We start from the raw sequence: 72,089 nt of genomic DNA, 5'->3' as shown, positions 1-72,089 counted from the left end.
AGTACAATTTTTCTGCTACTTGACATTGATTTAACAGGAACAGGGACCAAGAATCATTGTAGTATGTTAAGGTATACAAAAAGCAGTTGAAGGCAAGGGGAAAACAACTGTACCTGGGAATACAGCAGTTGAGAAGGCCGAGTTGATGCGGAGTGTTGCAACTGGAGGCTACAACATCGAGAAAACATATTGAGTTCAAAAAATTGAAATTATAAAATATGATGGCATATTAGTATTTGGTCCTACATGTTATCCAATACTGCTACTTATATTTTAGCTATAAATAACTTACCCTGCTATTTAAGAAACTATGATGTTACATAGAGACCAAGAATCAAACATCATATAAACAACTTTTGACAAAATCAGGTGACTCTTCTAGCAGTATATAATGGAATAGTGAAAAATACTGAAAAATAAAGAGTTAGTTAAACACAATTGACATATAATGGAATAGTGCCTGAAGGAGCTTCTTGAACACTAATATATAAATCAACAAACATTATATAGTTTTCTTGAAAATTATACTCAAAAACAGTGCAACTATAATCAATATAAACTATGTTTTGAGAGATATTTATCTCAAAAACCATACTCTTAAAAGAATAATCCTGTAATAAATTATAGGCATTCTTCTACATTTTGTTACCATGACAGGAAAAAAATAAATGAATATTATAACCAAAAGAAAACAAAAAAGATAGAAATTATTTCCAACAAAACATCCATGTAATAGTTCATCTCTATGTTTGAGTTTATACCTGTTTTTCATTAAGTATATTAAACACCAAAATAAAAAATTAGATTTAAAAATGTCAAAGAAAGCACCAATTTCATTTGCAACAGCTTGTGCAATAAAAGTCTTACCAGATCCAGGGGATCCATACAACAAAATCCCTTTTGGTGGCTTAACACCAAATGACTTGAATAATTGTGGATGCCTCAATGGCAGTTCCACCAGTTCAAGAATCTGAGCTATCTACTTTCTAACACCCCCAACATCACCATAACCCACCTCATGTAGTCTATTCTTGTCTTCCCTTTTAACAGGCACTCCTTCACAAAAAATATCAGTGTCAGGCACAACAACACAATGCTCTCATACTCATTCAATAGCTTTGAATTTAATAAAAATATTAGAACAAAAGTTATAATATATGCCATCACAATAGTGAAATGTTACAATATGTACACAATAATGGGCAGATTCTACTGCTTGCAGAATTGAAAAATGGGCAGGACCCCTGTTGCTATACGTTTTTCCCACATAGACTCAATTACATGAAATCACTCCACGAAATCAGGGACAGATTTAATTACAGCTTACACTCAAACCAAAAGGAAAGAATAACATTCAAGGTTTAAATCAGAAGCGAAAACAAATCGAATGAGAAAAGGAATAAGTGAGGCAGAGAAATCGTTCTCACCAATTCATTGCATTGCCACTGGGAATCCGATGTTAGAAGTCAGATCACCTCTCCGAATTCGACGGAATCAACCACTATGCACAAACTGCCATGTTTCTAGAGCAGACACCACAACCGTATTGCGAGAACTGATGGAAGCAACGACGTTTCTAGAGCATGCACTGTCAGTCGGAAAGCATTAATCTTCAACGTTATTAGCATAGTTAGGTTTTGATGGCACAAGACTTGGCCTCAGGCAGGGCAGTCCTCCTATTCCAGACTTGGGCCTGGAAAATTGTAGAAAGGGTGCTAGAAGCTTCTTGTTTTGCCTTTTCCTTAAAGATAATATAATACATTCCACCAGAAACACATGATAGGTTTGACTTAACAACTTGAACAAATTCAAAATATAGATCCTAAGTAAATAAGCAAAACAAAAAAAAAAGATACTTACAAAATCAAAGGCCTGATTTATCCAGAAAGAATCAAAGTTATAGAGAGATTATGTGAAAGACAAAATTAACCATCAACGTTAAAAGATACTTACAAAATTGAAACAAACAAACAAAACTTACAGGGTTGCTCCCATAAGTTGGATTTAAGCTGAGTAATAGCTTTACCCAACCTCTGAGTTTGTTTTTTTCCTTCAAATTCATCATCATCTTCTCCATCTGATAACCAATACTTGCTTTTATTAGTTAGCATCACATTCACAACAATTTCAGCAACCTTGAAACATTAATCAATTCATAAACAATTTCAAAACAAAAATAAAACCAAACAAAGTAAGAATAAACATCAATAGCAGGCATATAAGTACCTGACGTTTTCCAAAATCATCGATTGATTTTTCATTCTCACCGATAATAGCTCATATGCCAAGGGAAGAAACTGGATCTGAAAAAATGAAATGAAACTAAATCGTTTGAAACACAACAAATCATCGGAAAACCCATACCGCCGACGACACAATCCGGACCACCGTAAAATCTTCTACCAATAATCAGATCTACACACACCCGGCAAACCCGTAGCCACCGTAACTTATATCGACACGGGCTTGGACGCACATCACTTCTTCACCATTCTCTCTGTCGATTGTTGGATTTCCGGTTATCCATCATAACCCTAATTTCATTTCTTGTTCTTTTTTGTCTATTATTTCTTTGCTTGAATTTTGGTGAATTGGCAGAGTTGTAGGGTTTCAGCGAAAAAGATAGAGAAGAGAATAAGAGAGAGAAGAGAGTTTGATATGGAAGAAGAGAGTGAAATGATTTTGAAATAGGAAAGAGAAAGAGAAAGAGAAAGAGGTAGACGAGAAGAAAGAAAGAGAAGCTAGAGAATTTTTTTGAAATATTTTTAAAAAGGAAACATAGAGGGAAACCATTGTCTATTGGGGAAAAGAAATTGTCTATTGGATAAAGTCAAAACACTCTATAATTTGAAAAATATGTGCCACTTGGATGAATGGGTTAATATCATTGGTTGGTTAATTTCATTGAATTAGCAAATTACCTAAATGCCCTTTATTTAGTGCAATTTTATTTTTCATTAAGGGTATTTTTGGGTGTTTGGTGGTATGTTTTATTCTTAGTTAGGTAGTTGATTAATTAAATCGATGGCGAAAATAAATTCGATTAAATATATGGTCTTACTATAATTTTTTATTAATTAAAAGAAATTAATTAGGATTTATTAAATTATTTGAATAAGAGAAAATATTTAAATAACACAAATTAAAATATAAATTTTATTTATTTTTTTGAAAAAAAGGAAGTTTAGTAAAAAAACAATCTTATTAGGAAAATAATTAAGGGGAAGGAGAAAAAAACAATTAAACACACACACACATATATATATATATATATATATATATATATATATATATATATATATATATATATATATATATATATATATATATATATATGTGTGTGTGTGTGGATTATGTAATTGAAAATAAAAAAAAAATAAAAAAACTTAACTTTTAATCAGGTGTGGCGCGCGCGTGTGGTCCATGGTGTGGTCGCAGCTTCAGGAGCGTCGGATCTGTAGATTAATGAGATCGAACGGCTAGGAGGCGAAGGCACACAATATGAGTGTCATACCCCAATTTTTGACCCTAAGATCATACATCATTTGCATCTCAATCATTAATCAAGATCACAATCTTGAGATTTCATTTTTCGGTGTTATGTCTGCTTCGTCTTTGAGGGGAACTATCAAGCACCTAATTTTCTTTAATTTGTTTTATACTAACCCAAATACCAAAAACATTGCTTTGTTTCTTTGTAGGCTTTTGTTTTGTAGGTACCAAGCCAAGACATGCAATAAACAAGGCATTTTTCACATTTTTGACTGATGAAATCGATTTCCCTACTGGGTAAATCGATTACCCTACAGCAATCATCAACAAAATCACATTCTGGACAGCATGAAATCGATTTCCCTCCTGGGTAAATCGATTTCCCTAGTGTATTTTGCGCCAAATTCTCTTCTGGAATAGAGTGAAATCGATTTCACTCCTGGGGAAATCGATTTCCTTAAGGCGAAATTCAAAAAAATATAAGGAGGGAAGCTTGACATCATTTTGGCCCCTTTTTCTTTGATTATTTTTGATCATTTTACCAATTTTCCACCTCATCAAAATAAACCCCATTTTACCATTTAATTGCCACTTTAATCACCAATTAAACACAAGCTAATTACCAAATGCAAAAAGACCAAACTACCACTACTCTTGCTCTCATCCTATAAATAGAGGCCACTACTCTCTCATTTCTCAAGCTTGGAGAGCCAAAAAATTGCTTGCAAATTCATTTCTCACCCTTTCCAAAACCCTCACCCAAAGTTCATTTTCATAAGATTAGTGAGATTCACATTGAATCTTGCTAATTTTGAACTAAGCCTCCTACATTTCACTCTTTTCTTTGTTTGATCATCTCCAAATTTGAAGGATCTACACACCTTGTGCTTGCTCTTGAAGCTACTCCAAAATCTTTGTTCAAGAAGTGGTAATTTGCTAGATCCATGATGTAGATCTTTATTGCTTGTGTTCAATGCATCTTTGATGCTATATTGATTATATTTGCTGGTTTTGTGATGGAAAATTCGTGCTCAAGTTGATGTGTGATCATAAGGTGTTTGTATATTTGTTCAAATCAAGTTTCATGCCTTTAAATGTTGTTTTTGCTGAAATTTACACTGAGGAAATCGATTTCCTTAATGCTGAAATCGATTTCCTGCTGAACGTAACTTGTTTTTTTGAAAACTGCACTATGGAAATCGATTTCCCCCTGCATGAAATCGATTTCCAGCAGGCAGAATATGGTTTTTTGCCTTTTTTGTGATTGTTTTGGCTTCCTTCTTCCTACACTTCATTAATATCATTGGATCTAGGGTGTTGATAGGTTTGAAATGGCCTAATCCACCAAAATGGATGAATGATATTAATGATAGTGTGAGTTGATTATCTTTTGTGTTTTCATTCTTATTTTCATCTTATTTTTCTTTTGATCGATGAAAGTCTTAATATCTTGAGAATTCTATGGATTCTTGATGAAGACTAGATCAATTTGTTTTCATTCTTATCTTTTCATCTTATTTCCTTTTGATCGATGAAAGTCTTAATATCTTGAGAATTCTATGGATTCTTGATAAAGACTAGATCAATTTGTTTTCATTCTTATCTTTTTTCATCTTACTTTCTCTTGATCGATGAAAGTCTTGATATCTTGAGAATTCTATGGATTCTTGATAAAGGCTAGATCATTTCTTCTTCTCCTTCTTATTTCTTTTGATTGATAATCTTGATACATGGAGAGTACTCCTACATTTGTCCCGACTCGATAAAAGATCAAATATGGAAGAGAATTGTATGCGGTTGATTTATGACTTATGGAAATTTATCGTGTAGTCGCTATGATTTTATCAAGCTTCTGATAAGTTTCCATTGACCTTAAATCCGAGTACATCATTCACTCACCATCGATCTTCATTACTAACTTTGATAACATACTTGACAAGTTTCAAGATGGTTATCTTTAACATCTAACAACTAACTTTAATTTCCGCCATTTATTATACCGCTCTTTATATTTCTCGCTTTATCGCTTTATTTTATCATTTCATCATATTTACATTCCGCCATTTTCTCTTTGTCCATTTGGACGTTTATAATTCCGCTATTTTCTCTTTGTCCACTTGGACATATGTTTATGCTTCCGCTATTTTCCTTTTGTCCACTTGGACCATACTTTACTTTTATGCTAAAACACTAATAAACAACCAAAATCTAAAAAACACATAAGGCTCTCTTTGGACTATTGGTTACTATCCCTAGCATTTTGGAGATTCGTACTTATGGACCTAGTGCCTCTGGACTCTTATTCTGTTATTACTCTGCTGTTATTCTGTCTGTCTGGCATTGGATTGTTGTCTGTTTGTATGTGCAGGTATTTCCTTGAAAGCCCTTGATGGTTAATTCCAAGGCATTGAGATAAGGATTTTACCCGAAAACAGCCGTTACTCTGCCCGATTTTCGTCAGAATTTTAATGTGCTTAAAGCAAAGTGGTGCTAAGACAATAAGTTCATCTGGATCCCCCAAGTGTTAATGTGTTGGTATTGATAATTCCAAAGGATGGGAAATCTACCTTGACTCTTAATGTCAAGTGTTGGCTTCTTATTTCGGTTAGACCGTTCTTTTCCTTAGCTTTTATTTTACACAATAGGATAGCCTCTTCATCTCCTCCCACTTCTTAAATTTTCAAAATCTTCTCTCTTTTTACAAAACCTTCTTATGTTTGCAACCTTTTCAAAACCTTTTCTCAAAAATATCTTTCGCCCTTAGTGGCTTTTCTTCAAAAGTTTAGACACCGTTAATTGTCGAAACGAGTGGTTATACCCCACGATTTTGAAATTGATTGATATAATGAGATCTTTTCCGCGTGAGAGAGCTAGTGGCATACTCGTCGATTTTATCCGAGTTGGAGCCCTTCTTTCATTTGCGATGCAAAGAACTCGTTTGTTCTCATGCTCAAGATCAATGGCTGAGTATTTCTCTCCGACGACGATAAAGTGTTTATTCGTTTTTTTTAAAAAATGTTTTCCCAAAAAAAGCGGAACTACATTAGCTCTGACTTCTCCATTGCACCGAGGAGGTATGTAGGCCCAAAGCTAAACGCTTTGCCGAGCTTATTTTAAAAATAAAACAAACCTTTTTTAGCACACACACACACAGATTTTCAAAAAGGTTCCTGTGGAGTACCACAGATATGAGGGGTGCTTAAAACCTTCCCCTTGTATAAGCAACACCCGTACCTAAGATCTCTTCTTTTTGTTTTAAAAAACAAAGTTTGGGTTTTTTCGTTCTTTTACCTTTTCCTTTGGAAATAATAAAGCGCGGTGGCGACTTTCACTGAAATATTGAGTCGAGTCAATCCTATGGCTTCGATCTCTGATTTTCCCCGCTACAATGAGCATGAGTCATAACGCGCAGGATCACAAGATGTTCCAAGTTTGTTCGCGCGCTTTTGGGATTCGAATAGGCCAATCAGATGACGCCACGAGGTCATCTCCTTCCTCAGAACCGTCGCCTTAGGTCTTCCAGCTTTTACCTACGGACAGTTATCCGTTTCCATAGACCTGCATCTACGAATACAACAAAATGCAACAAGAAACGTTTCGCGACCCCATGGACGTGATCGTCCAGGCCTCACGGTTCTAATGGTACCAATGATTAGTTCCAATTTTACCTAAAACGAGAATCCCTAATTCGAGGTTTAAAACCCTAATAATGGCAGATCACAGTTTATGCGATCAAAAGTTAAATCGACCACCCAGAAACAATCCAAACATCACAGCAAGCAATTATATGCAACCAAATGTCATGTATGCATCGTAAATTAATGAGAACGAATGAAATTTTTTTATGAACAAACCGTGGATTGTTAGGAGTGATTCTGAGCGTGTAAGGGCTTGGAAGTGATCTGAATAGCTCCAGGGGAACTCAAGGAAGGTCTCTGAACCTATGGATCTCTCTGAATTACTCCCTAATTCCAAAACCGAGTTTCAGTTTCTTTGAGTTTTTGGAAGCTTGGCAAGGCACTTGAGACTGCAGAATTCGTAACCCTAGCATATGGTTCTCATCAGAATATATAGGAGATGGACTTTAGGTTATAATTTGAATCAAATATCTTCTAAATCATGAGATTGGATCTTGAAAAATTTGATTGAAAAGGTGTATTGAATCTTTCTATTTTTGCCTAATATTGACTCAATCTCTTCCAATTTCAATGTACACGAAATTATGTTGATATTGGGATATTATTGGTGATTGAATTGATCAAAAAATATAACTAAATCAAATCTCTTCAAATTTCTTTGATTTACTTGATTTAAATCATATTTTTAATGAATAGAAATTCAATAAAAATCAAATAATTGTCAAAAATTCGTGACATTGGCCTTGGACCTTCTATATGACTTGGGGAGCAAGATTGGGCCATAAAAACTTGGGCTCCTTTGCAAAAGAAATCAATTTGAGGCCTTTTATTTCACATTTTCCCTCTCAAATTTGTCCAACTTTGACAAGGCATATCTCCCTCAATTTTTTAGGTATGGAGGAGTTCTAGGACTTTTTAGAAACCATGAAGAGTCCTCTAACCAGTGTTTTTGGTCTCATGTCAAAATAGTTTTCCATGCTCCTTGTGTGTTCTTTTGAAAAGGATGACTTCTGGTTGACTTTTGAAAATGACCTATAATGTTTTGGTCCATATCTCCCAAATGAAGCATTTTTAGACTTGGCTTGTGAGAGACAAATTTGTAGAGAATAAAATTTCCTTCCAAATGAGCTTTGGATGGAAAATTTATGATGTTCCATGTAGGAGTTATGGCTGGTCAAAGTTCAGCTGACTTTCTCCTATGAAAACCCTAATTTAGAAACTTTTAAAATTGTTGATTTCTGATCTTTCCTTGATGAACCATGATCAATTCTTGATCAAATGGTGAATGATATTTCAATATGAGGATGTTGACAAAAAATCAGGAGTTTTGACTGTATTTTGACCACAGTTGACTTTTAGGTCAAACTAGTCGACTGTTGACTTTCTGAGCAATTGAGTGATCAACCCTTTGAATTGAGACTTGTATTTTGTCATGGAGGTAGTGTGGGATTTCATAGACCATATGAAATGTATTGGAGCTTTTGATCCATTGATTTTCCTTCAGAACAACAAAACCCTAAATCTTTGAGCCTTGTTTAGGACAGGGTGTCTTTGAGCTTTGTACCTTGATTTGAATTTGAACAAGAGAAATAGTATGGGAAAATTTTGGGGTATGACAACAACCACTACGCTGGACCAAACCCGGGGAAATTCATATTTGATCGCCTTCTACCAGGAGGAACTCCCCGGTGGCGCTCCCAATGTTACCATTCCCTTGATCGTCAGGGCCAGGATGGCAAACTTTGACGTTTTGCGCATCTTAATCGATCAGGGAAGCTCGGTAGATATTATGTACTCACAACTTTTCTCCACCCTACAGCTGAATGAGAGCAATCTTACTCCATATGTGGGCTCAGACTTACAGGGATTCAATGGTGTTGTGACCAAAACTTGGGGTTCGTAGAGTTGATCATATCATTTGGAGCTGCTGAGACGGCCAGGGCCATCAAATTCCAATTCTTTTTCATTGAATGTCCGTCCATCTACCAATGCATCTTCGTACGTCCCACTTTTGCAGAACTGATAGAAGTACCCTCGACTATCCACCTGTTTACGGTGATTTCCGGTAAACAACCGCTAGTCCTCCAAACTATAATAAATATGATTTGGTTACTCGCAGGATCGACTAGATTGATCCTAGGACACATAGTCGATTAGATTGTTATCAATATTCTTTAGAACCATGTTCATGATTCGTTGTCTTCGACAAATGTTATTCGATTAAAAACATACACTTTTTTAGTGATGACTTGATTATATGCGATTATGACTTTAAAATGTAGACAACGCATACAACATAACATGCAATTCTGTTAAAAAGAATCTTAAAACATAAAACTGTTAAAGATCTTGAACGTAAGTAACATGAAGATAAATAACATGAAAGTAAATAACATGAAAGTAAATAACATGAAAGTTAAAGATACAGTAATGTAAATGATAAGAAGTAAATAGAATGCAAGAATTTAAAGATATTCGAAGACGAAAAGCAATAAAAGATAATACTCATGTATTAAAATGGTGGTGTCATACGTACATTTTCTCAGCGAACTCGTTCTCGTTAACGCTTGATACTTGAGTAAATATGTGAGTGATTTGTACAAAATGAACACACGGAATCTTATCATGAAAACTCCTATTTATACTAGTTTCGACCATAACGGCCCTACGCTAATCTGCTGCCACGTTTCTCATAAGAACTTCCAGCGATGACATCTGTGAATAAGCAGTTACGTGACTATCTTCGAATTTCAAATCTTCCCGCCTGAGTCCATCTTCGACGCGTGGCAGTATGCTAATAAACACTTACTAACAAACACGCTAAATAATAATACTTAAGTAAATTTATAAATTTTGTCTAAGTCTTCGAGGATATATCCTTCCAATAGCTTTCAGTAGCCATCACCTTCATAAAAAACTTAGACATTTCCTGCTATCGAAACATGGCCATCAGTAGCCATTTTATACTTCTCAGAGATGGTCATCAGTAACCACCTTGCCTTCGATTATGCACTCCTTCGAAGCACATATATTTGTTCAACGAAATCTTCAGCTAACAAATTGCCCCCAATAAATGCCTGTTTCGAAGATCAACAGAAATAGGCGTTTTTTGCCATCATAAGATTTCGTCTCTTATTAAGTTTTGATAGTTCCAAGACTACTGACTAAACGTCATAATCATTGATAATCTCTGTTTCCGAAACGTCTTGTCATTCTCAAAATGTCTTCTCATAACTTACATTCCCACGTCCTTGACCTTACTTCCTGATTATTACTCCTATATACTAGGAGTAAAGCTGAATCTCTCGACCGCCATTGGATTAAATCATCATTCGCCACGTGTCCTTTGGGTTTTACCCAAAAGATTTTAAAAAAAGGGTTTCCGTTAAACCTTTAAATACTTTGGACTTGCACTCTTTTTACAACTTCTCATTCCTATTTCTCCGTCTTCTTCATCAAACAAAGGAACCCACATCTTCAAACTTTTCAAATCTGAATTTCTCAAAACTCATCCGATGGCTTCATCTTCCAACGTTCTTCAACCTGCTCTAAAGCTCCAATCCACCACACGGTCTGGTGAAAACGAACATATTCCAAACCCTAACATTGAAGAAGTTCGTGCTATTTACGCTTCCCAGGTAATCATACCCTTTGAACTTTCTGGAAAAACTTTTGCTTTTATGGGTCCATTGCCGGGTGAAGATAATCAAACCCTAAGTAAGTTCTTCCCTGCTTATTATAAGACTAGGCCATTAGTGAGCAAAGCTAACACAAATGAAGAGGGTTGCTCTCCTTCAGGAGAATCTGCTAATGTTGAAGAAACTTCAACCGTAGCCCCTTTGGCTTTGCCAAAAATTAGGTTAAATTATATGACCAACTTTGTAAAAGTGTTTAGGTCACTCCCTTTAGCCAAAGATCCTGACTTATACTTTGCCTGGTTAGAAAAAGTAGAGAAAAAGAAAGAATCTGACTGGAAATCGTTAGGAATCTACGATTTGATCCAACTATCAAAAACAGGCTTAACATATAACCAACCCATGTTAGTAGCAGCGGTCCATTTCTGGGATGCTTCCCACAACACTTTCCACCTCCCATGTGGAATGGTCACCCCTACTCTCTTTGATGTAGCTGCGATTACAGGACTTCGACCAACTGGGGAAGACTTCGATCCCACTAAGATGGATGATGACACGATTGGCTTTAATAATTCGACAGTTACTTATACTGCTTTTATCCAACGACATCATGTTACCGCGAACGAAGAAGTCTCTGATAACGAACATATTGCTTTCTTGGCGCTATGGCTTTCGCGGTGTGCTTTCTGCTCAAGATCCATACAAGTTGCAAAGAGATATCTTTGCATGGCTAACCAATTGCATAATGGAAAAAAGCTCAATCTTGGCCAACTACTTCTGGGATTTCTTTATGAAAACCTCAGCGAAGCTGCAAACCTTACCAAGAATTTCCAATCTGGTACCTTACTTTATGCTGGACCTTTCTGGCTTTTGCAACTGTGGCTAAATGCTACGTTCGAAGCTCATCTTCCGTTTCGAGGGAAAATCAAGGAGGAAGATGACAAAATCAGGAATCGAACCATTGAAGGAACTAGGTTGGCTTACCTGACTCCACAAGAAGAGCCTAGGAAACTTCAGGAATGCTTCTTAGCGTACATGATGATGTTTGCCCAACGTCGTCAATTTGATCCGTCTATGGCTCCGTTTGTACATAGAACCAAGGGTCCTGAATGGTTTACTCAGAAATTCCCACCAACATCTCAGGACCAACAAACTGAGCTTATGGAAATTTGGGAATCTTTTCTGACTCCAAGATTGTTCCTCTATCGCCTTCGACCATCGAAAGGGCAATGCACTCTTGTGTGCTATCAACCAAATTTGGTTTCACGACAGTTTGGATTGGTCCAAATAAAACCAAAATGCTTATATGAGAAAAGGAGTCATATATGCTTCCACACCTTATACTTGTCAGAAGAAGAATGTGAAAAGAAAGTTAACAGATATGCTGGCGTCACCAACCTTTCCCCTATTCCTTTCGAACCTTCCTTTTACTGTACACCAGACTTCCATCAATGGTGGACGGATTATTATACTTCTCAAATCCTTGATGCTGATAGTTTGACGCAGGAACTAACTGCAGCTTTTGCTGATGTGCAGGAGCATTTTCGTAAAGGTACTACAACTCATATTAAAGAAATACAAGCTTTCCAAAAATTTTTTGAAACTATCTATAGGCCTGATGATCTTAGTCGGACCGTTCGTGAGGCTGCAATTACTTTGCGCGAAAAGTTTTCCGCCAAACTGAATAAGTTGAAATTGCCCTCGTATGTTCGACCAGAACTACGTTATGAAGTGGCTTTCAAACTTAATCCTCCAAAATTTCCTCCGCTGCCAAGCGCGGATTTTGGTGTGGCTTTGAGCCCTCCTTTTCCAGATTGGTTTGTGTGTGGCAACGTTTTAAAAGATCTTCAAAATAGTAGTAAAAAACGCGCTGAACGGGTGGTTCCGACTAAGCATACCTTGGATACTTTCAAAGGACATCTCCATATAGATCTCAAACACGTTCGTGTCTTGACTCCAATACCTGAAGGTTTGGAATCAGACAATCTTTTCGACTGACTTTTCCTTTTTGACTGGTATACTAATTTTAGTTTCGACTACAGCTGTTGCTCACAGGAGGAAGATCAAAGAGACTCCTGCCCAAAAGAATCCTGGGACATCCCAAAGCGACAAACCCAGTGAAAGTGGCTCTCTCAATCCTGATAAAAAGCCTACGGTACGCACCTTTTGCGTTCTTAATCTTATATAATCTGTAATCAATAGTCCCTTTGCTTATCATCTGTCTTTTCAGAGTTCGAAGCCCCCAACTGGTCCGAAACGGAAAGTTTCTTCGCCCGCTGCTTCAGATGATGGGGATAAATCTCCTCCTAACACTAGACAAGGACTTAGGAAAAGACAAAAATCTGCTACTCCTTCGAAAAAAGGAAAGGGAGCGAGTCCCTCCAAAACTGCTTCTCCTACTGATAAAGCGTCCTCTGAAGATTCTCCTTTGAAAACAACTAGCAACATACTTGTTGTCGAAAGTCACAATTCAAGTCCAGATAATATTCAAACCAAGGTCTTCCAGGTTTTTCGCATACTAACTTGTGACTTTATCTAGATAATGGGATTAACTTTTCTACCTTGTTATTGCAGGATGATGCTGGTACTGCTACTTCAGGTTTCAAAGATCCTGGTCTTACCGTTGATGTTCCCAAACTCTATGGTAATAATAATCTTTAGCTTTGTTGATAAACTTGTTACAGGTTTATTCTTATGACTAACTCTGCTTTATCTGACACAGATACTTCTCGAGACAAAGCTCCCGCTCTTTCACCCGTGGTCGAAGATGCTCAGCCCATCAACACTATGCTGCCTGATGAACCCGTTGAAGAAAGTCATTCTACTGATGAGTCTCCAGCTACCCATCAAGACAAAAGTTTGGAAGGCGAAGATCACGCCCTCTCAGGTAGTGACAATGTGAATCTGCATCCTCATCACAGTGACGACACCGTGTCTGAATCAGATGCTACGGAGGAAACTTCCAAACTAGAAAAGCAAAATTTTCAAGAAGCTTCGACTCTTGACACAAAAGCTGATCCTGGGACCACTTCAATGCCTGCCCCTACGCCTTCGGAGCTAGAACAATTAAAGCATGCTGATCCTCTTAGTTTCTTGAAGATTATCATGAATGTGGATGCTTCTTCGTCTCCAAGTCCTGACGCTATTCCAGTTGCGACTGTGGAGTCTGGCAAACAAGAAGACACTTCTAGCGTGCTTCGACAAATCAAAGAGCGGTTCTTCGATGTCAATCTTGTGGATCTCCTCATTCGGGATCCTCTTAAGAGTCATGGTTTACATCAACTTTTGAGAAAAGTAGATTTACTTCAAGTCTCCACAACAGTCTCAGATGTACTTGTTCTGTTAGGCTCCTTGGTTGAGCAACTTCAAGCTGATATCCTTCGAAAACGAAATATCGAAAGAGAGTTATCTGAAGCAATAGCCTCCCGTGATTCTTCATGGAATTCTGCAGTAGATGCAACCCAACGAGGCGAGGTCCTCAAACTTAAGCAATCAGAAGACCAGAAGGCCTTTGATGATCATGCAAAAAATATCAATGTCATACCCCAAAATTTGCCCATACTCTTCTCCTGCACAAACCCAAATCAAAACACAATGCTCCTAAAACACACTCTCCTATACAAGGCCTTGAGCTAGGGTTTAGGTCATTCAAAAGAAAACCAGTGAATCAATTACTCCAAGGCATCTCATATGACTCAATGTATCCCACATTACCTCTATGACAAGCATCAAGGCCTATCTCAAAGCTCTGGTCAATCAAAAGTTCAGAAGGTCAATAGTCGACTAGTTGACCTAGAAAGTCAACTATGGTCAAAGTAAAGACAAAACTCCTGATTTTTGTCAAGGTCCTCATATTGAAGTATCATTCACCATTTGATCAAGAATTGATCATGGTTCATCGAGGAAAGATCAAAACTCAACAAATCAAAAAGTTTCTAAATTAGGGTTTTGTATAGGAAAAGTCAACTAAACTTTGACCAGCCATAACTCTCACATGGAACATCAGAAATTTTCCATCCAAAGCTCATTTTGAAGGAAATTTGATTCTCTACAAATTTGTGTCTCACATGCCAAGTCTAAAAATGCTTCATTTAAGAGATATGGACCAAAACCTTATAGGTCCTCTTCAAAAGTCAACAAAAAGTAATTTTTTTTCAAAAGGACACACAAGGATCATGGAAAATAATTTTGATATGAGACCAAAGACACTGGTTAGAGGACTCTCTAGGGTTTCTAAAAAGTCCTAGAACACTTCCATACCTCAAAAATTGAGAGAGATATGTCTTGGCAAAGTTGGTCGATTTTTGAGAACTTCATGAGGCCCTAAGTGATGAAATTTATATTGTTGGGTGTTGGGCCCATATATTTGAATTGTCCGCGTGATTTCAAGCTCAAGAAATGCCCATTAGTCATATAAAATTTATTTCATAATTTTATTTGATTTATATTTGATTTTTATTTATTAAAATTTAAATTAAATCAAATAAAAACCTATTTAAATGAAATAAAATTTTATGATTCACTTACCAAATTTTTGATCAATTCAAATATCACTCAATAATCAAGATTGAATAAGATATATGCATAAAATAGTTTGGTGACCAAACTTAGAAAGATTTTATGTAAAATCTTTTTCAATCTCCATGTCACCAAATGATTCAATCTTAGGCCAAGTCTCAACCCTAATTCTCATCCTCTATATATACTTAATACATATACAAGCCAGGGGGACGAAAAGGTAGAGGAGAGAGCTAGGGTTTCCTATCACAAAGAATTCATACAAACTAGGGTTCATGAGCTTGGATGATGCAGCCAATTCTGGTCCAAAAGAAAGCTGTTAGACTCTCCCTAGAATGATCCTGGACGAACATAAACTATCATATAATCTCCAGGTGATGTTAAGAGCAATATCATAAGTGTTCATATTCTTTAAAGTTTTCTTGTTTTCGTTTTTCACCATACTGTGAATTTTTGTCCGCTTTGATGCTTTTACTGCGTTTGTGTGGATGTTTAGGAGAGCTTGGACCCTTCGCACGAACTTTATCACGCAAGAACTAAGACATGCCATGGCTAGGGCATGCTTATGTCCAAGCTTCGGATCCTATGATACAAGCGTCTCCAGGACAAACCAACACCTCCATGATGATCGCAAGGCTTCATTGATACGATCTGGGCAAGCTTTGAATCGCGGCAACGTCGTTTATGGAGGATCTCAAATGGCAGCCATGGAAGAAGACGAAACAAGGGAAATCCGCAGGTAACCTCGTAGCAAACTCCGCATGAATTTCCGCAAGAAAGCTGGGTTCAGAACTTGTTGAAGATGGTGAACAGTAGTGGGGCACGCGTGGCGCATAATCACTCGCTGGTCAACCAATCTATTCTCTCTCCGCGAGTGCACTGCGCTGATTGGTCAGTCAATTTGTCCACGCCCTCTCTCCAGTTCCTATTGGCTCACGACGGCGTCTTAGGGCCCACGCTGGACTTCTCTTCTGAATCCCATTAACCAATATATTTCCTATTTATTGTTTTAAATTAATTAGGCTAACAATTAAAGGAGTGCAGCTGAGTGGACGAAGATCATGTGACAACCCCCCAATTCCTGGGTTCAAACCCGGTTGAAGACAGTATTTTATGTTTTATTTAACTCACGGATCCAGTGCTTACGTCCAGTACCAGACCACTGTATTCCCTCCAATCATCACCGATAGATCTTCATCAAAGAGGGATCCAACGCCCAGAATTGAAGGTGTATTTCAAGGACCCTCAGGCCAACCACACTCAAACAAAGCTAAGCTTCTCTAATTTTTTTTTATTTAATATTTATTTATTTTTCAATTATACAATTAGCTTTCCTTTTTTGCTATTATTATTTATTATTCTTTTCCTCTTTTTTTATTAAATAATATTCTTCCTTTTTATAACCATTTAATTTATTTAATCGAACCCTCGATTATATATATATATTTTCATATATATTAATTTAGTCACTTTACATGTTCAACCCGTGACTTTAAAACCTTGATTTTATTTTGGCATGATAATTAGTCACTGTTATCAACTGTTGAACCCTAAATAAAGGTTTACGAAGAACGTGCCTACACTAAAAATATTTCCTATGTCCTTTTCAGGGTTAATAATCAAAATTCTTCCGGTTACGCGCCATGCCAATCAAGAAGCTAAGTTTCTAAACCTTTGCTTTTATTTTTATTATTTATTTTGATTTAAATATTATTTTTGTTATTTTACCTTGAATTAGCCATACCCTCACTATTTCTTTTTTCTTTTGTCAATTCTTTAATGGATGGTCAGGGTCAATGCTTCTTAAAACTTCAAGGCAAACCTCTGCCCATCAACCTTCATCAATCGAAGCTAAAGGTTTGTCGAGTCGCCAAAGCTACGAGTCTGGTAACTCTAAACCTTACTTCTTATTACTTGTGTCAAACCCTATTAAGGGATCCGCTGGTTTCATTGTCCCCTTCCCCTATTATTATGTAACTGTTTACTGGTTGTATTGATTGGCCTTGAAGGCACTTAAAACTGTTGTCTATTATATTATTATATTATTATATTACTGCGTGGTTAGTAATTTAGGGAGTGCAAACCATGAACTGAACATAGATCACCTAACTACAAGATAAATGTAATCGAAGTTAACCACGTGATTGTTGCACCCACACACCTTTAGGGTAATTCCTCTGGTTGCCTTTATTACTGTTGCCTTGCTGCCTTTAAGTGTACTAAATAGTCAAGTCCCTCGATTCCGAGGATACCTAAAGCAAACGTTGCCCTCAGTTCATTCATCATCAAAGTTGTCCCTCGATGTTGCCTTGGTAAAATGATGATTTGTCCCAATTGCTAAGGTATCCTCGCATGATGCCTAAAAAGATTAATGACTATTATATCATTCCCTTAGACTACCTGCCCTCTTTATGGCAAGGGACAGTCTTATGGCGAACGATTACTCGATGACCCTTAAACATCCAATTGAAAGACTTCCTGCCCTCTCATGGTATGGACAGATCCTTTCGCCCGAAAGACTTAAAGAACAAGAAAGACAAATTTAGGGTAGGTAGTTCTTAATTGCTTGCTCACAATCAATTCAAAAATCAAATACTTTTCACACCTCCTATTTCAAAACGATTTCAAAACAAGGCTACGCTTACTTACAAGCTAAAGTCCTTAACGAAATTTTTACTATTCACACACGACACTTCAAACAATTCAAAAGTGAGCTAAGCAATTAAGAGCCCATGGATAACCATGGATGCAAAGGGTGCCTTACACCTTCCCTTTGTATAACCTACCCCCCGAACTCAATCTCTTTCAAAAAGGTCTTTCCTGTTCTTTTAGCCTTTCCAATTGGATAAAATAAAAGTCGGTGGCGACTCTTGCTATCCGCAACATTTTCAATTATAAAAAGTCAGTTCACCGTATTACAGAACTGGCGACTCTGCTGGGGATAAATTTCGATAAAAGAGGGGTTACCTTAAAAGTTTAGGATCACTTTAAATTTGTTTGAATTGTTTGCTTTATCTTTAAAGGCTGTTTTGGGTATTCTGCTGTGCGAAAGATCCTACACCCGGATCTAGTGTACCTTAGGTATGTGGCATGAGACCAGGGAGGCTGTACGACATGTATCGTTATGGTTGAACTGGTGGCCACCGTTAGTGCGACACTTTGGTTTGTCCTGATGGCCCTTGAATATGATCGAGGAGACATTTGGCTACCGCGTAGTGTCACAAGCACTAATTCGCCCTTAGAACCTTAGTTGAACTTGACTTTGGCCCATAGGAAGTAGCGAGATGGCTGGCTTTGGATTCCTGACTGAAGCTGGTTGATACTCGATGCTACACTCATTGAGATTGGACTCAAGGGATGCTTTTGGCTAGCCGATTGTGCGCTATGTTGAGACAATGCCCACGAGAAAGATCAGGGATATGAGCACCATAGAACCCGATCTTTATCTAGGACAGGTTGAACCAACTAAACTTCAGTGGGGAGGGTATTTACCTACGAACTTCACGCAAGCCTTTAAACCTAAGGGCACTTGTGTGACTTGTTTGTGCTTGCTAACCCTTTGGTTTTCTTGCAGGTTTTCTTGTAGGACTCACTCGTCCTTATTACCCTAAGATCGTCTTTCATGCAAGCCTCTAAACCTAAGGGCACTTGTGTGACTTGTTTACATTTGCTGCTAACCTTTGTTTTCTCGCAGGTTTTTTTAAAGAACTTGTTGGCCCTCACTATCCCACGCTAGGCCTAATAAGTTGCATTCGCATAACCCACTAACCTTTGTTTCCTTGCAGGTTTTGTTAAAGGACTTTTGTGCCCTTCCTATCCCACGTTGTGCCTAATGAACTGCATTCGCATAACATTCATGACATCATAAGCATAACATGTTTACTAACCCTTTCAAGGATCTTAGGAATTTAGGGCGCACAATTTCAGGTGCTCTTATCAGGGACAAAACTCTTATCAAGGGGCAAGAGGATTTACTTTCCTCTCGCCACATACCTTCCAATTCAGAGATACTGTACCTATCAAGGGGCAAGAGGATTTATTTTCCTCTAGCCATGTAACTTCAAATTCATAAGTTCTCGAATCAGAGGCGATGACCCACTCGATATGGTGAGCTTGATTCTCAAAGAAAGACGTTCAAAGACAAAGTTCAGATTTCTTCAGACAAAGACGCGACCAAATCATTTTCTAATGTTGCTAACTAAAAGCCTAAATATCCTTGAAGACATTGCATCTGCATTCATAACATCGCATAACAGGTTCCCTACGACGGGTTTCTCATCCTTTCTCGCTGTTTATTTCAGCATCATGAATTTCGAGCAATCAGGCGAACACCTTCAGGCTCAGAACATCTGATCCCAAACTTTGATTCTGAACTCAGCCAAGGGGCAAGAAGAGTTAAAGGCACTCCTATTCTTGGGGTACAATTACAATGCGAGACGCTCTTATTATTCGAACAATCCTGGTTATGGTGTAAAGGATGGTAGACCGTTGAAGCGTGCCATTAAAGATTTAATCATGACACTCAAATCAGAAAAGACCTTGACAACTGAGTCACGACAACAAAGTCACGACAACTAAGTCACAATAATGGAATCACGACAACGAAGTCACGACAAATGAGTCACGATAATGGAATCATGACAACTGAGTCACGATAATAGAATCACGACAATCAATTCATTCATATGATCCAGACGCTCAGGGCAATCGAGCCAACGAATTCTAACACCAACTATAAACTCAATGCGAGGTGCGCGTACCATCCCAACGGTCCTGGACATTACACTAATAGTTGTCGGGCATTAAAGATCAAGATCCAAGACAGGATCAATGCTGATTGAGTTCATATCCCTTTAAGACCCCTATGATGATCACCGCTCCTATGCCTAGTAATGACAAGATTGATTGACGTCTCGACGGACGAATTTTTGGATCATTAGATCTACTTTCATTTACAAGTTCTTTCCTGTTTGTTTAAACATTTGACTCATGATAGACATTATCTGTTTTAATAAACATCATCAGTGCATTGCATATGTTTGTCTTGAATAAACTATTTCGCTATCACTCATTTTAAACTGTGTCTTTACTTTGCATATGTTTTGTGATACTCGACTCCTGCTAAAGCTGTTTACCTTTTGAAGGAGGATGACGAAAATGATACCGCAACCTCATACAGTATGCTTTTGAGCGGACTATGCTGACGATGTACAGGCATTGTTTCAATTCCTAAACAGTGGAGATATAAGGATGTTAATCCCTCGTCAACCCCTTTGAGCCTAAGAAGTAGAAGTTTCCTTCTTGTACTAATTAAAACCCTTGATCATAACCTGGGGCAGGGTAGTTCTCAGTTGATTTGGTTGTGCATTCTATTTTAAGAGAATCATTCAGTATACCTTTCAACAAAGGTTTCAATCACAAGCGTTCATCCGCACACATCAAAGAAGTGTGTGAGATGTCAATCAAAAGACAATGATGGTTCGTCAATCATCAAACAAGGTAGTCAATATCTTTCAAAAAAAAAAAAAAAAGAAAAAAATAAAAAAAATAAAAAAAAAATAAAAAATAAAAAATAAAAAATAAAAAATAAAATAAAGAAAAGCCTGCTAAGTCAAAAATCAAAAAGACGACTTAAGCAAAAATCAAGGCATCCCGCTGGCTGTAAGCTCAAAATAGACAGTTCAGGCAAAAGTTAGGGATCTCAAAAAGATAAAAACAGAGAAGTCAATAAATTCCTGAACAACACAATGTTGTGACTACCAAAAGGAAGAAGTGACTGCCATCTCAAAAGTTCTCTTTGCTTGTGAACCATCATCATGATCAAAGGTGCAAATCCAAAAGTCTCTTGGAACCTGAATGCATAAGTTGAATCAACTGAGCTTAGGATTGAAGATCATCACGAAGAGGGGTGGGTACAATCAAATTTTGAGCCTTTATCCGTTGTTTCTTAAACCGTGAACCAAGCCACGTTACAACCCTTGAAAGTCCTAATTGAAGCATGGTTAGTTCGAAAGCATACTGTTACCAAAAAGGTATCCTGACTCCTTAAGGTTTACCATAAATGCCAAGTTGATGTCACGTTTTTACAAACGACATGTTGTTATAAATATCATGTTCTTACAAATGCCATGTTTTTACATCTCATGCTTTAATGTTTTCAAAAACTCAAGACAAACGTATGCATTGCATCTCATGAGTTCATTATTAAACAAATTTTGCTACATAATTTCAAATGTTAGCAACAGAGAGAATTTGCACAGGATACAACTAATGACTGAAAGTTATCCCGACAGACAATATTACTCCAAGAAGCAATGTCTCCTACGTATAAAAGGGGGCATGACACGTTTTTCCCAATCAATCTGGGGCAATCAAGTCAAGATTCCAAGAATCTCTCAAAAGCCGATCAATCTGAGGCAATCAAGTCAAGATTCCAAGAATCTCTCAAATAACAAACAGTCAAAGGCATATATCCCAAGTGGGTTTCATACTATTTCCCGATCAATCTGAGGCAATCAAGTCAAGATTCCGAGAATCTCTCAAGGATGCCAAAATAATCAGGGGCATGCATCCAAGTAAATCTGAATCTATTTCCAATCAACATGGGGCATTGTCATGGGCCTATGATTACGAGGGGCATGACGCCCATAGTGCACATCTCATAAAGTCCTCGCGAGGCGAATCTTTCCAAAGTCCCTGCTAGCAGGGGCAAATCTATGCAAATACAGTTGGGCATCTTGATCAATACTCAATGGTGTGTCCTAATCAAATCCAAGGACGGTAGTTACTATAATACTGGGGGCAACATTCAAGACATCCACGTCTTCCCACAAAGCTGGTTTCGCAAGATCATATCCCCACAGAGTAATCACTAAAAAGATATCTTCAAATACTCTTGTCCCGACAAAGACAGGGCTCCTCAACAGAGTTTATATCTTCAACACTATCGATTCTCCAACACTTTGCTTTTCTCCGACAAGGCTTACCAATGTCTTTTATCTCCAGTCAGGGTACATCAAGTTACTGGTCATCCCCAAGCAAATCATAAATCCCCAACTGAGCACCTTCAAGATAAGATCAAACATCAAAATTACAATGACGTGGAGATCCACCTTCTCAATCAAGATGTGTCCAAATAGCATAAATCATAGTCATACGTCATAAATCATAGAAACATTCATACAATTGCATACACGTTCGTACATAATACATAAAGCATAGCGACAAGTGCGTACATAACATGCTAGGATCTCATTTATTTTGAGAATCCCGTCACATAAACGCATTACATGCATCATGACATTGCATAAAAATTAACCTTACCTTTTCCAGAATGCAGGTACAGACAAATGAACGAATTCTCCAACTTTCCAAGATCTAATTCAGTTACTACGAACGGTACTGACACGGTCAACGCTCAGAGATCTAATTCTATCATCACGAACGGTGTAGACACGATCAATGACCAATCAAGTCTAATTCAGCTACTACGAACGGTACTGACACGACAGAAGATCTAATTCAGATACTACGAACAGTACTGACACGATCAAATCTCAGAGGTCTAATTCTATCATCACGAACGGTGTAGACACGATCACTGACGTCCCCAGTCTAATTCAGTTACTACGAACGGTGCTGACACGACAAGAGAGTCTAATTCTATTATCACGAACGATGTAGACACGATTATCTCTCCAAGATCTAATTCAGATATTACGAACGGTACTGACACGATCAAATCTCAGAGGTCTAATTCTATCATCACGAACGGTGTAGACACGATCACTGACGTCCCCAGTCTAATTCAGTTACTACGAACGGTGCTGACACGACAAGAGAGTCTAATTCTATTATCGCGAACGATGTAGACACGATTATCTCTCCAAGATCTAATTCAGATATTACGAACGGTACTGACACGATCAAATATCAGAGGTCTAATTCTATCATCACGAACGGTGTAGACACGATTACTGACGTCCACAGTCTAATTCAGTTACTACGAACGGTGCTGACACGACAAGATAGTCTAATTCTATCATCACGAACGATGTAGACACGATTATCTCTCCAAAAGATCTAATTCATTTACTACGAATGGTAATGACACGATCAACGCGCAAACAACATTTCTCAAACTTCAACTACCGGATGGCATCTTTAAAGCCCATCTCCGACAAAAGTCCCTACTTCAACTAGGGCAAATTTCTTGGTATTCTAGTGTTCAATCACCTTCCACCTTCAGATACCGACTGGCATACAAACCACTCTACATCTTCAGGTTTAAGATAATTGAACAGGGGCAGCTGTCATACCCCAAAATTTGCCCATACTCTTCTCCTGCACAAACCCAAATCAAAACACAATGCTCCTAAAACACACTCTCCTATACAAGGCCTTGAGCTAGGGTTTAGGTCATTCAAAAGAAAACCAGTGAATCAATTACTCCAAGGCATCTCATATGACTCAATGTATCCCACATTACCTCTATGACAAGCATCAAGGCCTATCTCAAAGCTCTGGTCAATCAAAAGTTCAGAAGGTCAATAGTCGACTAGTTGACCTAGAAAGTCAACTATGGTCAAAGTAAAGACAAAACTCCTGATTTTTGTCAAGGTCCTCATATTGAAGTATCATTCACCATTTGATCAAGAATTGATCATGGTTCATCGAGGAAAGATCAAAACTCAACAAATCAAAAAGTTTCTAAATTAGGGTTTTGTATAGGAAAAGTCAACTAAACTTTGACCAGCCATAACTCTCACATGGAACATCAGAAATTTTCCATCCAAAGCTCATTTTGAAGGAAATTTGATTCTCTACAAATTTGTGTCTCACATGCCAAGTCTAAAAATGCTTCATTTAAGAGATATGGACCAAAACCTTATAGGTCCTCTTCAAAAGTCAACAAAAAGTAATTTTTTTTCAAAAGGACACACAAGGATCATGGAAAATAATTTTGATATGAGACCAAAGACACTGGTTAGAGGACTCTCTAGGGTTTCTAAAAAGTCCTAGAACACTTCCATACCTCAAAAATTGAGAGAGATATGTCTTGGCAAAGTTGGTCGATTTTTGAGAACTTCATGAGGCCCTAAGTGATGAAATTTATATTGTTGGGTGTTGGGCCCATATATTTGAATTGTCCGCGTGATTTCAAGCTCAAGAAATGCCCATTAGTCATATAAAATTTATTTCATAATTTTATTTGATTTATATTTGATTTTTATTTATTAAAATTTAAATTAAATCAAATAAAAACCTATTTAAATGAAATAAAATTTTATGATTCACTTACCAAATTTTTGATCAATTCAAATATCACTCAATAATCAAGATTGAATAAGATATATGCATAAAATAGTTTGGTGACCAAACTTAGAAAGATTTTATGTAAAATCTTTTTCAATCTCCATGTCACCAAATGATTCAATCTTAGGCCAAGTCTCAACCCTAATTCTCATCCTCTATATATACTTAATACATATACAAGCCAGGGGGACGAAAAGGTAGAGGAGAGAGCTAGGGTTTCCTATCACAAAGAATTCATACAAACTAGGGTTCATGAGCTTGGATGATGCAGCCAATTCTGGTCCAAAAGAAAGCTGTTAGACTCTCCCTAGAATGATCCTGGACGAACATAAACTATCATATAATCTCCAGGTGATGTTAAGAGCAATATCATAAGTGTTCATATTCTTTAAAGTTTTCTTGTTTTCGTTTTTCACCATACTGTGAATTTTTGTCCGCTTTGATGCTTTTACTGCGTTTGTGTGGATGTTTAGGAGAGCTTGGACCCTTCGCACGAACTTTATCACGCAAGAACTAAGACATGCCATGGCTAGGGCATGCTTATGTCCAAGCTTCGGATCCTATGATACAAGCGTCTCCAGGACAAACCAACACCTCCATGATGATCGCAAGGCTTCATTGATACGATCTGGGCAAGCTTTGAATCGCGGCAACGTCGTTTATGGAGGATCTCAAATGGCAGCCATGGAAGAAGACGAAACAAGGGAAATCCGCAGGTAACCTCGTAGCAAACTCCGCATGAATTTCCGCAAGAAAGCTGGGTTCAGAACTTGTTGAAGATGGTGAACAGTAGTGGGGCACGCGTGGCGCATAATCACTCGCTGGTCAACCAATCTATTCTCTCTCCGCGAGTGCACTGCGCTGATTGGTCAGTCAATTTGTCCACGCCCTCTCTCCAGTTCCTATTGGCTCACGACGGCGTCTTAGGGCCCACGCTGGACTTCTCTTCTGAATCCCATTAACCAATATATTTCCTATTTATTGTTTTAAATTAATTAGGCTAACAATTAAAGGAGTGCAGCTGAGTGGACGAAGATCATGTGACAACCCCCCAATTCCTGGGTTCAAACCCGGTTGAAGACAGTATTTTATGTTTTATTTAACTCACGGATCCAGTGCTTACGTCCAGTACCAGACCACTGTATTCCCTCCAATCATCACCGATAGATCTTCATCAAAGAGGGATCCAACGCCCAGAATTGAAGGTGTATTTCAAGGACCCTCAGGCCAACCACACTCAAACAAAGCTAAGCTTCTCTAATTTTTTTTTATTTAATATTTATTTATTTTTCAATTATACAATTAGCTTTCCTTTTTTGCTATTATTATTTATTATTCTTTTCCTCTTTTTTTATTAAATAATATTCTTCCTTTTTATAACCATTTAATTTATTTAATCGAACCCTCGATTATATATATATATTTTCATATATATTAATTTAGTCACTTTACATGTTCAACCCGTGACTTTAAAACCTTGATTTTATTTTGGCATGATAATTAGTCACTGTTATCAACTGTTGAACCCTAAATAAAGGTTTACGAAGAACGTGCCTACACTAAAAATATTTCCTATGTCCTTTTCAGGGTTAATAATCAAAATTCTTCCGGTTACGCGCCATGCCAATCAAGAAGCTAAGTTTCTAAACCTTTGCTTTTATTTTTATTATTTATTTTGATTTAAATATTATTTTTGTTATTTTACCTTGAATTAGCCATACCCTCACTATTTCTTTTTTCTTTTGTCAATTCTTTAATGGATGGTCAGGGTCAATGCTTCTTAAAACTTCAAGGCAAACCTCTGCCCATCAACCTTCATCAATCGAAGCTAAAGGTTTGTCGAGTCGCCAAAGCTACGAGTCTGGTAACTCTAAACCTTACTTCTTATTACTTGTGTCAAACCCTATTAAGGGATCCGCTGGTTTCATTGTCCCCTTCCCCTATTATTATGTAACTGTTTACTGGTTGTATTGATTGGCCTTGAAGGCACTTAAAACTGTTGTCTATTATATTATTATATTATTATATTACTGCGTGGTTAGTAATTTAGGGAGTGCAAACCATGAACTGAACATAGATCACCTAACTACAAGATAAATGTAATCGAAGTTAACCACGTGATTGTTGCACCCACACACCTTTAGGGTAATTCCTCTGGTTGCCTTTATTACTGTTGCCTTGCTGCCTTTAAGTGTACTAAATAGTCAAGTCCCTCGATTCCGAGGATACCTAAAGCAAACGTTGCCCTCAGTTCATTCATCATCAAAGTTGTCCCTCGATGTTGCCTTGGTAAAATGATGATTTGTCCCAATTGCTAAGGTATCCTCGCATGATGCCTAAAAAGATTAATGACTATTATATCATTCCCTTAGACTACCTGCCCTCTTTATGGCAAGGGACAGTCTTATGGCGAACGATTACTCGATGACCCTTAAACATCCAATTGAAAGACTTCCTGCCCTCTCATGGTATGGACAGATCCTTTCGCCCGAAAGACTTAAAGAACAAGAAAGACAAATTTAGGGTAGGTAGTTCTTAATTGCTTGCTCACAATCAATTCAAAAATCAAATACTTTTCACACCTCCTATTTCAAAACGATTTCAAAACAAGGCTACGCTTACTTACAAGCTAAAGTCCTTAACGAAATTTTTACTATTCACACACGACACTTCAAACAATTCAAAAGTGAGCTAAGCAATTAAGAGCCCATGGATAACCATGGATGCAAAGGGTGCCTTACACCTTCCCTTTGTATAACCTACCCCCCGAACTCAATCTCTTTCAAAAAGGTCTTTCCTGTTCTTTTAGCCTTTCCAATTGGATAAAATAAAAGTCGGTGGCGACTCTTGCTATCCGCAACATTTTCAATTATAAAAAGTCAGTTCACCGTATTACAATCAAGATCTGGAAACAAGAGATAAAGGCACTTGAGGAGAAAATCGAGGAAGCTGAACGCAGCCAGGCAACCATCCAACAATCCAATCAAAAGGAGTTGGTCGAAATAGTACAATCAGGGATCACACATTTCGAGGCTGCTCAAAAATTAATTCCTGAGATCGAAAGGTTGAAGAAGCAACGATCGGTGATCGAACTCCGTATGACTTCTTGGGAGTCACAATATTCAAAGATCAAGAATAACCTCCCTGAGGGTTTCAACTAGCTGCTTCGAACCTTATTATCTGTTGCGTTCTCATTTGTAATCGAAACCTCATATGTTTTGTAAAAGCACTTATTTATATGCTTAACTTCTCCCTTAATATAATATTTATCAGCACTATTTCTTAGCAAATCTTTTCAATCTCTCGTCAAAATATATTTTCAGATCCTCCACAGTATTCTTCATTAATGCAACGTGTAAACTCCGAATACTCTTCGCGACCTCTTAGCCTTTGGACTTGACGTTTCTACTTCTTTAGCCCTAATCATGACTAACCAGTAACGTTACTTTTTCAAAACGTCATTTCAAGACGTGCGTGAATCAGTTTCATGATTGCTGTTCAACTTCCAAGGGCGGGAAACGGCGGATGTAATAACTCCTCTCTTTGAAAAAACCAACTGCAGTCTAATCAATTATTAAGAAACTAAACCAACCTTTAGTATTCCCCTTCTATATAAAGGTCCAATATCACCCTTATTTTCTTCATTCACTCATTCTCTTCTTTCCTAAACTCAGAAAAGAGAAACCATTTTTCTTCCTCCAAAACCTTCTTCTCTTTTCATAATGGCCGAAATCCTCTCACTCAATGAAATCAAAACCCTTATCCGGAGCGAGTTCAGACTTTCTGAGGATGAACTCCTTCGCCACTTTGTCACTTTTGAAACTTTGTTTGCCAATCAGGAGTTGGACTTCTACTTTGAGGAAGTCTTGGAAGGTGCTGTTTATCCAAACATGTTGGCTGAATTTTGGATGAATGCTACTGTACGCATAGATCCTGAAGGTAGAACCACCATAGATTCTGAGATTCGGCATGCACGTTTCAGTATTACTCCTGCCACCATTGCTCACTTAATCAAGTGTAGTAACTCTGGGGAACGCTTTGATGATGATGTCTTTAACATGACCACGCATCTCATGCTGAGGTCCGTCATGGAAAATGATCCTTTCAGCGCCAGAGTTGTTAGGATCTGGCATCAGATGCTCGTAGGCAACTTCCAGCCTCGGAGGGTCAACGAAAACAACATCTTGGTTGAAGATTTGGAGTTCATCTTCTGTGGTCTTCGAGGGAAGAAGATCAACATTCCTTTGATGATATTCAAAGGTCTTGTGAAAGCTGTCTCTATTGGTACTGAACGGCAGAGGAACGTGACTTGCCTCCCTTACGGAAGACTTCTTTCTTTCATCTTTCAAAGAAAGGGTGTAGTGAGACGCATGCGTGAGGGCGGAGCCATCGACATGTTCGAAGCCGAACCTTCACCCGTGTTGTCCTTGGAGGGTTTAAACCAAAGGATTAACTAACAACTTTCCTTTTTCCTTTGTCTTAGGGTTTTTATGCTTTCTTTCCTTTTTGTTGTACTTTCAGATCCTGTTTGGATCTTTTGTAATGCATGCAAAACCCAAGTTATGAATGACAAATATTTTGAAATTTCTTTAGACTTTTCCTTTTTTAAGTCTGTTATTCTGCATGTAAAGCCATTTTGATCAATATGGCTCATGTGTTTTGACACATGGCTAACCATTTTGGCTTTTCGTGACACCTCAAGTGTCTACGTTTTTGCAATCTTAACTTCGAACATGCTTGGCTTATATTTCTTCAAATACTTCCCATTTACTCTTAAGATCCTACGATCTTCTGCTAATTCTTCAATTTCATAAGCATTGTTCGAAAATGTGTTTAAGATTCGAAAAGGTCCTTCCCAATGTGGGGACCATTTACCAAACGCCTGATTTTTTCGGTCTATAGGTAAAATAACTTTCCAGACTAAATCATTATTAACAAAAGTTTTACCTTTCACCTTTTTATTGTATGCTCTGGATACTCTTTCTTTCTGTCTTTTAATCATTTCCAATGCTCGAAGCCTGTCTTCGTCTAGATCTACCAACTCATTCATCATTAACTCCCAGTAAACGTTGGGAGAAATGTCTGCTTGTCTTTGTATTCTTACTGACTGCAAAAATATTTCGATTGGTAGTACCGCATCATGTCCAAACGTCAACTGGAAAGGAGTTGTATTTGTAGCTTCTTTTGGAGAGGTTCGACAAGCCCAAAGTGCTTGATCTAAAGTCTTATGCCAATTCTTGGGTTTCTTCCCCACATGCTTCTTAATAAGACCAATTATAATTTTATTTGCTGCTTCGACTTGTCCATTTGCTTGAGCATAATAAGGTGTGGATGTTAGCAACTTGAATCCTATTTCCTTGGCAAAGTCCTGCATTTTTCGTCCAGTGAAGACTGATCCCTGATCAGTTGTTATGCTTTCTGGGATTCCGAACCTATATATAATATATTTTTGAATAAACTCAATCACCGCTTCTTGGTCCACATTTGCCAATGGTATTGCTTCGACCCATTTTGTGAAATAATCTATTCCTACCAAAATGTACCTTTGACCTCTGGATGATTTAGGGTGAATTTCTCCAATTAAATCTAAAGCCCATCCTCTGAAAGGCCAAGGTTTCACTATTGTACTGAGTTCATTTGCTGGAGCATGTTGTATACCTGAGTGTTCTTGGCATTCTTGGCACCCCTTGGCAAATTCTATGCAATCTTTCAACATTGAAGGCCAATACATCCCATAACGAAACAAAAGCCATTTCATCTTATGTCCTGCTTGATGTGCACCACATGCCCCACTGTGTACGTTGGATAGAGCCAAGTATGCTTCTGCTTCGCCCAAGCATTTCAGCAATACCCCTTCAGGAGTTTTCTTGAACAATTCGTTCCCCATTAGAAAATATGACAAGGCTCTATATTTGATTTTTCTATCTGTCTCCGTCGAAGGATTCTTCAAATAGTTGATTATTGGGCTCCTCCAATCCGTGTCTGCCAAAGAGTCAATATTTAGGACTTCGAACTCTTCTTTGTTGGCATAACCCAATTGTGAATTCTCTAGATCGCTCGGAGAAAGTTTAGTAGACATTGCTCTTCCTCTTACTTCGATCAATTCTTCCAATTTTTCTTTCGATACTTTGTATCCTGAAGCCAACTGTGCCAAGTCGTTCGCTTCTTGGTTATTCACCCTTGATACATGTTTCAATTCTACGTATTCGAATTTCTTGAGTAGCCTATTTGCAATGACAAAGTACATGATTAGATTCTCTTTGATGCACTTGTATTCTTTTGTTAATTGTTTGATGACCAATTCGGAGTCTCCTTTAATTTCGACTCTGGTTGCCCCCAATTCTAACAAAGCCTCAAGTCCGGCGATTAACGCTTCGTACTCAGCTTCATTGTTGGAGCATAATGGTCCTTCGAGTTTGTACTTGAGCTTTGTTGGAATTCCATCAGGAGAAATTATCAACACTCCAACTCCAGAACCTTCTCTATGTGTCGACCCATCGAAGTACAACTTCCAAGGTTTTAGGTCCACGTAATGCTGATGATTCTCGACCACTGCGTGATCGACAATGAAGTCTGACACAATTTGGCCTTTCATTGCCTTGAGAGGTTGGAATATTAGCGAATATTCCGTTAGGGCTAAAGCCCACTTGCCAATTCGACTATGTAATATTGGCTTGGATAACATATGCTTAATAACATCACAATGAGACGAAACGTAAACATCAACTGGCTTTATATAATACTTAAGTTTAATACAAGAGAAATACAAACAAAGGCAGAGTTTTTCTATAGCAGTATATCTAGTCTCTGCATCATTGAGTACTCTACTTAAGTAGTAAATGGCTCTTTCGATGCCATTTTCATCTTCTTGTGCCAGCATGCTGCCTATTGTTTTGTCTGATGCTGAAATGTACAGGCGCATGTGTTTCTTCCCATTTGGGGGAGATAAGATTGGTGGACAAGTCAAGTATTGCTTTATCTGATCGAAAGCTTCTTGATGTTCAGCACGCCATTCGAACTTTCCTTGCTTAAGCCGTAGTAAAGGCGAGAAGGCTTGCGTGCGTCCACTCAAATTAGAGATAAATCTTCTTAAAAAATTTATCTTTCCCAATAATGATTGTAACTCTTTCTTCGTGGATGGAGATTTGGTTTCCATGATGGCTTTTGTCTTGTTCTGGTTGATCTCTATTCCCTTTTTATGGACTACGAAACCCAAGAAATCTCCTGCTTGTACAAAGAAAGCACATTTAAGGGGGTTCATCTTCAATCCGTGTTTCCTCATTCTTTCGAATGATTGGTTTAAATGATCGAGATGACTCATTCCCGAAGTAGATTTCACCACAATGTCGTCTATATATACTTGCATGAATGTTTCTATGAAGTCATGGAATATAGAGTTCATTGCTCTTTGGTAAGTTGCCCCAGCATTTTTTAAACCAAAAGGCATTACAACCCATTCGTAAGTGCCTATTGCCCCTGGGCAACGAAACGCTGTCTTGGACACATCATCTTCTGCAATAAAGATCTGATTATATCCTGAGTATCCATCCAACATACTTAGATACTCAAAACCTGCGGCTGAGTCTACCAGCATTTCTGCTACAGGCATGGGATATTCGTCTTTGGGAGTGGCTGCATTAAGATCACGAAAGTCTATGCATACTCGTAAAGAGCCATTCTTTTTAATTACAGGCACTATATTGGCAATCCATTCGACATACCTTGTAGTTTGGATAAACTTGCAACGTAAAAGCCTTTCGACCTCTGCTTTAATCTTCGAATGGATCTCTGGCGCGAATCTTCTAGGAGTTTGCTTCACAGGTTTCTTCCCTTCTTTTATCGGAAGCTTCAATTCGACTAGATCCCTTCCTAGACCAGGCATCTCATCATAATCCCAAGCAAAGCAATCTCTATTTTCTTTCAGCATTTTGATGACCGTTGCTTTTAATTCTGGCTCTAATTTCGCGCTGATATATGTTATCCTCTTTTGATCCCTGTCTCCGAGGTTTACTTCTTCGAGTGGATCTTGGGCTAACATCTTTATATTAGAAGCCATTGGGTCTTTTTCGAACCCTAAAGGTTCTTCGTCGTATATTGCATCTAATCTTTGGTTTGATCCTTCGTCCATAATCTCTTCGTCTAGGATCGTATCTTTGGAGTGTTTGAAATCTGTATGCACCTCCAATTCTGCTATCTCTTCTTTGATTTGGATGGTATCTACCTTTACATCTGATAATTCGGCCTCGAGAGCCGCCTTTTGTTTGTTCTCGGCCACATAGGCCGAAATCCTTTCGAAGAATGAAGACTCAGACATGATTAATGTCATCGTCCCAGCCTGTTGGCCGTATTGCTGCATGATCTTCTAAAGGTGCTGTATCCGTTGGACCATCCATGATCTCTCTATCCCATTGGAATCCGTTTGGGTGCAAAGTAAGATAATACAATGCATTCTTATTTGGGGTGTACATCTCTTCCGCAGTATGACAAGGTCCTATATTTGCCAGATTCCTATCGAAGTTGGATTTATTTACCTGGTTAACTTCAGCCATATAGTAACTCTGATCACCTTCGATGTTCTCTACTATGCCATCTTCTCTCCAGATTGTCACCCTTTGATGCATTGTGGAGGGTACAGCTGCTACCCCATGAATCCATTCCCTTCCGAGCAACAGGTTATAGTTTGCTTTTGCTGGTATAACCATGAACATAGTGGGTCTGGTAACTGAGCCTACTGTCAAATTGACTTGAACAACTCCCAGTGTTTGTCCTATCTTACCTTCATAGTTAGACAGGACCATGTTATGTGGTCTTATGTCCGTATCGAACATGCCAATTCTCTTTATCATATACTGGGGCATCAAATTTACTGCTGCTCCCCCATCGACTAGGACTTTATTGATGCCAACATTCTCAATCTTAGCCCTAATGTAGAGTGGTTTCAAATGATTTCTCATACCCTCATCAGGCCTCTCGAAGAAAGCATTCTGCTCTTCGACTGCACCATTATTTAGCACATAGTAACACACAGGTCTGTGTTTTGCCATTTCTTCGATATCAGCCTCCTCACAGTCTTCTACCTCAGTTTCTTGGTTAAACTCGTGAGGGAGTACGGATACAACATTGCAATTTAAATTTATAGACGAGACTCCATCAGAATCAAAATCATTTGTCATTCTGTCCTCTTCGTTCCAGGAATTTGACCGCATCTTATCTTCTTCATCCAAGAGCTTTTCAGCTTCGAACAATGCACGTTCCACCGGAGGTTTGTTTGACTTTGCTCCCTGGTATGGGACTTGGTTGCTGCTAGTTTCTCCAGTTTCTCTTGGTCTATATTCCTTCTGGGCCTTTTTCATCCTCTGGTGCCTCCTCCATTGGGACCGAGACATAGGGTTTTTTCCCTTATAGTTCTCCAACCGACATGTCTCTCGATTTGGCCTTTGAAATTGTCTCCTATATGCCATTGCGGTTCTTCCTCCTTGGTCCCAACTACGCCATTTGTTGGTTCTTGCATCAGCTTGTACCCATCTATCCCTAGGTGGATCTGCAGGGATTTTGAACGTTACCCTTCGAACTCTAGGGTGTGGACTATCTGGTCTCTTCGTTGGGGTCCATACATCGAAACCATACAGGTCAGGACGTAGCCCCTGAGTTTCTTGATTCATGGAGCAGTGCACACGTTCAAATGATCGTGCTAGCATCTCATCATAGGCTGCCCCACATCTGGGGCAGAGTGCAACTTCAGAGTTCCCCTTGTGGCATCTGATCAAAAATCCTAATAAGCTTTCATCCATCCTTGGGTACACTTGTAGTAAAGGATTTGGTTCTCTCCCTGGGTGTTCCCATCTTTCACGTCGAGCCCTTTCGAAATTGGTTTCGATTCTTCGATTCAGCATGATCGAACACCTTGGGCACATCCATTGTTTTCCGCCATTTCTCTCATGGCAATTCCATAGGTAGTCTTTGAGGCTTTCAGCTCTTAGAGGAACTTTAATACCCCCATTCTGCCTTGTCAGCCGTGTCTCTAGTTCGCCAAACTCAGATGTTGGGTGTCTGGCGCTAACCATGTTGACCACCGCTGGAGCAACTTCAGAGATTTGGATTTTCTGGAGTTTCATCCTGAGGTCTTCAGTGGCCTCATTGCTCTCTTCTTTTGGTGCTTCAGTCATCTCTATTTGGGAAGCTTCTTCAATCTCAGTATTGAAGATTATTTCATCATTCAGGCTTTTAGTAGCCTGCTTTCCGTTGAGCATTGCCTTAGTTTCCGCCACTTCGATCTCCGATACCTCCACCATGTTGATATCTTCTACCTCACAGAGGCTAGCATCAGCAATGTTTAGGGGATTGGTATCGACCCTCATGTGACTCTTGGTCTTGTCAGCAAATTTCAACCTTCCATCATTGATAGCATTTTGAATTAGATCCCTGAAAAGAAAACATTGTGAAGTTTTGTGGCCTAAAAACCCATGATATTTACAGAAACCTCTTTTCTTCCGTTGTTCCAACGGAGGAATTTTGGAATTAGGAGGTAGTATCATTTGGCCATCTTTTACTAATAGATCAAATATTTCATCACACTTAGTAATATCAAATGTATAAGTTTTCTTAGGAAACCTATCATTCTTATCATTTTCTACAGGGTTCTTTCCATTTGCAGGATTTAATAGTTTGCAGGCATAAGGTGGTGCCTCTTTTAATTCTGCTAAGTCTATTTCGACTTCCTCCAGGCTATATGAGTCATCGCAAGACTCATCATCAGCGTCTTCGACTTCGACGTACGCTATCCTTTCCTTCTTATGACTTTTGTTAGCCCTAGCCTTTTCTGCTTTCAAGCGTTCGACCTGTCGAACTCTATCCGCTAACTGGGCCATGTCCCTAAGGTATTGGGTATCTAATTTCTTTCTTATTGAGTAGTCTAGACCACCTGCTGCCATTTCGACAAGTTTGTGCTCAGGAACTGTCGTAAAACACCTAGATTTCAACAGACGGAACCTATTCAAATAATCATCAATAGTCTCCGTGAATTTCCTCTTAACACTGGCCAATTCCTTCAAACTTATCTTAGTTTGACCCATGTAAAATTGCTCATGGAACAATCTTTCTAGGTATGCCCACGCATCTATCGAATTGGGTGGCAAAGTAGTAAACCAGATAAAGGCATTCTTTGTCAGCGAACTAGGGAAATACTTGATCCTTAAGTCCTCGTTTCCTGCCAAGTCCCCTGCTTCTGTTAGATACCTAGCAATGTGTTCCACTGTCGATTCGTTAGTTTCGCCTGAAAATTTTGTAAATTTGGGTACCTTAGTGCCCCTAGGTAATTCTGTCTGCATAATATAGTCTGATATAGGGGATGTATAATTTGGACGTCTGAGTCCAGTACTTAGGCCATTATTGGCCATCACCCTTTCTATCATAGCAGTCAGGTTATTCTCCGTGGCCAGATTTTCCCTTCTGACTCTTTGAACAACCCTATCTGGATGTTCATTTCTACCTACAATTCTTACTCTGGGTTGTTCTTCCTCCGTTTCTTGTCGAACGGGGACGGTTCTTTGACTTGAAGTCTCTAAATTAATTACTGGAGTTTCTTCCGTCCAATTCGTCCTCCGCAAGGAGCTTATATCTCGGATGGGTGGTCTCGAGGATGGGCCCTCATCTTGTATGCGTTCTAAAACGGGCATTTCCTCTTGGTATGCGGGCTGTTTATCTTTCCTTTTTGGTTGTGTCACACCCATGAACTCCGACATCCGATTCATTTGAGATGACATCTTTCGGAAAGTTTCTACATTTTCCCTATTTGTGCAAGTAATGTTTGTCAACAATGGGGTAAAGATTGAAGTCAATTCTTTGGCTAAGGCCCCTAGCATATCATGGTTGCTTGCATCCATTTCTTGTCGAAATGCTGCTTGGCTGTTTGTGGTATAAAGAGGCATCTGGGTAGAAAAACCACCGTTGTATGTACTTCGACTTGCAGATCCCACATTCGGTGAAAATGTCGCATTATTAGTTGGGGCATAAGTAGGTCCGGCCCCTCGTACGCCTGATCCAAAAGGAAATGGCATCCCGAATGAAGAATTTGGCCTCCATTCGAAAGTTGAATTCGTGCCTTGACTAGACAAGTTATTCGCAGCATTTGTTGAGGGAAACGGTAATACTTCATCTGCACTCGTGATCGAAGGTGCAGCTGTTGACACTGAAACTGGCAAAGTCCCTGAAAGTCCTGTATTATTCTCAGGCACCGACTGGGAATTATCTGCAGGTCTCGATTCATTTGGACCCGTTGTATCCCTTGTTCCTTGAGTGGAATTCGAATTTGCCGCTCCTGATCCTGTGCCTTGTGAGGGATCTTGATTACCCCCTGCACTGGCTGTAACAGCCATTTTCTTGTTGTACCTTCGTTTGGGAACCGGTTGTGCACTGTTTGTTAATTTACCGTTCCTAAGGTTCATACAAGGTCTTGATATTGTCTAGACAAAACAAAGCAATTGATTAAAACAATCTGTTCGACACAGTCCCACCGGGTGTGCCAATTTGTTTACGGTGATTTCCGATAAACAACCGCTAGTCCTCCAAACTATAATAAATATGATTTGGTTACTCGCAGGATCGACTAGATTGATCCTAGGACACATAGTCGATTAGATTGTTATCAATATTCTTTAGAACCATGTTCATGATTCGTTGTCTTCGACAAATGTTATTCGATTAAAAACATACACTTTTTTAGTGATGACTTGATTATATGCGATTATGACTTTAAAATGTAGACAACGCATACAACATAACATGCAATTCTGTTAAAAAGAATCTTAAAACATAAAACTGTTAAAGATCTTGAACGTAAGTAACATGAAGATAAATAACATGAAAGTAAATAACATGAAAGTAAATAACATGAAAGTTAAAGATACAGTAATGTAAATGATAAGAAGTAAATAGAATGCAAGAATTTAAAGATATTCGAAGACGAAAAGCAATAAAAGATAATACTCATGTATTAAAATGGTGGTGTCATACGTACATTTTCTCAGCGAACTCGTTCTCGTTAACGCTTGATACTTGAGTAAATATGTGAGTGATTTGTACAAAATGAACACACGGAATTTTATCATGAAAACTCCTATTTATACTAGTTTCGACCATAACGGCCCTACGCTAATCTGCTGCCACGTTTCTCATAAGAACTTCCAGCGATGACATCTGTGAATAAGCAGTTACGTGACTATCTTCGAATTTCAAATCTTCCCGCCTGAGTCCATCTTCGACGCGTGGCAGTATGCTAATAAACACTTACTAACAAACACGCTAAATAATAATACTTAAGTAAATTTATAAATTTTGTCTAAGTCTTCGAGGATATATCCTTCCAATAGCTTTCAGTAGCCATCACCTTCATAAAAAACTTAGACATTTCCTGCTATCGAAACATGGCCATCAGTAGCCATTTTATACTTCTCAGAGATGGTCATCAGTAACCACCTTGCCTTCGATTATGCACTCCTTCGAAGCACATATATTTGTTCAACGAAATCTTCAGCTAACACCACCTCAAAATGAAGTACTACACTGCGAATGGACAGGTTGCCACCTTGCACAAAGACATCGAAGCTGCTCGGAGATTCTTTGAATCAAATCTAAGGGCCTCAATTCCATTAAGGTGTCACCTCGGAAGAATGACAAGTCAACATTGTCCGCCAGCTCTGAAATGCCGAAGTCGTTGCCGCATGTTGACTTTGGCGACTTAAACAGCCGCTTCTATAAGGAAGCCGAAGACCGACTTAAGACAAAGAACTCTTTATTAGCGGCTGTCAAGGATCCCTTGCGCCATATTCCTGATGGCAACTTTGAGTAGGCCCCCCTTGGTGGCGATCCAAACAGGGGACTGAAGATCACAACCGACCTCCCCGACCTGGCGAGGAAACGGCAAAAGGCCTATCTCCGGGAAAATGATGACTTGTTCGCTTGAATCGCATCAAAGATGCCCGACCTCGATCCCAAAGTCGTCTGCCATCATTTGACCATAGATCCTGCCTGCAAAGCTAATGCCCAATGAAGGAGGAAGCAATCCCTAGAGAAGACAGTTGCGACTGAATTAGCTATAAAATACCTCCTAGAGGAAAATTTCATATCGGAAGCTAAGTATACTGCTTGGCTGTCCAACATTGTATTAGCTAAAAAGAGTAATGGAAAGTGGGTATGTGTACCGACTACACCGATCTCAATAGGGCTTGCCCTAAAGCTGCATATCCTCACCCCAACATAGCTAAACAAGTAGATAATTCCGCAGGTTTTAAATTACTTTCGTTTATGAACGCCTATTCGGGGTACAATCAAATCCCTATGGCTAAAGCCGATAAAAAATACACAACCTTCATGATGGATTTAGGAAACTATTACTACAATGTGATGCCCTTCAGCTTGAAGAACGCTGGTGCTACATATCAATGAATGATGAACAAAGTTTTCCGAGGAGAAATCGAAGATATGCTCGAAGTTTACATGGACGAAATGATCATCAAATCCCAAGAGGAAACCGATCATGCGCTGCATCTCAAAAAGATCTTCGAACCAGCCAGAAAGTGCAGGATGCAATTTAACCCTGAGAAGTGCACGTTCGGCATTCAGGAAGGAAAGTTCCTCGGTTTCTACCTCACAGAGCGTGGAATTGAGGCTAACACTGACAAGTGCAGGGCATTTTCTGATTTCCCTACACCGAGCTCCAAGAAATCTATCAAATCCTTAAACGGAATGCTCACATCACTATCCCGTTTCCTCGCATAGTCTGCCCAGCACGCTCTTCCCCTCTTCAAACTTCTACGTAAAGAAGCTACATTTAAATTGATAGAGTAATGCGACAAAGCCCTCATCCATCTTAAACAAGCACTTTCATGACCATCGGTCCTTTCGTAACCAACAGCGGGGAAGTTTTGTACTTGTACCTTGTCATAACATTTGAGGCCGTCACCACTACTGTAACAGCTTGAGGTGGTGTATCTCACACAATTTGTCTGCTCCTTTTGCATTAAGCGGTATGTATACCTCAGAGGCATTGCCAAAAGGCCTATGGGCGGTCTTGCAGCGGGTCTGTCTCTATGGGTGTGCCTCAAATGCTCTTTTCTCGGCTCGAATCCCTTTGGCCTAGTTTGAGATCTTTCTTTGGCATCTTGGGATCTATTTACCATATTGTTCTCTTCAACTTCGCTATAACATTAAGCATCATTCATCACCCTATCCATAGTAGCAGTTGGCTTCTGAGCAAGAGACTCATTAAAATGGTTGGCCTTCAAGCCGTTTTGGAAGGCTCCCATAAACATTTCTCGGTTAGGGTGCGAAACCTTAATGGTTTCCTCATTGAACTGCGCCACATAGTCCAAAAGAGATTCAGAGGCACCTTGGCGCATATTGAATAGATTGGTAGTGGACACGCTCATGTGCTTGCTAGCAACGAAATACTACACCATCTTCTCAGTTAGATCTATATACCTGGTTACTTAGCATCCGGGAAGATTCATGTACTAGCACAGGGCGACGTCTTTAAATGTTCTGGATATGATTTTGCACTTTAGGGAGTTGGAGGCGCCGACTATTGCCATTTGATTATTAATAGATATGATATACTCGTATGGGTCTCTTTTGCCATCAAAAGGTGCCAATGGCGGTGGTTTAAACTTCTCCAAAACCAATTCATCCCATATTGCTTCTCCCAATCTTAGAGGGTCTAGCAATTCTTCCTCTATACCCCGTCTAGTTGAGCCTGGAGTGTCTGAACGTTATCATGTAGGGCTTTGTTTTGCTGTCGTATAGCCTCTACGATGGCCAACAAGTGTGTTATGTTTGGAGGAGGATCCTGATCACTCCTGCTGGATGATAATCCATACATCCTTGAAATAGTGGTATTGATGTGGGGCCTGAGAAAGTTTTACTTGGGTCCTACGGTGGGCGCCAAATTTTCCTGAAAAACACTTTTGGATAGCTTCTCTGAAGTTAATCAAGCGACACCTCAATAGTTCTGTATATTCGAGGCTATTGGCATGCTTGTATTTCTAGACGTTGGTGTTCTATAGTTTTTTTTTTCTTTTTTTGTCCTCTTTCCCTTCATGGGAGACTCTCTTCTATACGTAACCTCTATGACCTGCATTCATTGAGTAATGACCATCTAGCTCCCACAATCAATAGTTATTTCTAACTCCCTCCATCGTAATAATGATGTATAACGTCCCTCCACTAATTTTCATAACATATGTACAACCATTGGAAATTGTAACCGTCATATCAACTTGGTACTTCAGTCGTTCGATTAGGCATGCCTCTTGTCCCTCCCGACTTCATATATTAGCTCTTGGTTGGTGTATCCTTCGTCACATCCGGCTTCATGTCCCGGTTCTGACCCCTTGGCACACACACTGACTACTTGCCTACGATCCCGGTTTGTTTAGCATATACCCCTCATCCGGTTTATAAACCGTCCTAAGAATTTTATGGTGTACATAATCATTGAAGAAATTTAATTTAATTGCATTCTCACCAATTTTAGGTCTTACCATCTCTTATATTTTTTTCTATTACAAATATGTGTTAATTATACCATGCTTGTGTTGTTGTGCTATTGAATACGTCCGAGTAGAACTTTAAAGGTCTGAGACATAAGAATTATCATTCTAACGAGCCTCATACAAGTTTTCTAAGTATCAATAGTAACGAGAATCATTGTTATGTTTTGGCATTTTTGTTTTTAAAGTAAAATGTTCGCTACGAAAGTAGGAACACAAAGACATTGTTTATGCGTCGAAAGGGTATAAGCAATGTCCAATTAAAAAATTTGGACAATTGGTTATGATATTTAAAAAATATCCCATAGCCAACTGAGAAAAAAAATTTCTTTTAAAAAGGTCTATAAATAGATAAACTATGATGCAAAAGCTTGTAGATTGTGGGTTTAGAGTCCAGTAATGCACCGATGAAAGTGGGCATTACTACTAGTCTTAGCATTTTCTACAAAAAAAAAAGAATCCTCGTTATAATTGGTATGAAACTTGTATGAGTCAAGTTAGTTGACAAGAATCAAAGTCTCAAATTCTTATTTTTAATTGTTAATAAAACCCAAAAAAAAAAATCTCGCAATCAAACTAAATTTTCAACCGTCTTAGATAAACAATGAAATGATAGAATTTGGTAATTTAAAACTAGTCTATATGGACGATACTCATTTTTACTACTTTGATATTATTGTATGCTTGTTGCGTGTAAATTACTTTCTCCCACTTTATTTTTTTTTACATATGGCAATTGATAAATCGTTAGGAAGCACTATAGATAAAGATGACAAGCGAAGAAAGATAGAAATATTGGGAGCTTACCAAAAACGACCCTCCTCTCCTCCTCAATGTTAGCTTCCATCAACAAACTAGTTTCAATGAGTCGTTTCAAATGTGTCCTCGAGGCTTTTTCTCTTGAAATGATGCATCTGACGTAACCTAACTCTTTAAAGAAATATACTAACTATTTCTTCAAGTAAAGACCCTTTTTGGAAAAATCATCTTCCTTGTAGACATATTGTTCCCTATTAAAATATGTCATTGGCTTCAAAACTTGCGAAATAAATTCATACATCGATATTCTGGTTCAGTCTATATGGCACAATTCTTTGCATGAGCCTCTTATTGAGAGAAGTAACTAAAAAGAACCTATCTTTGAAATGTTTCCCGCCATCAGAATATACTTCGAACTAGTGGATAACATGCATCAATGTAATTAAACCCTAATCCTACACATGATTCCCTGTACTATATTGAACCTTGAAAAGGTGGAAAGAGTTACATATATGGCTTCCTACTCGATACTCACACCAATATTAGAATACTTTGATGAAAGTTCGACTCATAGGATTCAATTGCGAAGCATGAATCATCAGATGGTTTAGAACCTCAACTTTGTTGAAGGCGGTCAGAAACCCAAAATTGAGAAATGTGCTCGTAAAAAGGGTGAGCACCCACCGTATTCGCCGCATTTATTTTTGTCTTTCTCTAGGATCAATACACCTCAGCAAGATGAAGGAACCCATTTCAATAAAATCCATATAGAAGTTATTTTTGCGAGCAAAAATATAAGTGGTTGCCGAAATTTCAAGATCTACCTAGACATCTAAAATATCTTCCTTTACTCTTCGATGTGTGGTGGGTATTACCTTCATTAGTCAAGAAGATGGCGAGTTGCAAAGAATACATGTGACGAAAGAACAAAAAGAAATCATCAAGGAAGCCTTATAACTATTACTAAATATCATCTGATATCTCACAAATAGAAAGGAATTAAGCACTGCCAACGGTCCAAATTTTTTCAGAAGATACTCAGGTACTCTAGTCTTCAAAGATCACCATGGTAAAGCAAGTGAAAAGACATATAGGATACAAGGCGCAAGTTATCCATGACAATTACGTCACATCACGACTTTTCACTTAAACCAAGCAATGATCGACATAAGAAAGAAAAGTGTGCCAAATCTCTCATTCTATAAAGTAGGGGTAAGGGCTTATGGCAACTGTTCAAGGTTGTCTAGAAAGCCCAATAGCTACGACCAGAAAGCAAAATGGCTCATCGGACAGCGTGTGGGACCTGTACACTATCATAGATAAGGAAGCATACAATCTCAACCCAAGATCAATCATACGGATTCTCGCATCTCGCGTCGTTGGTTTAGTAAGTTGTTATAATTGTCCTACTATTAAAAAGGGAGAACACAACATTTCTTAGGTAATTCGATTTCAAATCTCATTTTGTTTATCTTAGTAGTTTTTCATCAGATAATATATGGCTTGAACATGTCTTTATAAGTGGCAGAAATCATCACCCTTCAACTCAGTTTTGTAGGGATTAGTTAGATTCAACCATATTTCTTAACATAGTATCACATTTTCAATATTGGGTCACCCACCATTTATTTTCGTACTCCAAATATCCAGTCATGGGCATGAGGGGGTGTTTTGAGAGTTTCATATCGAACAATATATGGTTTGAACATGTCTTTATAAGTAGGGACAATCTTCACGCTTCAATTCGGTTTTGTAGGAATGAGTTAAATCCAACCACATTTCTTAACAATTTCATCACATTCTCATACTGCCCTGTTCGTTAGAGTATTAATCTTGTAGGTCAACTCCTTTTCTATCGTAGTAGTAGCTCAAATCCACAATTACGATCCACATCAATCGTTCATCGATCGCTTCTATTTCTAATACAAAACAAGGTCCAAATTTATTTAAGTGGTTGCTCTAATCCAATACGGATTCCATGATTAGGTTTCATTTGTAAGATATGAAAATTTTGCTTGAATTATGGGATAAAGACAATGATTCTTCGTATTAATTAAGACTGTCCATAGTATCACATTCAAGGAAGAAAATATTGACGTGTCAATTGCGTTATAATTTACATTAAACAAAAAAAATAGCATGTTTGGATGAGATAATTAGAAATTTTAAGGGAATTTAAAATTTAAAGCAATTCAAATGATTCAATTGAAATCCATTCATTTTTAAATTATTTTGTTTGGATGGAGTATTAAGATAATTCATTGTTAGATATTTGGGGTCATTTTTAATAAAATTTAATTTTTTGGGACCAAATTAAAAAATTGAAAAGTAGGGACTAATTTACAATTTTTAAAAATTTGAAGGACCAAATTGTACAATTGAAAAATTATTAAGGACCAATTTACAATGTGTTGAAATTTTTTGGGATCAATTATAATTTTGGAAAATATGAGGACCAATTTGCAAAATTTGAAGAAATAATATTAACAAATACATTTTATGGAGTGTTGGAGAAATTTCAATTTTTTTAATTTTTGGTGTCATTTCAAAATCATTAAATTTAATTCATATAAAATATTTCATAAATTTTCATCATTTTAACAATCCTTCATTTTTGTATCCAAACAATTTATTATAGAAATCATTTAAAACATTATATTACTTAATTAAAATGCTTCATCCAAACACACTCTAAATATTTTCTAAATATTTTGAAGAGATAATTTATATAAATAATATTTAAATTTTTTGAGTAAAGATGTGATGTGAAAATTCACTTGTGTATTTGCTTTAACACAATAAACTTCTACTTTACTCCGTAACTTCTTTTATGTAGTTTTACAATAATCAATCATAACACACAACAATTATTTCATTTTACAAAGGATTTTAAAATACATCCCCATCCTAAAGTCAATACTCTAGCTATTATTTTTGCTTAGCAATTAATACAAGAAACTGCTAGATTTCATTCCTTATTTTATATTACATCCCCCTGTCACGATTAGAGACAGGAGTACGTGCTACGCAAACTTATATATAAAAACCATAAAAAAAACAACTTAAGAGAGAAGCAAATTACAAAACAAGACACATACATTTGTCATACTGATTGCGACTTAAAAAAGATTCCCTCTTTATATTCATGAATCTAATCTGATGCAAGAAGTTCCTTTTATTTGTTTATTTTATCAGTCTAGTAAAAAGTTTTGCCAAAACAAAATTATTTTCATCACCATTATTATTATAATGATAATGATTATTATGATTATGATTTATTACCAATATCACGTGTGTGTGTGTAAACAAAGCACTTAGTGTCGCAACTTGCAAATGCATGTGACTCTATAGTATTGAATTAACTTCAATATGTCCACTCTTGTGGCAGAATCATATCATCTTGGACATCTTTCGGTGCTTTTGTTGACTGTTGATTCTCAAGTGAATACATACCTTCCTTATCACTCACAACAAGATCTGAAAAATCACATTAATAGCAATATTATAGATCAAATTGATATTCATAAAAATATTTTATATACAATTTTTTTTTTACACTCACGCAATATCACGATTAATAACATGCAAAAATATGATTAATTCAGCTAAAAAATATGATTATTTTTTATAGTTGAGTTAACCATATTTTTAACTGAATTAATCGTATTTTTGCATTCAATTAACGAGATATTCCAGAAGTGTTTCTATAATAATAATAATATAGTACCTCTTAGTGGAGGGAGACTAGCAACTTTGGGTTCTCCAGATACTGCAGCGGTTTTGTCAAAGTGTTGTTGCAAAGCTTGCACAACTCTTGCTGGTATAAGGACAGTGGAGCAACCTTTCCCTAACCATAAAACGTGCATTAAACAAATCAATTTTGGTGTAAGATGTGAAATCAACTTCATAATTTTTTGACATAAAGTATATATTAATTAAGGGTGTACATCAAAAAAATCTTCAATTATTTTCACCAAACTATCTAACTACTCCCTTTACTTAATTTTAAGAAAAAAAAACAAAGTGTAGCTATTTTCTTTAATGGTATGTATTACTACTATAAACTCCCACGCACAATATTTTTGAATATCAGGGTTCGAATTCTAATGATAACGTCTAACCTATCAATATCGACTTCTGCCTAATTGAACTATTTCTTGCTAAATGGAAAATAAAACATTAAATCATTGACTCAATCGTGTGCATGATGTTACACTAGATATTAGGGAAAAATCAAGTTGAAAATGCTTAAAAGCTAAGGTAATATTTATCATAATTTAGTTTTTGAGTTGGGACAAGAAATATCCTAGAAAGGAGAAAAAACATATTTTAGCTAAAAATAGAGTTACATAGACAACAAATTATAAACTGATTCGAATATTAAAAGTGGTAAAGTTCAGCAACCAACCATTACCAACCAACTATTAAAAAACATGAACCGAATTTACCATAAAATACAAAACATAACATAATAATATACAAAAATAAACATTACCTTTCTTTTTATTTGATTCCGAAGGAGCAACGGTTCCAGAACGAGGCAAGAAAACACCGGTCCCATTTCTCGAACCGGGTCCACCAATAAAAACCGCCCGCATACCGGTCTGCAATGGAGCCGGCCTTGGCGGACGTGGACGAACCCGGTTCACTCCATTATTACCTTTCTTCTGACTCTGAATCTCTTTTTCATGTTGTTTCATTGCTTCAATCGCTTTGATTTGTTCCTGAATCAATGCTCGGTGTGACAAAATCGACTTCATAGTACTACTATTATTCTCAAACCCATCAACGACATGATCGTAGGTTGTTGTTGCTGTTGTCGTCGCCGTCGTCTTCCAACACGGTGTTGGTGTAGGTGGTGGTGATGGTTCCTGAGATGATGACCCTTCAGAGCTTCCATGATTATAACTCACCGGTGACCAGAGAGTTGAATCGGGTGAAACCGTCAAGTCCCATGGTTTCATGAAATCGAATGAATCGTTCTCTTCTTGAAGAATAAAGTGAGACATATGGTGAGTTAACTCAGTAATGAAATCGTCTTCTTTATCTTCTTCGGTTAGAATCGGAACATGGGTGGAATCGAGTGCTCCAACAGCCATAACAATAAATAAAACAACAACGTTAATAGTTATATTAAGGTTGTAATGATTTGGAAACAGTTTTTGGTAGTGTAGTAGATTGGAGGAGAATAATTAATGAGAGAGTAAAATTTATTTGTATTTAAGAAGACACAAGTGAGACGTGATGGGAGGTTTTAATTTAATTTTATGAAGAGAGTTCGGTTTGGTAGTTAGATTGGAGGAGGAGTGGAGAGAGACAAGTACAAGTCAGCTGTCATTTGTTGGACTTTGCTTGCACCTCCTTAAACATGCGAACAACTATAACTGTCACAACCCCTACCATTATTTTATTTTATTATTATTATTATTATTATTATATGAGTAGTATGGTTTAAGCAATTCATTTTCTTTGGTGGGTGCATGTGGTGTGGACTGTGGATTATATTAATATTTTAGTTCTGAGAGTTATCTTTGTTGTTCTCAACCATGAAGAGATCATATATGTCACTGCATTGTATAAAGATAACTATAAAGATGGGTACTTAGAAATAAAAATATTGATTGGGCTTTTTACTTGATAAAGCTATGGTTATCATCTCAATTGTTAACATTATATGAATTTTAAGATAAGAAAATGAATTATTGTCTAATCAAGTTTTTCTTTGGAGTGAAGTAAGTTTTAAGGTTTTTTCTTTACCCACCTCCCTATGGGGGTCACCCCCAACGAAAACCCCAGTTTACCCCTGCTTCAGAAATGAACTTTCGAAGTATTTTTTTTTAAAAAAATTTTCTCAGACTTCGGAAGTTCATCTCCGAAAACACCAAATGTGGGGTGTTTTCGAAGATGAACTTCCGAAAACACCTTCTTTTTTTTTCAGATTTTGGGGGGTTTCGGAAATGAACTTCCGAATTATGCAGAAACTGTGTTTTTTTTTTATGATTTTGGAAACAGCCTCGTATTTTTAATTAAAGAAAGACGGCAAATAAAATAAGCGATATATAAATAGAAAATACTAATATACTAATATGATAAGAATAGTGATATATACAAGTCGATCCGATCCGATCCAAATCCAAATAATAATAGTGTACGAAAGATACAATCTGAAAACAAAAAAAATAAACCCGACCACTACTGGGTATGCCTAACCCTCTCACCCTGGGCTCTCCTCTGCTGCCTGTATGCCGCCGCACGGCCCGCATCAGTGACGATCATCTCCATCACTGCGACTGCCTCTGGACCGCCCTGATGAACGACACCTCGATCCAACGCGTCCCGCCCAAGCATCTCTATCCGCTGGCAGATCGGCAGGAGATCAATGGCGTGGTCATCCTCGGCCTGCTGGTTCTCCAGGATCTCCTCGTGTGCTGGCCTAGGAGCGCTGGGAGCGTCGGGTGTCAGCAGAGGATGTGACACCCGATAGAACCATGTGACGTACCCCTTCACACTGTGCCAGTCCTGGGTGACCCGCATGCGACGGTACTCCTCTGGTACCACATGATGCTCCCAATCCTCAAACATGGCAGTGAGCTGCACTCTGGTCACTGTGTCGGGAGCAGCTTCAAAGGGTGACCTGGGTATCATCTGCACAAATCCAAACTGCCGCATGCACCGCTCAGGGAGATACCAGACCATGATGGTAGTCCCGCATGCCAACCAGCCAGAATATAGAGATATGTCGTCAAAGGAGACAATCTGAGTGTAGTCGCTGAACGGCCTCCAGGTGACGTCATCGTGCATCGTGCGGTCCAAGTACCCACGGTATGGTCCCACCGCATTGTTCCCCCTCTGGAGAACGTATCTAGCGGCCTTGGGCATGGCGTCAACGTACGCAGGATCGATGTGGAAGCCGTGGATGCGGGAGAAGTAGTAGATGATCCAGCTCTGAAACATAAATAAATACGAAACATAAGTAAATACGAAACACAAATACGAAACATAAATAAATACGGAACAATTAAAATGAAACGTACCGTGAGTAGTGTGCAGGATCCGGTCAACTGCCTCGTCCTCCAGTTGGAGGCCTCATTCAGCTTCTGGTATAGGTTTTGCAGAGTAGCTGCCCCTCAGTTCCACTGATGAACGATGGTCAAGTCCATGAAGTAGCGGAGGTATGTCACGTCGACGTACCTCGCACTCTTGTCCACAAAGATCGCAACGCCTACCACATGCATGTACCAGCACCGGAGAGCGCAGCCACGATGATAATGTGTAAATAGCACGTCACCCGCATCCTCAGCCTCGGCCGCCGCCACCAGGTGGTGCTCGAAGTAGCGGCTCAGTGTGGTGAACCGAATATGAAGCCCAGATGTCGTGGCACACTCAAAGTTAGCAACTTCGGGCTCCATACCCAAATAGAGCGCCATCCACTTAGTGGCTTCGACCCTCTGGATCCGGGAGTGGGTCAACAGCGGACCCCTGATCGGCAGGTGGAGAAGACAATGCACATCATGCAAGGTGATCGTCATCTCCCCAACCGGCAAGTGGAAAGAAGACGTCTCTTTGTGCCACCGCTCCACAAAAGCCCCCTGCATGCCGTGGCTGATGGTGGTGTACCCCGTCATGCAGAGCCCACTGAGCCCTGAACCTCTCACAGCATCGTTAAACCACTCGGCAGTCGGTTTAAACAGACTGAAAATCTTTCGGGCATGGTTCACCATTTTCAACAGCTCTCTCTCATGTTACAAAAAAACAAATAAAAAACTATGTTAAATAGACGGTTAATAAAATATTGAATAAACGTCTAAATTATAAACGGTTAAATAATGTAGTCGAGCAAATTATAAAAAATACCTCTCCCTCCCAGATCCGCCGAGCGACGTGGTCGCGGTAGGATATCAGCACGGAAGTGTCAATGGGCCCTCCCGGGTAGCTGTCCTCCTGCTCATCCTCCTCCCCGGGTGGAGGGTCAACATCCGGTACCCCCTCCGCCTCGTGGTATGGCACCGCCACCTCCTCCTCCTCCTCTCGCTGGCGGGAAGAAGGTACTTGAGCCAGCCTACTCCTAGATCCAGATGTAGAGGTACCCTCGCCCATCTCCACGGGAACTCACACACGTCGTCCCCGAACCTGCCCCCGTCCCTGTGTCGACGCCAGCTGCGTCGCCGCCCGCTCGCGTCTTACCGACGCAGTCTGGGTCTCTCTACCCTGTCTAATGCGTGTTGGTTGGCTGCCTGACATGTTCCTGTAAACAATTGAAATCGGTTAATATGCGAGACAACAGAAAAAACTAAAAAAAATTGCACTTCTGATACAATTCGGAAGTTCATTTCTGAAACTGGGAATGGAGGTGTTTTCGGAAATGAACTTCCGAAACACCCCTGTGCAGAAGTTCTCTGCAACCTCCAATGACAGACCCCAAAATCCTAAATCAAACCTATGTCTACACATTCTAAACATCCTAAATATCAGTACAAACCTAACATAATACATTTTTTGCTATTTGTAAACATCCTAATATAAATTTTAATCATAGATCTTAAAATCAAAATGCTTACCGATTGAATAGATTGGAGGACTTTTGAATGTAGTAGAGCAAGTAGATGAAGCCTTTAATGTAGCTTGGAAGTGGTTTGCAGAAAAATCTATTTGGGGTTGAGTTTGGAAGAAGATTAGGGTAAATGAATTGGGGGAGGGGGGCTGTTTTGCTTAATCTGCAAAACGCACAGTATTTCGGAAATGAACTTCCGAAATGTTGTTTTCGAAAATGAACTTCCGAAATAAGAAAATTTTTTCAAAAAAAAAGGCGCTTTCGTAGATGCATCTCCGAAAACTCCTTTTTCTTGCATTTCGGAAATGCATTTCCGAAGTCAGGGGTAGTTTGGGTTTTTCACCAGAGGTGGACTAGAAGGTTGGGAGGTAGCCAAAGAAATTTCCAAGTTTTAATGCTTTATTAAAAATTGTATATTTGAGACTAAGAGAAATATTGTATTATCTGAAGTATAAATATGATTGTTGTAGTAATGGTTCGAGGGCGACTAAGGTCCAATAATGTGGAGTATTGTAGTAATTCGGGTCAGCTAGGGGCCAATAACGTGGAGGTATAGTGATCAGATCAAAGTTATAATAAGGTCTTAAAGGCAGAGTCAGCTTTGGGTCAGGGCAATTACGCCTCGGTGCCTCAAAAAATCGGGGACATCGAAATCAGTAAAAGGTTAAAATATTATAATAATTATTAATAATATAAATGATATTTGTTAAAATCGAACAAATGAAAGCTTGTTGAAATTTTATACTAATTTCCATGATAGTGATGATATCAATTATATCAACTAATTATAGGTGATTCGAGATGGTAGACAGACTTGCGTGTAGAATTTTATAAATATGTTGTCCGAACCAATTAACATCGAGTTTCATTGATTTAGTTTGGTTTTTTACCCGGACTAAAAAAATGTCGGACCTAAACACCATGGTTTGGTTTGGATTCCAGCTTGGTTTGAATTTGCCCGAACTAATGAACACCCCTAGTTGGAGTGCTAATTTTGCTAGTCCACCCATTGTTCGTTGCACTGGAAGCTCACTCCACCATACCAAAACTTCATTTCATCACTTCGGCATACATTTCTAGTTCCTTAACGTAACAGTGACACCATTTCGATTTCTAACTCTTACAAATTCCACGATCAGATCTCTCTGATTAAAAAATCATGAACTACTACAACGATTTTACTTAAACAAGATGACGATCGATCCAACTACCAAAAACACCACAAGTTTCCCAGTCTCAAAATCTTCCCATTTCCTCTCAGTTGATTCAATTAATGGAAGATCATCTATTGAGAAATAACCTCCACCACGAAACTCTCTTTATTCACTAGTGGCAAACGAGAGGCATGAAGATGACTTACCAAATTTAGGGTTTCGAGACTCTGAAAAAGTGGATGAAGCTCTTAATGTGACTATTTCACTAGTCATAACTTCCAAATGAACCATCCAAAACCAGGAATCCCCATTGATGACGAGAGCTCTTGCGGTCTAATGTCTATTGGAGTATTCATGAGATTATGGTTACACAGTCGACATTTAAAGTCGTATGAAGGCATGAATCTTTTAGTGTTCAATGATTCATCCACCATTCCATGTGAAAATATCGAGATGTTAGTCTCTCGTAGGGAAAGGAAGGACGAAAAAATTGTGAATGTACATTTCCTCATGATCATGTGTGAAATCGTCTATAACAAAATCCTTAGGAGATCATTCCTCGTGACATTAGATATAGTGGCCTCTTTAGTCTATTTGAAGATGAAGTATCAAAACCATTCAGGCAAACCATTTGTCATTTTGATCGATCTGCGTGAGGTTCACCTTATACATAAAGTTGTATTGAAGAACCCTCACCCCCACCCCCACGTGACTACGATCGCGTCTGAGAGAATAAAAAAGATGATATGCCAAGTCGCCTGCATTACCGACCTCAACGTGCGAGAAGATGAAACATTGTGAATCGACGAGCTTAGCCCATCGTCAAAGTTCAAAGTGATGACCTTAAAATCGATTAGGGATAACAAATTTGAGATCGTCTAACACAATTGATTCATCTAGGGGTTGAGTTACTATCTAGGGCGAAGAAAAGGTTCATTGAATGCCTTAAATCTAATGATGACCTCTTTGCAGTTTCTTCTAACGATATTCTAACATAGGCCTAGATATGGCTTGGCATCGATGGAACATTAACCCCTTTATCTGTTATGCGACTCAATGAAAGAGGCGACAATCTCTTGAGAAGGCCGAAGCAACCAGGAAAATATTAAAGTGCCTAATATCTGCCAAATTTATCTGCAAAGTAATGTATATTGAAGGCAACTGTGGCTCTATTAATTGTATTATATAGTCATTATATTCATGTACTAAATAGGGTCATGACATTCTATGTAATTATACTCATGTTTTAATATTGACGACTCTTTAATCTTGATGCTTGTTTTAGCTTGGCTACCTAAAACTTATTTTTATGGTGTGACATGACATCAAAATGTGCTTGTAATTACTAGATCCAAGATAATCATTTATTGGATACTAATCCTTGTAGATAGGGTTAGACTCAATATTTGCATATACTATAGTAGGATCAATGTGGTGTCCTGTTGCTTTATAAATGTCCGAAATTAACACTCTACATTAGTTAATAGACCATATATTTTCTATAGGGTAATTCATTGATCTCATGGTGTTAAGACGACAAGAGATATGAATGAGAGAAACATGTGGTAATATTAATAGCATAGTAAAGGAGCATATTACTAATATATGCATGCACATGATAGATACATAATGAAAAAATCTACCCCTAACAAGTTTTCATATTGTTAACACTGAAATATTCATTTTATTTTCTGTCATTCATTTTATGTCATTTCCTTTCTCACATCACAACCAATATAAAACCATTATATATTTAAGATTGCAAAAATTGTTGAACAGTCTTTGAATCCAACAATCTTTATGGATACAATAATTATAAAACTTACTTTTGTCTTTCAATGAACATGTATCAATTATGAGATTTGAATTTAAAGTGCATGTTTCCAAGGTCACTCACTTTGGCTTTCGAAATATTTTCCACTTCTGCAAACGAAGCACCCTCCGTGAAGATCCCAACATAGGGAAACACTAACTAGTATTCTGAAAAACTTCCAATTTTTATGCTATGGCAAGCCTTGAGGGAAAATATTATGGTCCATATAGGGGCTCAATAATGGGAAGACTCAATCATCAACTCAAAGTCATAAGATGTTGAAGGTACATTGTAGTTATTACCTTAAGACTCATACTCGATCTGTGCCATAGATAGTTACTCGCCATTAGATATTATCTAATGGTTCCCAATGTTCCATGTTGGAAAGCATATGACATCTCTAACAATCCCTCACATATAAAGTATCTTAAGACTCATACTCGATCCGTGCCATAGATAATTACTCGCCATTAGATATTATCTAATTGTTCCTAACATCTCTAAGAGTCCCTCATATATAAAGTATCTCACGCAAGACATTAGGTATGTACTAATCTTGGCTTTGTTAAAATTCTTTCAATACAAGTCAGATTGTTTTTTGAACAAAAATAATGGTTTAAGTAAGTTTTAATTTTTTTCCTAAATAATGTTTTTTCTTTTTTAATGAGGTAAATTTTTAATTGTTTTCTTGAGTTTTTCTGCTAGTTTTATTCAACTTGCTACTAAATTTCTTTATTTTGTTTATGTTTCAACGCGGAACTAGTTACTGATGACTAGGAAAAACATTGAAGTAGAAAAATATCTAGGAAATTATAGTTAGTACGTAACAAGGAGTTATGACCATAATTTCTTAGATTGTTAATTTTGGTCAAATAAGAATTACAAAAATTTATATTAATGCTCGCATCTGCAAAAATACGAAAAAAACATTACATATCGGAGCAAACATTTTAAGGGTGCAAGTCTAAAACCTTAAATTCACCCTACAAAATAGCGGAGAAAACAAACTTGTCCTATATATCAAACTCGTTTTGTCATCGTCGCATATAATCATGAATGACATCATATTACAATACGTACCACACAATATCTTTATCTAGTTATCAATTTATAAAATAAAATATTTTTTATTAATGAATTAATACTTGTTATATATGTATTTTAAGACATTGTTATATAATTGTTAAAATTTTATATATATATATATATATATATATATATATATATATATATATATATATATATATATATATATATATATATATATATATATGGTCACCTATTTACCATATTCACGCCTTTCAACTTTTTTTTATTGTTGAATTAAGAATAAATAGTCAAAATTTTAAATTTAATATTTAATATATTAAAAATATTTAATATATTAAAAATAATATTTAAATTTTCACCGTTAAATCTTATCTAGCGACCAAGAAAATGTCAAATGTGTGTAAATGTGGCAAAATGTTTACGGTGTGTAGGGGTGTCTGCGGTGCGGTTTGGTTCAGTTTTGAGCATAAAAGTCATCCTAACCACGAGATAAAAATACATGCGGTTCGGTTTGGATCTGTTGATTTTTAAAAAGTCATCCAAACCAAACCAAACCAATTCGGTTATGATCGGTTCGGTGGGCTGCGGTTTATACCATAAAATAAAAATATACTGAAATTAAAGGAAAAAGGAAAATAATTCATTCTTCCATACATATATTTTTACACCACAATTACTACCAAAATATTACATTACAGTATCAAAATTACTGCCAAAATATTATAGTACCATAATTACAATACCACAATTACAAGCAAAATAAGTATTCATTACTACCAAAATAATAATTCATTATGCCAAAATAGTACAGTACCATATAAGTTTCAGCATCACATACTAATTACTACCTATTACAATACCAATTACTACCAAAATAAGTCTCAATTACAATATCATTACTACCAAAATAAGTATCAATTACAATACCAATTACTAACAAAAATAAGTATCAAAACACATATCAGATTACACCAAAGTAGCACTGTCTCCAATTCTCCATCTCCATGACTCCATCTACATATCATAATTGAGCAAATTGTGTTAAATTAATTTACTTAAGAATAAAAAGATTTTAAATTTTTTGAAAAATCGAACATACCATTTCATTTCCTTTTGAAGCACATATACTAATCAGATTCAATATCAGAAAGCCCCTCATTCAATTGTGGAATCGGAGCTAATTCTAAGAATGTATCAAATATAACAAAAGTTAGACATAACAAACAATTAAATTTGAATAAAATAGAATTAATTATATACATATATACCTTCTTCGAGCTTCTCTAAATCTTCCAAATGCTCCTCAATATCAATTGACAAAGGTGAAGATCGTAACCAATTTTATGCACAGATTAAAGCTTCAACAGTGTAAGGTGTAAGAGAGATCCTGTAAGAACTAAGAACTCTACCTCCAGTGCTAAAAGCAGACTCGGAAGCAACAGTGGATATTGGCATAGCCAATATATCTCTAGCTATTAGACCAAGGGTAGGGTATTTGGTAGAATTCACCTTCCACCAATTTAAAATGTCAAAATCGGGATTTTTCTTCTCCCTAGGCTCTGTGAGATACAAATCCACTTCATTTTTACTCAAATTTGGATCTTGATCCATGTCCATCTCAAATTTATCATCTACTTCTGAAGATGTAACAAATTCTAATACTTCTACTTCTTGTGCAACACTTTCTACTTGGCCTTTCCGACCATAGCTTTCAAATATTCTAGTTAAAGTATCCTTTACCTTACCACACAAAGAATCAACAATCTCCTTCCCATAATATTGATGCAATCCCCAGCTAACAAATTGGAATTTACGACGAGGATAAAAAATTACAGCAATAAAGACCAATAGATTCATCTTTGAGACGTCCCCCCAATACTTACTATATTTACCTATCATATTGGTAGCCATCTTTGCAAGTATTGGATCATCTTTGTGACATCCCATCCAAATATTAAATGCATCCAATATCTTACAATGTTCCAAGAAATATGTAAAGGATGTTACATAAGTTGAACCTGACACCTTCTTAGTGATTTCAAAAAACAACTTCAGAAATTTAACAAAACACTTAGCATTTTCCCAATCATCATTATTTGGAACACCACCTTCCAACATTGCAAACTCAACACACTTCTCACCTAGTCTCTTAAATGCCTTTTGAAACTTCAATGCACTTTCAAGCATAATGTAGGTAGAGTTCCATCTAGTGGGACAATCACATTGCACTGTAGACTTGTCTTGTATCCTAGCTTCTTTAATACATACCTTAAACTTATCCAAACGACTAGCTGACCCACGAACAAATCGAACCGCAATCCTAATTTTGGAAATTGAAGAATGCATGTCCTTCAACTTCAACCCATCACCAACAACAGGGTTCAAAATGTGAGCACAACACCTAACGTGTAAATGCTCCCCTTTTAATGGATGTGAGTTCCAATCCTCCATTCTATTTTTCAGGTAAGAGATAGCAAGATCATTTAAACTAGCATTATCAACAGTGATGGTGAAAACCTTATCTATCATCCAACCCTCCAAACACTTCTCAATCTTTTTTCCAATTACCTCCCCCCTATGAGACGTGATTGGACAAAAATTTAGAATTCTTTTATGCATCTTCCAATTTTCATCAACGAATTGTGCAGTAAGAACCATATAATTAATATTTTGCACAGATGTCCATGTATCAGTTGTTAGGGAGACACTTTGATTTATCTTAGTAAACATGTTTCTCAGCTTATGTTTCTCACTAGTGTAAAGGTTCAAGCAGTCCCTAGCAATTGCAATCCTTCCCGGAAGCACGAATCTAGGTTGTGTAACACTCATAAAATAACGAAATCCTTCATTCTCAACAAATGAAAACGACAACTCATCCACAATTAACATTCTAGCTAAAGCTTATCTACACAAATCACCATCAAAATGGATAGCAACAACCCTAATACTACTAGTTCCTTTATTATCTTGAACACTAAGAACAGTTTGGGTAGGATCAAGATTTTTGGGAAATTTTTTACATTGTATTCTTAAATGATTTGATAAATTGGAGGTTCCATTTCTGTGTGAATCGGCAGCATAAGATGTATTTTTACACCACTTACACACAGCCCTACCACCTACTTTTTCAAAATGCTCCCAAACCCAAGATTTAGGCCTCCAAGGTTTTTTTTACCTGGCTCATCAGCATTACAAACATCCTTTTTCTTTGTAGATGCTTCCCCGATTTTCCTTTTCTCGATGCTTTGAACATTGCCACATTGATATTTGTCACCTTGATCAATATTTTGAGATGGTGGTTCTGTTGTAGGCATTGATGATGGATTATTTTCAGCCTACAAATAAGATGAACAAAAACAGGTGAACAATAGTTTGATGATGGATTATTTCACAGCAAAAATATACTATTTATTAAGATATACTAGCAATCTTCATCTAAACTATTAGGACATTGAATTTATGCATCTTCTCACTCACACTTGGCCATATAATAGAGTAGAGATCATATTCATATTTAAGAAGAACTCTTAAAAATAATTAATATTAAGCACAATATAGTAATACAATAATACTATATTGTTTAGTATCTGCTAATGTGTACTTTTAAAATGATTTAATACTATATTAATTAGTATATGCTAATGTGTACTTATAAAATGATTTAATACTACATTGTTTAAAATGATTTAATACTATATTGCAGTACTTGGAATGAATTAGAGAAGTGCGATGAGACATCATATAAGCAGTTAATTTGAGACACCACAATTCATGAGCAAAATTCATAATTCATGAGAAGAAATCCAAAATTCATGAGCACAATCATAACACAAACAAATTCAGTTCTAATAACAGTTGACCTATAAAAATCAAACGGAATAGCAAGCTTAATATACGGATCATATCCAACCATCTCACACAAGTTACTAATACAACTACTCATAAAACTATTATAGCTGTCCTTATCATTAAACTTTTTGAAAAGGGTAAGAACACAACAAGCAAAGTAGACGAGTATCGAAGGACATTCCAGTTGAGGAATCTTTGTCAATGGTACATTCCTGTCTAACTCGTTTAATTTACAACATTGAAACCATAACAAAATTATTACATGGGCCACTCCCTGTCTCATAACTATCAATCCGTATATAGATTCAAGTCCTGGTAAGAATAAAAATCAAAAGAAAATACGATTCATTTCTAAAATACGAAATCCCAAATAAATCATATTCAGTGCCTGATTTTCGGTCATCGATATGGAAGCACCAGCATGAGAGCCAACATCAGAACTCACTTCCTTTTCCTTATCAATAATGGTCATATCTAATATCTGAAAACGAAAAATTGAGTGAGGGATGAAGAGAACAACATAAGAGCCAACGAAATTGAAGAAACAAAATTAAGTGAGGGTGAAGAAAAACCCTATAGTGGGTGAGAGAACACACTTTCACCTTTGTTGATTGCAGATACAAATTGAGTGAGGGATGCAGAGAACGAAGTTGAAATGATGGTGAGCGAGAGTGAGAGCACGAAGTTGAAATGATGGTGAGCGAGAGTGAGAGCACGAAGTTGAAACGGCGGCGAGCAATGAAGAAAACCCTAGAGTTGTAATTCGTGAGAATGTGAGATAATGAAGTTGAATAGGTAAAATGAAAGCACGTGAGTGAGGTGTGCAATACTGTAGTTGGATTTGGTAATATAAATTAAATATGCGGTTCGGTTTTGTAAAATGAAAACCGACAACCAAACCGAACCGCAGGTTCAGTCCAAAAATCATCCAAACCAAACGCGGTTTTTGCAGTTTTCGATTTGGATTGGTTCGATTTGCATTTTTTGCTTTTGGATTGGTTCGGATACGACCACCCCTAACGGCGTGGATTTGATTTCCTTATTTTGAGGTTCATTTCCATTTTTGGCAGGTGGAAAGGCCAAATTCATAATTCTAACTTCTAAGCTATGAAGTGATAAGTGATGCTAACCACAAGAAATAGATTTAGTTATAGATTTAGTTATTCAAGATGAGTCATAAACTTAAATTTTGAAATATTCATTTTCTACTTTAACGTTTAATATGATTTCATAGTGGATATTGGATTTTCTAATAAAACCAAATTTTCTAGCTATGTATCAGTGTGATATCATCTCCAAGATTTTTCGTATCATGACAACAACAACCCTCAAGAAATATGATTGAGAGAATATTTGCTATTTTTAAGTTGCGTTTCACAAATTTTAAGTCACCACCTCTATTTCGAAGTAAGACACAAGCATAACTTGTTGTGTTGGCATGTACAACACTTATTTATTTCCTTTACAAAAATATCAGAATGATGATTTTTCATCGAAACTGGAAATGAATCGAGTCGAATTCGCTTCAGTTCGGCTCGATTCGTTAAAAGTTGATTCAGTTTAAATATCGGATCGAGTTCATCATAATTTTTTGAATTCAAATTCAACTCACTAAAAATTCACGAACAACTCGATTCAGCTGATTTGGTTCATTTCGTTTGATATGTCAACGAGATGTATAAAAACCGTTTTATAGACACATCCACACTCCGTCGCAGATTCAGTAACTTTTCACTTCTTTTTTTTTTATAATATTGATGTGGTTTTTAGTTCTCCTTATTTAAAACTTAGAACTTATTAATTTATAATTTGAAAATTGTGAAAGTTTAAAAATTTTAAAATAGTAAAAGTCTTTACCACTAGGCTATTTGTTTTACTTGTTTAATAGCTTGCATCAAAATGTATACATTACATAATTACTATTTATTTTCCAAATTAATTTTACATGAAAACTATTGAACCATATTCTATATACTCATTAGAATTTTTTAAATTAATTTACTATTTAAACTGAAATATATTACTAAAAATATTTTAAATAATATAATATTTTAATATACTATTAATTCATGTTAATATATATTTTAAAACATAAAAATTTATATTTTGATGTTGAACATAAATATAATAAATATAATATTTTAATATTGAACATAAATATAATATTTTAATATATTATTTCAGTTTATTAAATAAAATAATATTTTAATATATTATTTCAGTTTATAAATAATATAATATTTTAATATATTATTTAGGTATTAAATCTAATATTTTAATATATTATTATTTAATAAAATATTGAACATAATTTTTTTTTGATAAATTGAAATATTAAAATATTTAATATATATAATATTTGAATATAATATTTTACTTTTATATTATATAAATATTAAAATATAATAAACTAAAAGTAAATAAAATATAGTTAATAAACTGAAAGTAAACAAAAATAATATTAATAAACTAAAAATAAATTAAACGTAAATACATATTGAAATATATAAATATGTATTAACTATTTTTAAATAACTATTTTCAAGTAAATATGTTATATTTATTTTATTTGATAATTTTATTTAATAATCTGATATTTAATAATTTTATTAAAAATAATGAATGTTTAATAAATATTTAATTATTTTAGTTATTTTATTAAAAATAATCAATATTATAATAATAAATGTTTAATACTTTCAATTTTATTTATATTTTTAGTTTATTATAATTTTATAGTTGTTAATTTTTAAATAATGTTTTTTTAATAATTGTTAAATTTAATTATAATATGCTATGTAAAATAACTTTTGATTCCAATTTAATTATAATATACTATGTAAAATAACATTTTAATTTTAGGAATATATACTATATACTATATAGTATTAACATATTCATTTTTGAATAAATAGTAACAATTAAAATAATATTCGTGTGATAAATAATAGATAGTACCCATGTTTACTAATTGTCATGTAAAATCAATTTAAGAAATAAATATAAGATATTCATTTTAATGTAAGTTATTTAATAAGGAAAACATATGGCCTAGTAAGAGAGGCTTCTACTACCAAGTACCCACCAAATGGTCATGGGTTCACACTCATTGATGACAAAATTTTATAATTTTTTTTATTCGCCCCATATGACAGCAGACAAAATTTTATAATTTTTTTTATTCGCCCCATATGACAAAAGACAAAATAGTTATTAATCTTTTATTTCTTAAAAATTCATAAAACTAATCTAATATATAAATAACTTTAAAATCCTAATTGTATTATAAATTCATTATAATTGAAACTGAAAAATTATTATAGTTAAAAAAAACCCGATCACCTAATCGTAGTTGCGGAAGATTGAACTGTAATTTTCACTATGAAGTTCAACACCAATCACCATTAAACCAACTAACAATTGATAATACACTCTTAAAATTAGTTTGTTCTATTCTATGTAAAAAAAATACCTAAACTGCTAAATAAATACAATAAATATCTATTCTCTTTGAATTCCGGCCACTACATTCAATTCTTCACTTCTTTCATCTTAAAACTAGTAATGGACCCGTGCGTTCGCACGGGTCACGTAAAGTCGAAATAAATAATAAATAAATATATAATAATAGTTAATAAATATATATAAAACATACACAAATTAAAAATAAAAAATATTTTAAATTATAATGGTCATATAAATATTAATTTAATCTTATTAAAAATATATACTTTAGTAGAAAAAATAAATGAAATAATTCAATAGTCATCTATGTGCGTTCGCACGCATCATACAATATCGTTATGAATCTACCTTGAGTAGTCATCTACCTGTGCGTTCGCACGGATTGCACAATGTTATAAATAATAAATAAATATAATATATGTGATTATATTTATTTGATTTGGTAACATGTACCAAACTTTCATACCGGTATTGCTCAGCTAATCTCCATGATGCTAAATACTTAAAGAATAAGCAATATTAATCATAATAATATTAATAAGTAAATCATAATAATAATTGGTATTCAATTAATTTTGATAACTTCTTGTTACATTAAAAAATCATTTAACGTACGATCACATTTTCAAATATTTATTTTTAATTAATTTATTATAAATACTAATTATTAATTATTTAATGACTTCTCATATATAAAAAAATTTAATAACCACATTTCCAATTAATCTATTTTTTTCAATTAATTCCGTTATTAAAATTTAAACGAATATATTTGATATAATTATATATATATATATATATATATATATATATATATATATATATATATATATATATATATATATATATATATATATATATATATATATATATATATATATATACATATATTAGAAAAACAGGTTTGGCCCGTCGGACATACTATAATTTTTATAACTGCTTATAATTTTAATTTTACAATTTCTATTAACAAAAATTATAAAATAAAAATAATACACAAAAAACATATTGGCTTATAATTTTAATTTTACAATTTCTATTAACAAAAATTATAAAATAAAAATAATACACAAAAAACATATTGGTTTAGTAACAAATTAAAATTGATAATATTTTACTATAAATTAAAATTTGATATATTTTTTTTTGAATTTGCTTCTATATTTTCCTTTCTCCCGTGTTGATTGGTTTTTTGATCAATTATTCACTCATTTTCTCCCATTTCTCCAGTATTGGTTGGAATTTTGATCAATTATAACCATTATTATAATAATGAGTTTATAATAATTTCTTTTCCTCAATGTTTACTCACATGTGATAAATATTGAGGATTTCCAAGTTATTTTATTATTATAATATGTTATCATGATTATAGAGATTTGAATCTTGTAAGACACGATTCTTATTATTATAATATGTTATCATGATTGTAGAGGTTTGAATCTGACACTATTTTTATTTCCCAAGTCAAATTAATTCAATTTTGAAACAAATAAAGAGAACAATTACAAATTACAATGAAATTGTGCAGGATATTGGAAAAGACCATTATTTATAAAGCTGGAACATTATTTTTTTTTGAAAATAAAAGAGCCACTCATCCCACCAAAGAACTCATTCCTTTTAAAAATAAAATGTAAGAGCCAATTTTTTAACTCCTTTCGTAGCTGCAATCTAAAAAAATTAATTGGAATAACTATAGAAGTAAATTTTATGTTATTTTTGAAAATTTAAAATGCAACTTATAATTAATTAAAATAGTTACATTTTTTCCTAATTTTTATAATTATTTTTCAAAGTAATATTTTATTTTCAAAATAAAATTTAGAAGATAAATTACTATTTTTAGACCAAGCTTTCCATTTTTAAAGGTTGAAATTATATATTAAGATCAATTTACAATAAAATAGATACTAAATAGGAAATAAAATTGTAATTAAGAAAAAATCAAATTGATAATGTTTAATAAATGTATATAAAAGATAAAAAAATTAAAAAGAGAAAATGGTTAAAATTATGATTGTCATATTAAATATTAATTTAATCTACATGTGTATGTTTGTACGAATCACACATTGGGAGATAAATTGTAAATAAATTCAGCAGTTATAATAATGAAAAATAAGTTGCAATAAAAAATTCAAAAGCATAATTATGAAATTATGTTAAGTAAATCGTGTAATTCTATTTGTAAAACATTTATTTCTAGTAACACGTCTAATTATTTTTAATATTATTAAGAATATCCTACTTATATAATACACATGTAATTATTTATTTTTATTTTATCAATTAGATGATACAATATTTGTTAAATGTGTGTTTATTTATAAAATATATTATCAAATAAAATATTAAATTACATATAAATAACACATATTGGTCATGTAATGTAACTAAATCATTTCTAACTATTCAATCATGTAATCGTGTACCTAATAATGTTTTAGTAGATTGAAATAAATAATTTAAGCCTATTTTTAAATTAATTAATTATGTTATAATTTTAATGTTTTGAAATCTTATAATTTTATAGATTTGAAAAGTTGTAGACTAAAAGGAGTTTTTATGGGAGAACACCTAAAGTTTAGAAAATTGATTTGAGTCAACCTAGATAATAGAGATACATTGTATTAACGGTAATAATTAATTAGGATTTATTTTAGAATAAAGAAACGGAAATATGACTGTTTTGTTTTAAAATATACACTTAACATAATAATAAGATATTATTGTTAAAGTGGAAAAAATAATAATGGCAGATATTAATACAGTAATAATAATGAAAATGATCATAGAGGCACAAAATACTCTTTTAAATTAATTTTAGTTAAGGTAATTAAGTATTTTTGACAGTATAATATTTTATGATAATAAAAATAAATAATACATAAATCTCCTTTTTTTCTATTATTTATTTATTTTCATCGCAATTATTTTTTATATAAAATTAATATTTGAGTTAAAATATTGAACATTACAATTTCGAATATCAATGTATTGGCACAGGTAAGTTTGACAGTTTTGAAAAGTTAATTGGAATAAACAATTTATTGGAATAAGCAAGTTTTGAAAAGTTAAAAAGTTAAAAAGACAGCATGCGTGGAAAGTAAATCTCAATCTCAATCATGATACAAAATACTAATCATGTCAATCTCAATCATGATACAAAGTACTAATCATGATACAAAGCATAGTACTATTTGTAAACTAAAATATATAAAACCAAATCAATGAATAATATAATAAATAAATGTATATTGTTTGTAAACTAAAATATATAAAACCAAATCAATGAATAATATAATAAATAAATATATACTATTTTATTATAAATAATAAATTATAATTGATATTATGTATAACATCAAATTCTCTTGTGAAATTCATTTACAGAGAAATCTTATTCTATTTTTATTTTATTTTGTTGTTAAAAAATATATGAACATTATTTAACATGACATTAATGTTAAGTGTAATTATTAAAAATGGAATAAAGTAAAATGTCTTCATTCCATTGGCATAAATCACGTGAATAATAATATAACAAATACAATAACATAACATGACAATAATAAAATGCATACAGTTTTAGAAAAACTTCACATTAAATTAAAAGATAATAATGATAATAATTGATTTACAATAACCAAATTTAATTGATTTATAATAAATGATAATAATTACATTTTTAATAATTTTTTATTAAAAATCTAATACCCTAATTAATTTTATTTATTATTGGAAAAAAATATTTACATCAATAATTACATCATGTAACAGTATATCGTTATAATAAATTTTGGTTTTTAAAGTTTTGGAATATAGAAAGTCCAATTAGTACGTTTGGAATAAACAACTAAAAAATATACTATTTAATAATTAATTAAATAGGACAAATATATTTATTAGTCAGAATATATTTATTAAAAAAAAGTTGGATAGAGTTACCTTTAAGTGATCAAATATATTTATTAAATATATTTATTAGTTAGAAATCAAATGATTAAATTGACATTCAATCACAATAATGTGAAATAAATTTTAAAATCAACTATGTTTCTCACTTTATTCATATACATTTTAATTTATTTTATTTTGTTTAAAAGTAACCAAACCTATTTATTAACTGTAAATCTAGTTATTTACTATTTATGTTAATTATGATTAATAATCTATTTATTAACTTATAATTTTATTTATAATCTTGACAGAAAAAGATTTATATACCAACTCTTTCTTTATATTTGATATATTTAATGAAATGAATATAAATTAGAATTAATGTCAAATATTTTTTTTATAGATATATTTAATGCGTATTGAAAGGTGTTATATGCATTTAATTTTTAATTTTTAATTCTATACAAAAAAAATTGTATGTTTAATTATTTACAATTATTTTATATTGATTCCTCTATTTGAATTTGAATTATGTCAAGGTACTATATATTTGTTGATATTGTATGGAAGGTAGAGAGTTATATGAATTTCATTTTGTTATGATTAATTAACCGTAATGATTACTTTTAGATATTGGAATTGATTGGAAAACTTGTAGCATGCAAAACAAATAATGATTGTTTTTAAATATTGTCAAATATTAAAGACATAAGGCATGCTAATATGGGTTGATGATGAAAAAATACAATTGAAGGAATAAAATGAAATTCAATGAAATAATGATTTTATAATTATTTGTGTGTAGTTAATTTTTAATTTAGATTGAAATAAATAAATTGAAAAATCATATTTAATTCATGAATTAAATCAAATCCTAATTCTTTTTTAACTCTCCATTAAACTTCAGTGAATCATATATTTAATTTATTGGAATTTAAGATGGTCTTCTGAACCATGAAGACACTTTATTTTTGGTGAAATTTTTATATGAGAGAATCGTAGTCAAACTCTCCCGTGAAATCTTATCCTTCCTTTTGAAATTTTACGTGAGAAAATTGCAATCCCAATTTTAAACTCTCCCGTGAAATTCATGTACCCATTTTTTTTCAATTAAATATATTAAAAGTTTTTTTAAAAGAATTAAATATGAGGATGTACACTACTTATATATAATATTTTTATAAATAGTAAATAAATATATAATAGTTGATATCTTAGCCTTTTGTTTTAAATATAAAAAAGAAATAAATTTGTGTCTTTCATAAAAAAATTTGTTTATTCATCAATCATAATTTTCTCATGTTTTTTAATAAAAACAAATATATGTATCAACTTTTAGAATAAATGTTAACATCTTATCATAAATAAATGCTAACATTTTTTCATGTCAATTTTATTTTTATTTGTATCATGTAATAATAATATATATCATTTTTTTATCAGGTATATGATATTTTTGTTTAAAAAATTTATAAAAGAAATCATATTTTATTAGTTTGTTACAACAAATTAGACCAAAATACAACACAACACTTATCAATGTATGAGAAAATACAACTTTTCTACACTAAAAAATATGTATGATGACTGATGCAGATTGTCTTGAAGTAAATATCTTTTCACTTTTCTAAAATAATTATTTTGTATTTAGCTTTTTAATTTAACTTTCCCTTAAAAAAATCTAATATTCACGTTCTCAATTAACCCACTTTTAAATTAACTCTCGTTATCATAAAAATGATTTAACCTAAAATCATGTTTCCAAAAACTTATTTTTAATTGATTTAAAATAAATAATAAAAATTAAATTTTTAATATTTTTTATTACAAAAAATCTAATAAGCTAGCTGATTTGATTTGCTGTTGAAAAAGAATATTTTATCTATAATTGACTTTAATATAATTCACTTATCTCTACTATTTTAGTATAATTTGAAAAATTATTCATATTGTTTAATTCTATTCCTCTATTTTCTATGATTGTTATAAGAAATAATTTCATAATTATTATTAGATATCTCATACGTTTCTTTATGGTGTGTGTATCTTTAGTAGAATTCATATAAAAGAAGATTAATAATGTAGACAAATAAGTGATCAAATATATTTATTGGTTAGAAATCAAATGGTTATATTAATTGGTATTCAATACCATTCAATGCAAATTTGTCTTTAATAAAAAATTAATTACCTTGTAAAAGAATGAGAAAGGGTAGAATGTTTCCAACTCAAATTTGAGTCTTTTGAAATTCTACACGTTAAAACATTGTAAAAATAAGTGTAATAATTAATTAAGTTAAGCAATTAATGTAAGCCATGATTATAAATTTAGTGGTATTCAATTTTATTATATTAAATATTTATTGAATTTTGACTTTTATTTTATTTATTTATAAAATAATATTTGTAAATGGTTGTGATTTACACTGACCGTGCATATCCATTAAACCCAAAATAAAATATTTTATTTTGATTTCAATATTTAACCGTATACGAAGATTTCAATCATAAATTCAAAAATAAATTCTTCAAAATAATTGCATATAATTTTTAAGAGACCAATGAAATGTTAAAAATAAAATTACGCTATATATACAATTAAAATATCAATCAATTTAATTTTTTTAATTGGAATAAAGGAAAATGTATTCATTACATTGGCATCAATCACGTGAAAAATATAACACAATAATAAAATGCATATAGCTTTACAAAAAGTTCACATTAAATTAAAATAATAACAATTAACAAACCAATTAAAAAGCATAATTTGAAAAAAAACAATCAGCACTATCACATTCTCTCAACTTAAATTTTTCATCGATTAACTTTAATTTCTCATCTATTCTCACTTTCTCCACTGGGTTGCGCTAACTTCCTCCCTCTTCCAACTCTGCTTCTATCCTCATGTAAAAACAATCCCCTCATCTCTCAATCTAAGCATAACAACAAACAACAACAATTTGTTAGCAAAAATTTGAATCTTGTTTTTTTCCATCTTCTAAGCGATAACAACAACTAAACAAATAATCAACGAAAAAATTCAGCCCATTATGTGTTTAACAGAAACACAGAAACGAATAAATGAAAGCACCGCATTAGGAAAAATTATATAAAAGATGAAACATAAATAAACACGATGACAGCAGAAGAAAGAAGAAAAATTCTGGCCAAAAGGGTGGAGACGAAAAAAGGATGGAAGAAAGATTTAAAGAAAACTTCTCCTTGCAGTAATGGAGAAAGAAGAAGAATATGTAGAACTTAGAATGGACTGTTGTGTATAGAATAAAGCAAATGGGTTTAGGGTTGAAGGAGAGATTGAACTTGTGGATGAGAGATGCATTATGTAGTTATTATAGGATTATAGAAGCAAACAAAATTGAATGAGAGGAATGGAAAAGGGTATGCAAATTTGAAATTATGCAGACTTCACTTGGCTCTATGTCTGCATGACCCAATGAGAATGCACCGATGCAATAAAAAAGCGTGTTCCAATAAAGAAGTTTTGCATTAAATTGGATGTTGGAATGTAATCATGATTAGATGTAAAATGACGCTCAGGGGTATGTAAAACCATGTTTAATTGATTGTGATTAGGGTAATTAAGGGAATTTGGTAGTAATTGATTTTTATATATTAATATAGATGAGTAGTGTTATTTAGTACAAAAGAAATTGAAGAAGAAATACAAGAATGTACACGTGTCATTGTTTTAGAGTATAATTTTTAATTTATTTTAAGTTTAATTTTCTATTTAATTGGGATCATAGTGTGGTGGTGATAAGAAATGGTTGAGATTATTCTTTACATTTTTTGTTTTCACATTTTCTTAACCATTTTTCTTTTAAAATATACAAATACAAACAGAGTCTAAAGGTCAAAAATCACAAAATTGAAAAAATTAGGAGGGGCCAATAGCAATTAAACCAAATTAATATTGGGTAAATCAGAAGGGACTTGGCTCGAAAGAGGAAAAACCCAAAGGGGCGGCGAAGCGAATTTGCAGACGAACACCACCGTCCCGTCGGTAACAATGGAGGCTCGTCACGCATCTCTCGGTCGACGAACGGTATCAACCTCCTTCTCTATCTTTCTCGATTATATTCATACTCCACATTCATGCATTACCATTGCCACCTCTCTTCAATTTCTCACTTTTCATTTTACCGAATTTCGCATCAACCATTTCATCTTCAATTTTTACTCAATTTTTGCTCAATTTATGTATATTTGATTTCTCTATTTTCCTAACCATTTGATTTCAATTGAATTGTATAATTGAATGCTTTCATAGCTTGAGGAAATTCGTCAAAAGAGAGCCGCGGAAAGATTGGTTAAAACCTCTTCCGGACCAGATCTAAGTCAGGTTCCGACCATCTCCGGTGAGTTTTATCGGTTTTATCGGCGAATAGAAAATATTATGTCATATACTTTTTCATTTGTGTATTGATCTTTCTGTGCATTACATTGCTGTAATCAAAATCGTGTTTCCTTTTCCTTCAGAGATGGCTACAATTAACAAGTCGGAGAGCGGAAATAGACTCTCTGAGGTAACCTCTATTCTTCTATTTTATTGTTACTTGAATTCTGCGTTGAACGATTTTGTTTTGAGTGACACTATTTTCTGAAATTTGAACTCAATTGTGTGTATATTCTTATTACAGTCAGATGTTAGTTCGCTAATATCTCAAATAAAAGATCTGCAAAAGAAGAACACGGAGTTGGATGAAGAAAACAAGAAAATGACTTTAAAGGTGAAGATTCAGATTTGTTGTTTGTTGGTTTATCATTTTTAGGTTGACAAAAAATAAACTGGTAGGCTGATTGTTGTTTCTCTATTGTTGCAGCTTCAAACGATTGAAATTGATAATGATGCAATGCAGAAGAAGTTAAATGGACTGGTAAACAAAAAAGGGTTGAAGATGAATTTTGTTTTTATAGTTTGAGTTATAAATTTGATAACTTAGAGCGCAGTTGCTAATTAGTCATAATGACTTTGCACTCCGCAATATTGAGATTGTAATGATTTTAACACTTAATTAGAAAACCCAATTTGATCCTGTAGGAGCAAAATACGGTGCCATCTCTCAGAAAAGCTCTCAAGGATGTTGCGATGGAAAAAGATGCTGCAGTTGTTTCAAGAGTAATTATACTCAATTTTATCCATGTCTCTTTGCCGTAGCTTGTTTTGAATCTTTCGTAATACCTTTTGTAACTTACGTGTTAGTGCAGGAAGATCTTTTAGCACAGCTTCGTACCCTGAAGAAACGTCTGAAGGAAGCAGAAGAAGAGCAATATCGTGTATGGGAATTTTTATTTTGCTAAAAAATGTAAGATGAAAGGCCATTTTTTGTCTTCAAAATTTTATTGGCTATCTTTCTCTCTAGGCAGAGGAAGATGCAGCAGCACTGAGAGCAGAATTGAATTCAGTTCAGCAACAATCAATGACTAGCACAGTCAGTACAATTCCATCTCTTGGTCCACCAGACCACCATCTTCAAATATTAGAAAATGAGCTAGCTGGTTTAAAATTGGAACTGCAGGCGAGTAATGATCGTGTTATTGCCACTTTGGCTTTTTAATTTTTAATTTGTTTTTTTGTTGTGTGTGTCTAATGGCGATTTAAATCTACAGCGTGAGTCACTGATGAGGCATCAGGTGCAAGAACAATTAGCAAAAGAGCAAAGCCGTATTGCATCACTGATGTCTGAAAAACAGGAGTTGGAAGAAAAACTAAACTCCATGTCTAGAGAGGCTGCAGGTGCTGTTCGTAAAAACTTTTGGACATACTATATTAAATTTCTAATAGCTTATTGAATCAAAGCATGCTAGCAGTCGGTTATGTAATTCGTGGCTCTCTTTGGATGCATTATGCCATCCTTCCATCGCAAATGACATGACCATAAAATAAAATTCAAATTCTTCTTTGGTGGAAGCATTCTGCTTTTTAAACTAATAAATGATCCTTTGTTGTCTTCTCTCTAACTTCAAATAATATAGTTTCACATCTACTGATTTGGCGATTTGTGCCATAAAATCTTCATGATACACTGGGTCTCCTTTCTTTAGCAAGGACATCTATGAAATTATTATTTGGTTCTCATTATCATTGCATTTGACTTGATATTCCTTCTTGATGTATTGGTGCACTATAACATTGAATTGACCCTGGGTTTTGCTCATGCAGAAGTCTCTGATAAAGCAGCTCACAAGGCATTCACTTTGGTGAGGAAAACTTCTTTGATTTAGTGAATTTTCAATATTTAATATCTGTTAGCTGATCAACCATGCCAAAAAATTTGCATTATTGGTTAATTTAAATCACTGTTTAGGTATTAGCATATCAGCCCCTTTGAGTCCTCACTCTTGATTATGATGATTTTTCTAAATCCACTCTTCTTTT

At 35.2% G+C, this 72,089-nt stretch overlaps 3 protein-coding genes and 1 pseudogene across 3 annotated transcripts in view; 2 read left to right on the top strand and 2 right to left on the bottom strand.

Moving 5' to 3' along the window:
• The first annotated feature begins 12,751 nt into the window (after positions 1 to 12,751).
• LOC131621785 (uncharacterized) lies at positions 12,752 to 38,444 on the top strand. Its single transcript, XM_058892826.1, has 3 exons — positions 12,752 to 12,920; positions 12,996 to 14,287; positions 38,250 to 38,444. The coding sequence occupies exons 2-3, from the start codon at positions 13,460 to 13,462 to the stop codon at positions 38,442 to 38,444; spliced, it is 1,023 nt and encodes a 340-aa protein (XP_058748809.1). The 5' UTR covers positions 12,752 to 12,920; positions 12,996 to 13,459.
• Positions 38,445 to 44,755: 6,311 nt separating this feature from the next.
• On the bottom strand, positions 44,756 to 47,255 carry LOC131621737 (uncharacterized). Its single transcript, XM_058892781.1, has 3 exons — positions 46,397 to 47,255; positions 45,629 to 45,748; positions 44,756 to 45,378 (listed from the first exon to the last, which is right to left on the bottom strand). The coding sequence occupies exons 1-3, from the start codon at positions 46,998 to 47,000 to the stop codon at positions 45,266 to 45,268; spliced, it is 837 nt and encodes a 278-aa protein (XP_058748764.1). The 5' UTR covers positions 47,001 to 47,255; the 3' UTR covers positions 44,756 to 45,265.
• Positions 47,256 to 55,810: 8,555 nt separating this feature from the next.
• Positions 55,811 to 58,790, bottom strand: LOC131621784 (zinc finger BED domain-containing protein RICESLEEPER 2-like; annotated as a pseudogene).
• A 10,807-nt stretch (positions 58,791 to 69,597) lies between these two features.
• The window catches only part of LOC131621823 (uncharacterized), a 6,168-nt gene continuing 3,676 nt past the window's right edge, over positions 69,598 to 72,089 (top strand). The window contains exons 1-10 of the mRNA XM_058892861.1: positions 69,598 to 69,755; positions 69,981 to 70,068; positions 70,190 to 70,236; positions 70,351 to 70,440; positions 70,534 to 70,587; positions 70,752 to 70,829; positions 70,919 to 70,987; positions 71,074 to 71,229; positions 71,321 to 71,447; positions 71,874 to 71,911. Of these exons, the coding sequence (XP_058748844.1) occupies positions 69,720 to 69,755; positions 69,981 to 70,068; positions 70,190 to 70,236; positions 70,351 to 70,440; positions 70,534 to 70,587; positions 70,752 to 70,829; positions 70,919 to 70,987; positions 71,074 to 71,229; positions 71,321 to 71,447; positions 71,874 to 71,911 (783 nt within the window). The 5' untranslated portion in view covers positions 69,598 to 69,719. The remainder of the gene's footprint in view (positions 69,756 to 69,980; positions 70,069 to 70,189; positions 70,237 to 70,350; positions 70,441 to 70,533; positions 70,588 to 70,751; positions 70,830 to 70,918; positions 70,988 to 71,073; positions 71,230 to 71,320; positions 71,448 to 71,873; positions 71,912 to 72,089) is intronic.

Source organism: Vicia villosa, unplaced genomic scaffold, assembly GCF_029867415.1.
Source record: "Vicia villosa cultivar HV-30 ecotype Madison, WI unplaced genomic scaffold, Vvil1.0 ctg.000011F_1_1, whole genome shotgun sequence".
Taxonomy (NCBI): Eukaryota; Viridiplantae; Streptophyta; class Magnoliopsida; order Fabales; family Fabaceae; genus Vicia; species Vicia villosa.
The sequence above is the reverse complement of the archived record's forward strand: the minus strand, read 5'-3'. Positions and strand labels throughout refer to the sequence as shown.

What these genes read in the sequence shown, in the direction of transcription:
- LOC131621785 (XM_058892826.1), top strand. Translation starts at nt 13,460, where the DNA reads ATGACTAACTCTGCTTTATCTGACACAGATACTTCTCGAGACAAAGCT. An exon ending in AGAAGGCCTTTGATGATCAT is followed by an intron (nt 14,288 to 38,249) that starts GCAAAAAATATC and finishes AATTCCATTAAG; the next exon opens with GTGTCACCTCGGAAGAATGA.
- LOC131621737 (XM_058892781.1), bottom strand. Translation starts at nt 47,000, where the DNA reads ATGGCTGTTGGAGCACTCGATTCCACCCATGTTCCGATTCTAACCGAA. An exon ending in GGAATCAAATAAAAAGAAAG is followed by an intron (nt 45,749 to 46,396) that starts GTAATGTTTATT and finishes TTTTATGGTTAG; the next exon opens with GGAAAGGTTGCTCCACTGTC. An exon ending in TAGTCTCCCTCCACTAAGAG is followed by an intron (nt 45,379 to 45,628) that starts GTACTATATTAT and finishes GTGATTTTTCAG; the next exon opens with ATCTTGTTGTGAGTGATAAG.